This window comes from Nycticebus coucang, chromosome 3 (assembly GCF_027406575.1).
Source record: "Nycticebus coucang isolate mNycCou1 chromosome 3, mNycCou1.pri, whole genome shotgun sequence".
Classification (NCBI taxonomy): domain Eukaryota; kingdom Metazoa; phylum Chordata; class Mammalia; order Primates; family Lorisidae; genus Nycticebus; species Nycticebus coucang.
Genome location: NC_069782.1, coordinates 102,276,899 through 102,348,987, shown reverse-complemented (window position 1 = coordinate 102,348,987; position 72,089 = coordinate 102,276,899). Strand labels below are relative to the sequence as shown.

At 36.1% G+C, this 72,089-nt stretch overlaps 1 pseudogene; it reads right to left on the bottom strand.

Annotated features, from left to right (window-relative positions):
- Nucleotides 1-31,204: 31,204 nt before the first annotated feature.
- On the bottom strand, nucleotides 31,205-54,806 carry LOC128581073 (small nuclear ribonucleoprotein-associated protein N-like; annotated as a pseudogene).
- Nucleotides 54,807-72,089: the final 17,283 nt, after the last annotated feature.

The window sequence follows — 72,089 nt, the reverse complement described above, 5'->3', positions numbered from 1 at the left end:
ATCTCCCCAGACTCATGGTGCCCAGATGCAAGGAAGCTGTTACTCGGCCACCATCTTGCTCCACGTCCCTTACCTATTATTTCTGTCGAAGCTTTGCCATGCCTTATTATTTCTTCTGAAATACTTTTATTATGTAACTCTAATAAGTTAAGGCTTTGAAAAATACAGCCATTATTCAATAAATGGTGTTGGGAGAACTGGATGTCTACATGTAAAAGACTGAAACTGGACCAACACCTTTCCCCACTCACAAAAATTGATTCACGATGGATAATGGACTGAAATTTAAGGCATGAAACAATAAAAATCCTTCAAGAAAGCGTAGGAAAAAGACTGGAAGATATTGGCCTGGGGAAAGACTTCATGAAGAAGACTGCCATGGCAATTGCAACAACAACGAAAATAAACAAATGGGACTTCATTAAACTGAAAAGCTTCTGTACAGCTAAGGAGACAATAACCAAAGCAAAGAGACAACCTACACAATGGGAAATGATATTTGCATATTTTCAATCAAACAAAAGCTTGATAACTAGGGTCTATAGAGAACTCAAATTAATCCACAGGAAAAAAGCCAACAATCCCATATATCAATGGGCAAGAGACATGAATTGAACTTTCTCTAAAGATGACAGACAAATGGCTAACAAACACATGAAAAAATGTTCATCATGTCTATATATTAGAGAAATGCAAATCAAAACAACCCTGAGATATCATCTAACCCCAGTGAGAATGGCCCACGTCACAAAATCTCAAAACTGCAGATGTTGGCGTGGATGTGGAGAGAAGGGAACACTTTTACACTGCTGGTGGGACTGCAATCTAGTACAACCTTTCTGGAAGGAAGTATGGAGAAACCTCAAAGCACTCAAGCTAGACCTCCCATTTGATCCTGCAATCCCATTACTGGGCATCTACCAGGAAGGAAAGAAATCCTTTTATCATAAGGACACTTGTACTAGACTGTTTATTGCAGCTCAATTTACAATCGCCAAAATGTGGAAACAGCCTAAATTCCCACTAACCCAGGAATGGATTAACAAGCTGTGGTATATGTATACCATGGAATACTATTCAGCCATTAAAAAAAATGAAGACTTTACATCCTTCGTATTAACCTGGATGGAAGTGGAAGACATTATTCTTAGTAAAGCATCACAAGAATAGAGAAGCATGAATCCTATGTACTCAATTTTGATATGAGGTAAATTAATGACATTATGGTTATGGGGGGGGAAGGAGAAAGAGGGAAGGAGGAAGGGGGTGGGGCCTTGGTGTGTGTCACACTTTATGGGGTCAAGACATGATTGCAAGAGAGACTTTACCTAACAATTGCAATCAGTGTAACCTGGCTTATTGTACCCTCAATGCGTCCCCAACAATAAAAAATAAATAAATAAATAAAAATAGAAAAACTGAGGCAAAAGCATCTCTTGAGCCTGACTTGGAGGTTCCTTGTATGATGCCACAGCACTGTACCCAGGGTAATAGCTTGAGACTGTCTCAAAAAAAAGAAAGAAAAAACCCTGCCTTGGTGCCTGTAGAACGGTGGTTTCGGTGCCAGCCACATACACCGAAGTTGGCGGGTTCTAACCCAGCTCTGGGCCAGCTAAACAACAATGACAACTGCAACAAAAAATAACCGGGCATCGTGGTAGGCACCTGTAGTTCCAGTTAGTTGGGAGGCTGAGGCAAGAGAATCACTTAAGCCCAAGAGTTTGAGGTTGCTGTGAGCTCTGATGTCACAGTACTCTACTGAGGGCAACATAGCAAAACTTTGTCTCAAAAAGAAAGAGCCCTACAGTGATACTGAAAGAATAGTATATTTCTTGTCTAGAGTTTCAAATTGTTAACATTTGGGATGATGCACTCTGATATCTTATTCTGTATGTATACATTTCTGTATATTGATGTACACATGTGTAAAATTACATACATATTTTATTTTGAACAAAAAAAAATACAGCCATAAATATAAAAAATGAATAATATAATGAAATCTAATGCTTGCTATTTAATTTCCCCTCATGACCACAAAACTCTTCTGTTTCTATTGGTTTGTCAGATCTTTGTCCAAAGGTCCCTCATTTGGTTGATTGTCCTTTTAAAAATCTTTTAATATGTAATAGTTCTTTTCATTCCAGACATCTTTCTTAGAATTTGCATTTAGCTGATCATATCAGTTTATAGATTTTTAGCAGGCCGCTTTATTCCATACATTTCCATATACTTGGATTTAGATTCAAAGAGTTTATTAGATTTACATTGCTTTTCTCCCTGCCTTGCTTCTCCGCTTTTTCCATCCCTCTCTTCCGCCTTCCTTCCTTTTAGCAAACACACTTCATAGATTTTGCTGTGAACACATGAGGCACTTTAACTCGTATCACAGCATGAGGCACTTTAACTCTGGTCATTCTATGTTTAATGATGTTAAAATTGTTTGAACTGTTGTCCATCTGGTTCATCCTTTATAAAGTTGTCTGTCATTTTATTAATGGTTTTGACATTCCTCAATGGATTGTGAAGTGCTTACTTTTCTAATTCTGACTTCTCTTTTTCATGTACTAGTATGATTCTTCTAGAAATTAAATATTTTCCTTATTAGCAATTTGGTTTTTCTGAAGTATAGTCTGTACAGGAAAAGTCATACTAATATTGAGTTTTTCCCTTTAGGTGTAAATTTTTAGAATAATGAGTTGAAAATCTCATTAATTTTAAAGGTCACCAATGAAGTTATATTTTTAGTATATTTTCAGAACATTAAGTTCACAGATTTTTATTTGATAATGCTACATTCACTGTAGTTAGTATCATTTAGATGCTCCTATTGTGTTAGCTTTTCCCAGTGAGAGACTTTTTAAATTGCTTCCCTGTCCCTGCACACATGACATCACTAGTTCTTCGTGTTCTGACTTTCACGAGAAATAAAATGTTTCAGCCTCATCTTACACATATCCTGCTCAAAACAACAAAATAAGCTCATTCTCCAAACAGTACGGCTCCTTTTAATGAGGTTGATATATATATATATTTTTTTGTAAAGACAGAGTCTCACCTTATGGCCCTCGGTAGAGTGCCGTGGCCTCACACAGCTCACAGCAACCTCCAACTCCTGGGCTTAAGCGATTCTCTTGCCTCAGCCTCCCGAGTAGCTGGGACTACAGGCGCCCGCCACAACGCCCGGCTATTTCTTGGTTGCAGTTTGGCCAGGGCTGGGTTTGAACCCACCACCCTCGGTATATGGGGCCAGCGCCTTACCGACTGAGCCACAGGCGCCGCCCTTAATGAGGTTGATATTTAGAGACCACCATATGATTCTAGGGTTGCTCAGTGTTACCAAGCTGTTACTGATTTTTTTGCTGTCTAGGGAAATAGAAACTATGTAATTTTTAACAGAGAAAAACTAATCGTGTTTACTCTGATATTTTCAGTTCATGACTTAAAGTTGTGGAGTTTTATAATTGTTTTTGGCTCATTATTTATCTCTCTTTATGATGAAATCTTTATATATGCATGTACACACATTTCCTAGATAGATATTAAATATCAATATTAAAACGTAAGATTCATAAATGCAGTAATATGGGTTTAGATTTCAGTACTGCCATTATCATTATAAAGATATAGACCACTGGAAAAACAAAATGCTGTTTCACAGTTATTTTTTGTTTATTTTCTGCTTGACTGTCCAACCAAATTGATATTCAGTTAAATTCAAATTTAAAATTTCTTTCAATTTTACTTATTGTTTATAAAAATGTTAAATTTGGGCTTTAATTATGTAAAATGATTACATGGTTTACTGTGATCTAGGCTTTGGCTTTATCCTATTTTTTGAGATCTAGCTTTATTTGTCTGTTTTTTAGAGATGAAGTCTCACTCTGTTGCCCTCAGTAGAGTGCTGTGGCGTCACAGCTCATAGCAACCTCCAACTCTTGTGCTTAAATGATTCTCTTGCCTCAGCCTCCCACATAGCTGGGACAACAGACGGCCTGCCCCAGTGCCTGGCTATTTTTTGTTTGCAGTTTGGCTGGGGCCAGGTTTGAACCTGCCACCCTTGGTATATGGGGCCAGTGCCCTACTCACTGAGCCACAGGTGCCACCCGAGATCTAACTTTAGCTGTAGTCTTTGTAATAGGTAGCAGTTAATAGATTTTGTTGTTGTTATATTTTTAAAAATATGAAAATAAAAACAGAAATATCACCTATATTTCTACACAAATTTTAGAATTCTGTATTTGCTCTTCAGTATCTTTCTTAAGAATATATATAGAATATAATATTAATCCTCTTTATAACTGCAGACTGCTTCATTATGTTGATCCACTGTAGTTTATCAGTCAGGTCTATATCGAAAGACATTTGAGGTACTTTGTGTCTTTGCCTATTATTAATATGCTGAAAAAAATAACTGTATCAGTTTTTTTTATTTTTGCCAATTTATCTTTGGGATAGTATCAGTTTGTTCCTGTAGGGAAGGAATCCTCCTGACCCTCATTAGAGTATAGCCATTTTGGGAGATAGCTGGTGAGAGAAATAAAACAGGCCAAAAACCAAACTGCATGACACATCAACCTCCTCCCCACACCCCTGGAAGGCAGCAAGGCCAGTGTGCCTGGGACACCTCAGAACACCCAATCTTCTACCCTGCTGCTGGCCTACATTAGCGATATGGCCCTGGTGAGAAGATGATGACGACTTCTGCAGAGAGGGGTAATTCTAACATCGTCCCTGACACAGCATACACTCTGCAGAAAAAGATGACTTTCCTCACCGTTCATGACTGCCTCCTGCATTCCAACTGCATGAGTAAAAGCCTCTTGAAACTGTGTGGGAGGGAGCTACCTTCTCATCAGAGTCCACTCAGCTTTTCTTTTTTTTTTTTTTTAGAGATAGAGTCTCATTTTATCGCCCTTGGTAAAGTGCTTGGCATCACAACTCACAGCAACCTCCAACTCCTGGGTGTAGGCAATTTTTTTGCTTCAGCCTCCTGAGTAGCTGGGACTACAGGTGCCTGTCACAAGGCCTGGCTGTTTTTTGTTGTAGTTTGGCTGGGGCCAGGTTTGAACCCACCACTTTCAGTATATGGGACCAGCACCCTACCCACTGAGCCACAGATGCCACCTCAACTATTTTTTTTAATAACGCCTTTCCTTAATTCCTGGACTGGGCTCCTCTCCTGCTTGCAGACCCTCACCCCATCTCTATCTCTAAACCTCTCAGTTCCTTACCTTTGGTTTTGTTTATTTTTATCGTATAAATGCCTTTTTTAAAATGAACTCAAATTTATTAAATTGTTTTTCTTTTTTTTTTTTGTAGAGACAGAGTCTCACTGTACCGCCCTCGGTAGAGTGCCGTGGCATCACACGGCTCACAGCAACCTCTAACTCTTGGGCTTACGCGATTCTCTTGCCTCAGCCTCCCGAGCAGCTGGGACTACAGGCGCCCGCCACAACGCCCGGTTTTTTTGTTGCAGTTTGGCCGGGGCTGGGTTTGAACCCGCCACCCCCGGCATATGGGGCCGGCGCCCTACTCACTGAGCCACAGGCGCTGCCCTATTAAATTGTTTTTCTTATTTTTTCTGGATTAAAGCCATAATAAATAATTTTATTCTCTTCATGATTATAAGTAACCTACTCATGTTTTACTCCATTACTTATATTATTTTAATTTTCCCTTAACATTTCATAATCTTCTTAAATTTATCCCGTTTTGCCCTGTAAAAAAATGAATCCAATTTTATCATTTTCCATATGGCTACACAGTTGTTTCTACACCACTTATTATAGCTTCTTTTCTTCACTTATTTCAGATGTCACCTGGGGCTGTTTCTCCATGTATGAAAATAGTTTGTATGCATAATTGGGCTACTCTTTCCACCACTACAAATGGAGGGAACACTCCTGGCGCTAACTGGCCAAGAAAGAGATTACTACTAAAGGCTTTTCTTGCCTTATCAGATGTGCAATGACTTTGGCTTTCTGACACTTTTGTTGCCAGAGAAGTCAGGTTGTGCTCGACAAGGTCAGGAAATTCCTTACCAAGGGCAAACTGGGATGAGAGGACTGTCTGTAAGTTATTTCCTTTCCCTTTCTCCAGATAGATGATTCCCAAGAGCAATATTTCATGTGGTTTCTTTAAACAAATACCATGAGACTGAGCATTCAATCTGAAGCTGTGGCATCTGAGACACAAGCACCACCTCAGATTGGCTCTTTCTTCTTTCCTGCTTCATTTTCCTTTTTTCTTTGCTTTTCCCTTAAATTTACATTCCCAAAATTTTAGCTATAAACTTTTGCCTCACACTGTAACTGCCTCCCCCCGCCCCAATTTTTTTATGTAATTTTCTCCCTTAACTACTATTTTAAATAATTCTCTCCCTTAACTAACTACTTGACCCTTTGGGTTATTTCCCAGGCATGATGGTCTTGAAATCCTGGCCTCAAATCTCAGCTCCCCTGACTACCACTATACCTGACCTGAAATGGTGGATTTTCTGGAAGATGAAGGAGGTGAGATTCTGAAGGCCCTGAGGCAGACTTTCTAACAATCACCGTCCCCCACAACCCGCCTCTCATTCATGAAGACCCTTGTAAGATACACCATGACCTTCCCCAAGCACATGGCCCTTTCTTTCAAGGTCTATTGACCTCCTTTAGTGAACTATCCTTCTCTCGACTTCTTTCATATTAAAAATTCCTTTCTCTTCTTTGCCAATACTCATCTTAATAATTGGATTTTATGTGATGAGCAACTAGAACTAGACAGAAACCCCCCTGAGATTCTACAAGATTCTGTTTACTTGAGAAATTAGGCTGAGAAATATCTACTCATGTAGCTATCACAAACTGTTTAAATTTTAAGTATACTGAAAATATAGTTACAATTAAATTATAAGTAAAACAAAATATTAAATTATTAATATTGATGTAAAAATTTAAAATAATAATAATCATTTAATGTTGACAAAGAAGCCATAATGTTCCCCTCAGCTTGATTAAACTTTGTTAGGCTTCTTCCTGACTCTAACTCCCTGACTTCCCTTTTCTTAGGGAATTTACTTTAGAAAACTTGTAATTAAAATTCTTTCTCTGCTTCTTCATGAGGAAAATATTTTCAGAAGCTTTTTGACAGTTTTATAATTCAGGAATATCTTGCTCACAGACCTTGGAGCCATTCTTTGAAATGTAATCATTAAAGAAGATAGAGTCCAAATATCACAGTCTGTGTAAGAGGCCAGGAGGCCTGCTTCCATGGATGTTTTACTCCAAGTTGTAAAACTACCTTCTGTCTTGAAGATAGGAGAAAGTTTAATTTTCCTTTGGGTAAAAGTCAATTAACAAATATAAGTGGCCTTTAATCTCCTTCACTCTAGCTCTTAGAAACTGGTTTGTTTTATCAAAGTCGAACTCAGACTGAGTTCTGGTGTTGCTCCCAATTCCAGTATTCTTGAATAAATTCTTTCTTCATAAATAAATTCTTGTTTAACTTTGCTTTTTGGAAATTTTGCTTGATGATATCCGAGGAGGATAATTCCAACCGATAATTTTTTTTTAAGTCTTGTCTTATGTATTTTGTGTGTACATTCTTCAAAATAATATATAATCAACTTATCTACCTCCAGAAAATAAGAGGAAAAAAACTTGTGTTAGGATTACTCTAAATATATAAGTCAATTTGGGAATAATTTACTTCTTTTTATATGAGTCTTTCTTTCTAAAAACATAATCCTTTTGAACATTTCTTGTTAAATTTTTGTATAGGTATTTTGCATAGGTATTGCTTTTATGTATGAAATCCATGAACTTTTTCCTGTAACATTTTTATCTTTCTGTATTATTGGAATGGTACTCTTCCAATGATTATTTTAGGTTTTGCAGTTATAAGTATAATATCTTTTTTCCAGTCTCACTTTTCTATACATATGTGCTTCTGTTTTTTAAAGTAAAACTACTTTTGATACTCCTCTTCCATGGAAAATTATCTGTATTAACCAGAGGTTATAGGGGATATGATTAGCCAGGGAACAAAACTAAAGCTAAACAATAGAAAAAGGGGCCAGAATTTTCCTATCTCAACACATTGCTAGTGTTTAAAGGAAAAATAGTACTATATTTTCAAATTAACAACCTTATTCTTTATATTTAATAATTTTATATTTAATATCCCTTTGTACATGAAAAAATGAATTCAAGTAGATAACATAAAACATTTGTGATCATACATCTGTTGGGTGCAATTGAGATTGACACTTAAATCTGTTTTATTTCAATAGTCATTTCACTTTCTCAACAGTGCATTATGTTCCTTTGGTAAATGTCTGACTTACATATATGAAGTTACATATTGTAAAGTAACTCTGGCACTTTAGTCACAAGAAGCCTTCTAAATCTAGATGACATTAATGAACATACTAACTTCAGGGATATTGTCTAACAACCAATTGTGACTATATATGAAGTCATGTACTGTGCCTAATAGGCATGCTTTAGCTTAATTTTAATACAGTGTTTTTAAATCATAAATTTATTATACTAAATCATGATCAGAACACTTCAAAATCCTTTCCTCAGTAGCTACATTCAACCACATCCTTGTATCAGTGAAGACTAATTGGTTGCAATTGAGTAGAAACTCAACCTGATGTGTTTTAGGAAAATTGGCAATTTAATTACCATATCTGACTAGTCAGCACCAGATCTTGAGTCATGGCTTGATTAAGGGGATTTAAAAATGTCACTGGGGCTGATTTTTTTCACTATGTTGCCCTGGGTAAAGTGCCTTGGTGTCACAGCTCACAGCAACTTCAAACTCTTGGGCTTACAAGATTCTCTTGCCTCAGCCTCCCAAGTAGCTGGGACTATAGGTGCCCGCCGCAACACCTGGGTATTTTGTTGTTGTTGTTGTTGTTGTCATTGTTGTTTAGCTGGCCCCAGCCAAGTTGGAACTGCCAGCCCTGGTGTATGTGGCCAACGCCCTAACCACTGAGCTATAGGCACTGAGCCAACTATCATGTTTTTAACACTGATAGTTGTTAAACACTATCAGTTTTGACTGATGTTTAACTATCATGTTTAACACTGATAGTTGTTAACACTATCAGTGACTCAGCAAGATGGTGGCCGAGTAACAGCTTTTTGCAACTGGACATGATGAGTCTGGGGAGACAAGACTCCAGGCATCTCTGGCTGGTGGGATCTGCCCATAAACATCCTTTGAGGACACAGGGAGGGAGTGAGAGACTTCTGGACCTCAGGAGGAGGACAAAAGCAGTGGAAAACTGGCAAGTGGTTGCGTGTGTTCGTTCAGTCTAATTCTGCTGGCAGCTGAAAGTACAGCAGCAGTGAAGTTGCAAACTGGAAAGGCCTTACCTGTGAGCTGCTTTGGTTTTTTTGGACTTGGCACTCAGTTGAACTACCTTGGGAGAACTTGGGCAAGAGGGTGGAGGACTTTGAGTGTTATCTAGGGCCCCAGACTGAGCCGCTGAGGCAGACAGAGCTAATAGTGTTCAGCTGTGGGCCTTGCAGAGCCATTGTGGGATAAGTGCCCCTGCAAGTTCCACCCTCAGGGTTGCAGAGTAATCTAGTGACTGAGCAGCCTAAAGGCGGGGACTGAAACGCCTTGCAGCCTTAGCCCTCAGGGGCATAAGTGAGACCAGTTTTGACATACTCCAGCCACTTCAGGAGTGATCCCAGCTACAAGCACTTTCCTGGGAAAGCTTCTGCTTAGCCAAGTTTAGCAGTTTAAAGTGACTTTTACATGGGCTGAGAAGAGATTTAGGCTCTCCACCCTGCGGGGTTTGAGAAATCAGCAGAGGTCTCCAGTCTCCATCTTGTACAGGCATATCAGCATTGTGATTGACATCTCATACCCCAGAAGATCACCTGTTGCCCAGACAACATTCAGCAAGATATATATTTCGCTTTGCTTTTTTTTTTTTTTTTTTTTGGTGGTGGTTGTTTTGCTTTTTAATTTCAACATTTTCTATAGATTTTTTCTTTTCTTTTTTTTCTTTTCTTTCTTCATTTTTCTAGTTTAAATATAATTTCCCATTGCTGCCTTTTTCAACAATTAGAACTTCATCTTTGCTAATGTTTCTACCTCTATTATATGGTTTTTCCCTGAATTTTATCTAATAAAGTTTTCTTTTGCTTGTTTTGGTTTGATTTATAGAATTTTTGTCTCCTCTCTACTTGGTGGAGGTGGGGTACTGTGTCTGAACAGGCTAGCAAAGAGCTGCTGACCTCAAGGGAACCATCCAACCCGGCACCCTTAGAGCTTGGGGGATTTTAAGGTTGGGTCAAAGTACCCTACTGTACACCTGTATTTATCTCTCTCCCTCTCTCTGTGACCCTCTTCTTTTTGTCAATATTCCCTTTTACTCACCCCCCTCCTGTCTCTTTTTTCTTTTCTTTCTTTCTTTTTTATTTTTTTTCCCCTTCTTGCTCTTCAACCTTCTCATCCTTTTGGTCCTGTACCAAAAAGGACTCATCAAAACACTGGTCCAGAGGCATGGCAACTTAAAGAGCAAGAGAAAGTGAAATGAAAATTAGGGCAAGGAAACAGATAAAAGAAATTACTCATGAGAAAGAATCAGCAGAAAAATCCTGGCAACATGAAAAACCAGTCCAGAGCAACCCCCGCAAGAGACTGTGAGGTAGCTACTGCAGAAGATTCCACCTATAAAGAAATGTTAGAAATGACAGAAAGGGAATTTAGAATACACATGATGAAAACAATGAAGGAAATGATAGAAACAATGAAGGACACTGCTGATAAAGTGGAAAATAACCAAAAGGAAATCCAAAAACAGAATCAAATAAGAGATAAATGATATGAAGACTATAGAAAGGATATAGCAGAGCTGAAGGAACCAAAGCAGTCAATTAAGGAACTTAAAAGATGCAATAGAAAAAATCAACAACAGATTAGACCATGCAGAAGAAAGAATCTCAGAGGTAGAGGACAAAGCCCTTGAGATAACTCAGATAGTTAAAGAGGCAGAAAAGAAGAGAGAGAAAGCAGAACATTCACTGACGGAAATATGGGACTTCTTGAAGCGTTCAAACACACGAGTTATAGGTATCCTAAAAGGGGAAGAAGAATGTCCCAGGGGAATGGAAGCCATACTAGAGAATATTATAAATGAAAATTTCCCAAATATCACTAAAGTTTCTGACACACTTGTTTTAGAGGGATATCAGACCCCAGGTCACCTCAACTCAAATAGAGCTTCTCCAAGATAGATTGTGATAAGCCTGTCCAAAGTCAAGACGAAAGAAAAGATTCTTCAAGCTGCCAGGAAAGTGCCAGTTGAACTACAGGGGCAAATTCATCAGGGAGACTATAGACTTCTCTAATGAAACTTTCCACATAAGAAGACAATGATCATCTAACCTTTAATCTACTTAAATGGAACAATTTCCAGCCCAGAATTCTATATCATGCTAAGCTAAGCTTTAAAATTGACAGAGAAATCAAATCATTTACTGATATATAAACACTGAGGAAATTTGCCACAAGATCAACTCTACAGGAAATACTTCAACCTCTTCTGCACACTGAACATCACAATGGATCAAGAGCAAAGAATTCAGCAATTAAAGGACAGTACCTAACTTCTATACTGATACAAAAGATACACTAAGCAATGGACTCTCACAAAATAAGATGAATAGAACACTACCATACTTATCAATTATATCAAAAAATGTTAATGGCTTGAATTCCCCACTGAAGAGGCATAGATTGGCTGACTGTATTTAAAAACACAAGCCATCCATTTGCTATCTGCAGGAAACACACCTAGCTTCAAAAGACAAATTAAAACTCCGAGTTAAGGTTTGGAAGACAATTTTTCAGGCAAACGGAATTCAGGAGAAAAGAGGAGTTGCAATCTTATTTTCAGATGCATGTGGATTTCAAGCAACTAAAGTCAAAAAAGACAAAGATGGTCACTTTATAGGTCAAGGGAAAAATACAACAAGAAGACATTTGAATTCTAAATATTTATGCACCCAATTTAAATGCTCTCAGATTCCTGAAACAGACCTTACTCAGTCTGAGCAATATGATATTCTCTAATACCATAATAACATGGGAGTTTAACACTCCTCTTACAGAGCTGGACAGACCCTCTTAACAGAAATTGAACAAAGATATAAGGGACTTCGATGAGACCCTAGAACAACTGTGCTTGATAGATGCATATAGAACACTCCATCCCAAAGATAAAGAATATACATTCTTCTCATCACCCCATGGAACATTCTCCAAAATTTATCATATGCTAGGCCACAAAACAAACCTCTACAGAATCAAAAGAACTGAAAATTTACATTGTATCTTCTCAGACCACAAGGCACTAAAGGTGGAACTCAACTCCAACAAAAACCTTCAACCCCATACAAAGGTATGGAAATTAAATAACCTTCTGTTGAATGATACTTGGGTGCAGGGAGAAATAAAACAGGAAATTATTAACCTCCTTGAGCATAACAACAATGATGACACAAGCTACCAAAACCTATGGGATACGCAAAAGCAGTTTTGAGAAGAAAATTTATCGCTTTAGATGCCTACATTCGAAAAACAGAAAGACAGCACATCAACAAACTCACAAGCCATCTGATGGAATTGGAAAAAGAAGAACAATCTAAGCCTAAACTCAGCAGAAGAAAAGAAAACTCCAAAATTAAATCAGAGATCAAAACTCAGCAGAAGAAAAGAAAACTCCAAAATTAAATCAGAGATCAATAAAATTAAAAACAAAAGAATCATTCAGAAAATTAATGAAACAAGGAGTTGGTTTTTTTGAACAAGTAAATAAAATAGATAAACCTTTGGCCACACAAACTAGAAATAGAAAAGTAAAACCTCTAGTAACCTCAATCATAAATGATAAAGGGGAAATGACAACTGATGCCACAGATATACAAAAGATTATCTCTGAATATTACCAGAAACTCTATGCCCAGAAATTTGACAATGTGAAAGAAATGGATCAATATGTGGAATCACGCCCTCTCCCTAGACTCAGCCAGGAAGAAATAGAGCTTCTGAACAGACCAATTTCATGCACTGAGATTAAAGAAACAATAAAAAAAGCTTCCAACAAAAAAAGGTCCTGGTCCAGATGGCTTCACACCAGAATTCTATCAAACCTTCAAGGAAGAGCTTATTCCCGTACTGTAGAAATTATTTCAAAAAATTGAGGAGGAAGGAATCTTCCCAACACATTCTACAAAGCAAACATCACCCTGATACCAAAACCAGGAAAATACCCAACTAAAAAGGAGAATTCCAGACCAATTTCATTAATGAATATAAGTGCAAAAATTCTCAACAAAATCCTAGCCAATGGATTACAGCTTAGCATCAAAAAAGTCATACATCATGATCAAGTAGGTTTCATTCCAGGGAGTCAAGGCTGGTTTAACATATGCAAGTCCATAAACATTATCCACCATATTAACAGAAGCAAAAATAAAGATCACATGATCCTCTCAATAGATGCAGAAAAAGCATTTGATAAAGTCCTGCATCCTTTTCTAATTAGAACACTGAAGAGTATAGGCATAGGTGGCACATTTCTGAAACTAATTGAAGCTATCTATGGCAGACCCACAGCTAATATTTTGCTGAATGGAGTAAAACTGAGAGCTTTTCCTCTTAGAACTGGAACCAGACAAGGTTGTCCTCTGTCACCATTACTATTCAACATAGTGTTGGAAGTTCTAGCCAATACAATTAGGGAAGGCAAGGAATTAAAGGGAATCCACATGGGATCAGAGGAGGTCAAAGTCTCCCTCTCTGCTGACAACATGATCCCAAAGACTCAACCACAAGACTCCTGGAACTCATCAAAAAATACAGTAATATCTCAGGATATAAAGTCAATGTCCACAAGTCGGTAGCCTTTCTATATGCCAATAACAGTCAAGATGAGAGTCTAATTAAGGACACAATTCCATTCACCATAGTTTCAAAGAAAATGAAATACCTAGGAATACACATAACAAAGGAGGTGAAGGACCTCTATAAAGAAAATTATGAAATCCTCAGAAAGGAAATAGCAGAGGATATTAACAAATGGAAGAACATACCATGCTCATGGCTGGGAAGAATCAACATTGTTAAAATTCTATACTTCCCAAAGCAATCTACCTATTCAATGCCATTCCTATTAAAATACCAAAATCATACTTTCAAGATTTGAGAAAAATGATTCTGCATTTTGTATGGAACCAGAAAAAATCCCCATATAGCTAAGGAAGTGCTTAGTAATAAAAATAAAGTAATAAAATAAATCACCACACCACATTTTAGACTGTATTTCAAAGCTATAGTGCTCAAGATAGCATGGTACTGGCACAAAAAAAGGGACATAGAAATTTGGAATCAAATAGAAAATCAGGAAATGAAACTAACATTTTACAACCACCTAATCTTCAATAAACCAAATAAGAACATACCTTGGGGAAAAGACTCCCTATTCAATAAATGGTGTTGGGAGAACTGGACATCCACATGTAAAAGACTGAAACTGGACCCACACCTTTCTCCACTCACAAAAATTGATTCCAGATGGATAAAGGACTTAAATTTAAGGCATGAAACAATAAAAATCCTCAAAGAAAGCATAGGAAAAACACTGGAAGATATTGGGCTGGGGAAAGACTTCATGAAGAAGACTGCCATGGCAATTGCAACAACAAAAACAAACAAATGGGACTTCATTAAACTGAAACGCTTCTGTACAGCTAAGGAGACAATAACCAAAGCAAAGAGACAACCTACACAATGGGAAAGGATATTTGCATATTTTGAATCAGACAAAAGCTTGATAACTAGGATCTATAGAGAACTCAAATTAATCCACATGAAAAAAGCCAACAATCCCATATATCACTGGGCAAGAGACATGAATAGAACCTTCTCTAAAGAAGACAGATGAATGGCTAATAAACATATGAAAAAATGTTCATCATCCCTAATTGTTAGAGAAATGCAAATCAAAACCACCCTGAGATACCATCTAACCCCAGTGACAATGACCCACATCACAAATCTTAAAACTGCAGATACTGGAGTGGATGTGGAGAGAAGGGAACACTTTTACACTGCTGGTGGGACTGCAAACTAGTACAACCTTTTTGGAAGGAAGTATGGAGAATCCTCAAAGCACTCAAGTTAGACCTCCCATGTGATCCTGCAATCCCATTACTGGGCATCTACCCAGAAGGAAAAAAATCCTTTTATCATAAGGACACTTGCACTAGACTGTTTATTGCTGCTCAATTTATAATCGCCAAAACGTGGAAACAGCCTAAATGCCCACCAACCCAGGAATGGATTAACAAGCTGTGGTATATGTATACCATGGAATACTATTCAGCCATTTAAAAAAATGGAGACTTTACATCCTTTGTATTAACCTGGATGGAAGTGGAAGACATTATTCTCAGTAAAGCATCACAAGAATGGAGAAGCATGAATCCTATGTACTCAATTTTGTTATGAAGAGAATTAAGGACATGGTGGGGCTGGGGGAAGGGCAGAGCAGAGAGAGAAAGAAGGAGGGAGGGGTGGGGAAAGGAAGAGCAGAGAGAGGGAAGGAGATTGGGGGGTGGGGCCTTGGTGTGTGCCACACCTTTTGGGGGCAAGACACGATTGTAAGAGAGACTTTACCTAACAAATGCAATCAGTGTAACCTGGCAATTGAGACATGAACAGCCTCAATGAATACTCAACAATAAAATAAATAAAAAAATTAAAGCCTATCACTTCTTAAATTAACACAAATTAAAAATTGTTATTAACATATTATAAATACATCATAAAATACTTTTGAAAAGTTTCAAAAATTTGGCATTTTACAAAGGAAAAAAATCACTCAAATCATTTGTAAGAGGAAAGGGTATACAAAGAATCCCAGTTTTATAACTTCAGTTGCTTCAATTTGGCACTTCTGTGATATAGCATTTATATTATGTACTAGTTTTATTACTTTGGAGACATAGGTCTATTGACTTAAATTTTGATTAGGCTTCTTCTGATGATTTACAAACATTTCCCCACCAGTTGCCAAATTAAATTTATGTCTACCTGGATTTCAAAATGAAAAATAAAATGATAGAGATGAATAGAAAGTAGTAGTTTGAAACTAATGTTTTATGCTAAATTCGAATGAGACTCATTACATGTGATTTTCTCAATCACAAAAATGAGACTATTAAGCTCCACAAGTCTGCATGGAAAATGACTGTTTTGCTAATCGTCAGAGGAATATTTTCTGAGTTAAAGCTTAGTCCTCTTTGCACTGTTCTTTTGAGGTTTTGAATCATAAGCAAGTTGGTTAACATTTTCTAAACTCTCCTTGGGCTTTTACATATTCCAGCTTGTTTTACAAAATCTTACAAGGTTATTTTCAGTGCAGCTCAGAATATTTATTCTGTGTCTCACAAAACTCCTAATATTTATGGTAGCAAAACAACACTTCTTTTTTTTTTTTTTGTAGAGACAGAGTCTCACTTTATGGCCCTCGGCAGAGTGCCATGGCATCACACAGCTCACAGCAACCTCCAACTCCTGGGCTTAGGCAATTCTCTTGCCTCAGCCTGCCGAGTAGCTGGGACTACAAGCGTCCGCCACAACGCCCAGCTATTTTTTTGTTGCAGTGTAGCCGGGGCCGGGTTTGAACTCGCCACCCTCCGCATACCGGGCCAGCGCCCTACCCGCTGAGCCACAGGCGCTTCTTAAATATTTATAGACTATCTGATACTTTGTCCAATCAGATTCGATTAATCCTTTTTTGAGGATGGTGATAACTCCCCTTTATTTTCAATGTTTTGGTTGGAGGATCTTCAGTAGAATGTAAGTTAGAAAGAAAAGAATTAAATATAGTATAAAAGAAAATATTTTCCATGTGTATGATATCTGTGTGCCTGAAGGAAACAGAGGAATTAGGAGTACAAGGAAAGGCAGCTGTGATAGTGTGTTCCACTAATCACAGCTACAAGGAGGGCTGAAGTGTGGGAGGATCGTTTGAGCCCAGGAGTTCAAGTCCAGCAATATACAATACAGGAAGACTCCATCTAAAACAAACAAAAAGTGTGTAAGGACACAATGAAATGGGCATTACTTTTTTTAAGTTAACCTATTTAGAGAGGTTCTATCTTGCATGTAACTCATATCACTTTCTTCACCATCCTTCTGTGCAAAGTGTATAAGACATAAAGAAAGAAATAAAACAAGCAAATTAATATATGCACTGGGATGCCATTTCTTAAGTAATTACATTATTCATGTGTGTTTGTGCAAACATACAGATATGTAAACTTTTGTGTTAGAATAATGAATCTATAGTCCATCAATTTGATCATTTCTTACTTATCCTATGTTTTGAAATCTTTTCCGTGGAAAAATTTAAACCTATCTCATTTTAAATTGCTTTATATTTTCTTTTTTTTTTTTTTTAATTTTTTTTTTTTTTTTATTGTTGGGGATTCATTGAGGGTGCAATAAGCCAGTTACACTGATTACAATTGTTAGGTAAAGTCCCTCTTGCAATCGTGTCTTGCCCCCATAAAGTGTGACACACACTAAGGCCCCACCCCCCTCCCTCCATCCCTCTTTCTGCTTCCCCCCCCCATAACCTTAATTGTCATTAATTGTCCTCATATCAAGATTGAGTACATAGGATTCATGCTTCTCCATTCTTGTGATGCTTTACTAAGAATACAGATGTAAGACAGCTTATGACACATTGCTATATTTATAGAGTTTTTGAAATATTCACTCTTTTAAAAAAGTTACTTCATGAAAATTAACTGCAGACAGAGTAAATGAGAAGATTTGAATCAAAGAGTACAAACTTTCAGTTGCAAGTTCTGGAAATCTAAGGTATAGCATAGAGTCTACCATTACTAATACTATATTGTATAAGAGAATATATCTTAAGTTTTCTCACCAGAAACACAGAAAAATCATAGCCATGTGAGATGAGATGATGCATTTTAAATAGCTTGATTATGGTAAATACTTCACAATGTATAAATATGACAAACCAGTGTTTTGTACAGCTAACATATATGTAATTTTTATTTGTCAATTATACATCTAAAAGCTTGGAAAAATAAAAATATTTTTACAAAAATGAAAAAAGCCTCAAACTGAGAACTGTTTAAAAGAAGAACTTATATAAAATATGTATAAATTGCTCCTAGAAAACAACAACAGAATATTAAACAATCTAGCAAAAAAAAAAAAAAATGGACGAAAGTCTTGAAACTTTATAAAAGAAGTTATATAAATGGAATATAGCCAGGCATTGTGGTGGGAGCCTATAGTCCCAGCTACTCGGGAGGCTGAGGCAAGAGACTCGCCTAAGCCCAGGAGTTGGAGGTTTTGGAGGTTGCTGTGAGCTGTGACACCACAGTACTCTACTGAGAGTGATAAAATGAGACTCTGTCTCTAAAAAAAAAAAAAAAAAAAAGAATGCAAAGCAAATGGACCTCTCATACATGACCATGGGAGTATAAAATAGTAAAGCCACTTTATAAAAGTATTTTGCAGTTTCTTAAAAAATTAAAATATATACCTATGAGCAATATCAATGCCATTTTTATTGGAATTATTCAAAGTTAAGAAACTTTTTATTTTAGATTAATTTATTCTAGATTTTATTTTTAGTTTACTAAGTTTCTTTAAAAAAAAAAATGGAACTTCCAATGTGAGAAACTGCTGGTAGCCCTGTGAATGACTCCAAATGAAAGCAGCATAACCATCCTACTGGGACAGTCCAGCTGAGCTCTATTCAGCACAAAGACTGCGATAAATCATAAATTACTGTTGTTTCAAAACCACAAAAGAAAATTACTTTTGGTAATGTTTGAAATATTATTTACTCTGTCAAATTTCACAATGTTGAACTTTCCTTGCATTTCTAGAATAAACTCTAAATTTTGTTTAATTTTATTGAAAGAACTTGACAATATGGATTTTGGATTAACTCTGTTTGGTATCATAATTTATTTTTGCGCAGACTTTTACTCATCTGTCCAGTTCTTCTTTAGAAACTATTTCAGTTACATCAACCAATTTCATGGTTCCTGTGTAGGCCATATTGTTTCAATGAATTGAATCAAATTATATTATGTAGAGCATAAATTGCATCTAGCTTTAGGGAATTGGAAACTAGTAAATACATAACAAAACACACTATTGAAAATAAATAAGAAAACATTTTAAACTCACTTGAAAATCACATTTTCCTCTTAGTTTCCTAGTAAATGCAGGAAATTCTGAATTCTCTCTTGTTTACATCTGTATAACCTATTTGAAGCATATGCTAATATTTTCCTTCTCCATACGAACTTAGCATTTTTACTCTCAAGCATTTTGCCAGCATATTCTTTAAGGATAGTATGAAAATGTGAATAACACTGCTGCTTTTGATTGCATATGGAGTTTCATTTTTCTTCCTCAGTGAGGTTTTTGTATAAAAGTATTAGTGATGAAATGTTACAAATATTCCTCTACTTCTAAAGCAGTTTATCATTCTATGTCACATTATATTGCTAAGTCATATGAAGTTTCAGAATTAAGTATTCTAAAAATCACCTGTAAACTTTTGAGTGCAGATTTAGAATTAAATAATGTCTTTTTGAAAATATCTACCAAATGGATAAATTGTTATGTTTATTTTAAAAAAAATATCTAATTAGACATACTGAATGCAGTCTGTGAGTATTCCTTCTGCAGTGTTAGCGCAGGCCACAGTTTGGAGGACTCCACGATAGCACCACTGCATGGAAGAAAAATAATGTTTCATGAAACAGCCAAAAATTGCTTTAACCCTGGACACTGTTTATCAGGTGAAATTGGTGTTTGCTTCACTTAAAGTACTTCCAGCTTCATAATGAGAGCTTGAACTTCAGCCTCTTACGACTATTTGGCTTAATTCTTGACCTTATACTACTAAGTTTTGTTGGAGAAAATCTCAGGACCGTGCCTGCTGGCACCAGTACAAATTCATAGCCTCTTACCTCACAGGAACCTTCTTTTACTCGCTGCTTGTCTAATTCTTTCTGCGCCCCTTGTCCCACGCATCTTTTCTACTATTTCATTATCCACTGCTTCCCACTCATTTCACTCCTCCTAATTAGCTAATGACATTTTTTCTGTCCCTTCAGAGAAGTACAAACTGATATATATGAAATCTCTTGAGTTTATACAAGCTAGTACAGATTAAACCCATTAACACCCTTGGGTAAAGGACTATCCTCACTTCTCTTTAAAACAGACCTCAGTTTATGCATTAAATATCATTTAATACCCCATTCTTCTGGAAATGTGTTATTTAATGTCAACATTAAGTTTTCTGTGTTAGGCGTGTGAGTTTTTTGTGTGTAGACTGTGGCGGTGCCGTGGCAAGTGTGTGTTACACCTCAGCACTCTGCTGGGAGCCACCTGCCTCTGATAAAAGACACCTCATCTTAAAGTGATCAATACATTTCTATCTACTGTACATATATGTAATATCTACAATTATACCTGTGTAGTGGCTAATCATATCCAGGGCCAGAAAATTAGGGTTTATTAAGTATAAAACCTTGAGTTTTTAGAGGTAAATGATACTGCTGTCACTGTGGGGCTCACAGTGTACCTTCACTCTCTTAACACCAGTGTCCAAGGTTATGTCTCTGTCGACAGCAGTGGTTCTCAACCTTCCTAATGCCGCGGCCCTTTAACACAGTTCCTGTGAGTCATGACCCACAGGTTGAGAACCACTGATCTAGTGTGTCTGCACTTCACCTTGTGGAAAACTTATGTGAGCAATGACACAGTGAGATGCAGGGCAGGTGACACAGAAAGCCAGCACTCTACATCTAAGGTGATCCATGGACCCTTGTCCGTGTGCATCTCCATGTTTATGTCACATGGCCTTCTCTCCCTACCCTAAAGAAGAAAGAGAGAGACAGAATAGCAAGTTTTAAAAAGACATATTTTAGATAGACTTAGTTGCTTTGGGGGGATTATCTTTTATTATGCTAAATTCTCTAAAATATATAAAAAGTTTAAAATGGCTACTTGTACTTGGTTTGCACGTTATGCAGTAATCCTGGTGCACTGTGGTCTTAGACAAGATAGCCTGATTCTCTGCTCCTGATCCGCATTCTGAAAGTAAATTTCACTGTGTTAGTATCTAACACATGTCCCCATTCGGGGGTCCTCAAACTTTTTAAACAGGGGGCCAGTACACTGTCCCTCAGACCATTGGAGGGCCGGACTATAATTTAAAAAAAAAAAACAAACTATGAACAAATTCCTATGCACACTGCACATATCTTATTTTGAAGTAAAAAAACAAACGGGAACAAATACAATCACACCTCCTCATGTGGCCCGTGGGCCGTAATTTGAGGACCCCTGCAACTTCTGGCATTATATACTACCTCGACTTCCATGTGCGAGGGATTCCTTTACCACACTCTCAGTCATATCTTTCAGTTCTTAATGGTTACATCATCGGCAGAAGAGGACGTACATGTTTTTCCAATTTTATGCAAAGTGCTATGTAGATTTCCCAAGCCCTGTTAACTGTTCCATGTGGATTGCAGCAATAGAGTGTCCTGGAAGTAGAAATTCTGGAGCCTTAAATGATTTAACTCATTTAAATAAGCATCCACCCCTCCCCCTTCAGAAAATTTTTCAGTTCATATCAGCCACAACTTTTTACTTGTTGAATCAAATGATTTATGTTAAACCCTTCTCTTTAGTACTTTATCTAAGAGATTCATCATTCCAGTTGGATCTCGACATTTAAAACTTTTCCTGCTTTTTCTTTGGGTTTATAACTTTTTGATAATTCTTTTTTTTTTGACAGTTTTTTTTAGTTGGTTTTAAAATGGAGTTTTAGCTTTTCACTTTTAAGTTTGAGTAAATGCTTTTGGGATCCTAAAGATTCACTGGTATTTCTAAGTGTGAATTTATTTTTATTTGTTGCTCAGAACCAGTCATTCTTCCTGTATCCAAAGACAGTCTTTCCTGTGAACCATTCACATCTTTCCCATATCCTTGTTTCTTTAGACTGTCTCATAAAATACTTTCCAGGGAATGTACTTCCAGGGAATGCACTTTTCCTCTGGGTCTACTCAATCATCCTAGGTTTATACTTTGAAAAGTTTTAAATAACATCTAGAACTCTATATTTTTAATTTTTAATCTGTTTCTCCTTTTAAATGATGCTTTTTAAATAGTGGCTTTAATTACTTCAATCATTTCTTTAATTGTTATGACATGATAATTTTAAATTCCATTTACAAATATATTATTTTAATACTTATCTAATTCTGATAGTTATTTTTTTCTGTAGAATTCAGAAAGATATACTGATTCATTTTGTGTTTTAAAATGTTCACTTAAAATGTTTACTTAAGAGTTCATCTTTGATTTGGATTATATTCCTTTATTTCTCCCTATGAGCATTCTTTGTGTTTATGTGTATCTCTTTAAAATAATTTTGTGTTTTATTCAATCAGAATCCCAGCCTAGATCAAATATTATGCCAATTTTTGAGCTTGGGGGTTCAGTAACAATGCAGTGGATCAACTTGAAATTAAAAAAAAAACAAACCATGCTCTTTAAATCTAGCTTAGAAGTTATTAAAAATGCAGATTGTGCAGCTGTAGAGCAGAGTGATGGCATTAATAAGGGTCAACTGAAATAGGATGACATTAAATAATCAAAACACTGGCATATTTAAGTTAGACACTAAGCATGTGTTAGTGAGATGTGTATCTGTGCACTTGCAGGTAGTTAGTTGTGTGGAGTACACGTGTACAATGAGTTTTTTGAAAACTGAGAGGCTAGAGAGAATCAATAATTTTATAATAGGGTATATGACAAGTTAGGACTTTGAACTTTGCCCTTTACACAAATGTAAACTCAGGGATATCCTCAATGCATATAAAAGTGCCTGGAAAAGAGACATGTAAATAATAGTTACTCAATAGTTACATGATTGAAGTTTTTAGCATAAAAAATATGGTCATAATTATTTTTAAATGATATGATCAGAGCCAAAAATACATACAAGGCAAAAAGTTAGGTTATGACTATAATTTTCTATGCAGAGGTCCATTAAGATAGAGGTAGTGGGGATATTCATGCAATTTAAGACCCAAGAGATTTTACACAGGTGGTTCTAACAGGAAAACATGAAAATGTGGATATGAGACTAAAAAAAAAACCCAAAGTTTAAAATAAAAAATGCTTTTTTTTTTTGTTTGCCAATTTATGAAAAGACACTTTAGACAAGAAAATTAAAGCTCAATTGAGACTTTAGGAATTTAAAGTTCCTCTAGGAACTTTATATAAAATGGTGGACTGTGACTCACTAGAACTGTTTATAAGGAAATATTTACCACATTAACCGATGTTAAATTCCTATAAATGTGGTTCTGATTTCCTAGGTAGAATGTGATTAAGAAAGGGAAAGTATTAAAGATAGAATCTGCGTGATTGCATGCATATTTGCACAACTTCAATAAGAGTGATCAACCAAAAAGAAACTGTCAAAAAAAGAAGAGTTAGGAAAGAGTTATAAACTACAAGCTAAAGAATATTTGAATGAAGAGATCTAATTGGAAGTTATTAATCACTTAGATCAAGTACTAAAGACAAAGATCCTAAAACCCTCAAAACTGTAATAGCTTTCTTTCTCCAGGAAACCAATTTATGCTCCTAGGAAACATGTTTTATACCTGCCTATTAGAGAATTTTTTACATAGTGTAGTATGATTATTTACTTGTAGGTCTGACTGTTTTTTTTTTTTTTTTTTTTTGAGACAGAATCTCACTCTGTCGCCCTAGGTAGAGTGCTATGGCATCATAGCTCACAGCAACTCAAACTCCTAGGCTCCCGTGATCCTCCCAGCTTCCCAAGTATCTGAAAATACAGATACCCACCATGGCTTCTGGATAGTTTTTCTATTTTTAGTAGAGACAGGGTCTCACTCTTGCTCGAGCTGGTCTTGAACTCCTGCACTCAAGCAATCCACCTGTCTTAGTCTCCCAGAGTGTTAGGATTACAGGTGTGAGCCACCATGCCCAGCCAAGTCTGTCCTTTTTTTGATAACATCATTATTTAAAGTTAGCATTTGTGTTGAATATAGTAATGCAGTAGAATCTCTGAATGTTGACCACCCTAACTCATCAACAAATGGAGGTGGCAAACTAAGGAACTAGGCCTGTACTGATACAGATATGTGGTGCATGTCTAGTCTGAAAATTAGGTCAATTTGAGGAGGTGGTCAATGTAGGGAGGTTCGACTCTATGTGGATTTTAGTCTATATATATTTGGTGTTTTCATGAAATTGTTAATCAAGTTTGTAAGATATGTGATACTATCTGCATTGTACATATAAAGAAATTTATAGGGATAGTTGATCGCACTAGTTGACATGGTATATTGCACAAGATTGCATCAGGCCTTAACTCTTAATACAGTGCTTTCTATACTTCACAATATGATCTCTGTAAACCTAATGATTCTGCCTCACATTATCTTTTTTTTTTTAATTTTTTTATTAAATCATAACTGTATACAATGATATGATTATGGGGCATCATACACTCACTTCATAAACCATTTGACACATATTCTTCTTAGTAAAGTATCCCAAGAATGGAAGAAAAAATACCCAATGTACACAGCCCTACTATGAAACTAATTTGGGACTCTCACATGAAAGCTATAACCCTGCCTCACATTATCTTGTAAGACAGCAATTACCAACCTTTTTGGCACCAAGGACCGATTTCACGGAAGACAATTTTCCCATGGCTGGCAGCAGGGTGCATTACATTTTCGTAAGGAGTGCACAACCTAGATCCCTCCCATATGTAGTTAAAGGTAGGGTTCATGTTCCTGCGAGAATCTAATGCAGCCACTGATGTAACAGGCAGTCAAAGGTGGTGAAGCAAGTGATGGGAAGGGCTACAGACAGAGATGAAGCTTTGTTCTCACCCACTGCTCACCTTTTCTGATGTAGCCCACTTCCTACAAGGAGTCACGGAATGGTATGGGTTTGTGCCCAAGGTTTGGGGACTGCAGTTGTAAGAAAGATTTTATAAATCAATCATTTGAATACAGATTTTTAATAAATAATTATTTAAATGTACCCCTATGTATATATTCCTGAAATAGGTTTTATTCTTAGATTAGCTATAAGAAGTAATTTCTTTACCCGTAAATTATTTTTATTGTGTTACCATCACAAACTAGCTTAACGTTTTGGATCATGTTGTATAATATTGCTGAGTATCTTCTAGAATACCTCTTATTCACCTATTTTTTTACTATTTATTGAATACTGGATGTTGGCTGTTAAAGACACAAATTTTGTCATTACCTATTAATATAGGCACAATAGCAGATAATATCGTTTATGCAGGTACTCAACTTGCCAAACCAAACAGAAGAGATATATCTGCAGAGAAACCTCCATAGATTAAATTATTGTGGAAATTCAGGGACAGACTAGGCTAGGATGTTTGGCAATGTTTCATGAATAAGTAGCATTTAGATGAGAGGAAAGAATGAAGGTAAAGGGTTGACTACAGAACAGGGCCAGTGTGCAGATCAGAAGCAAGCCAAGTCCAGTCTGGGTAGACATATGGATGAGTAGCAGATTTAGATATGCCAGTGAGGACAGATCAACAAGGCCCAGGGCCACATTATGGTGTGTTAAGGAGTCCAGATCATATTAAAAGACAATGGAAAGGTGTGGACCAATGCTATTGGTCGGAATAGTGCATATTACAGAAAACCATAACAGGTTTCTTTTCTGAAACAGTTTTATAGCTTTTCTTAAGTTTCATCCCTAAATTGGCCAAGAAACAGCTTCCCTATGTGATATAATTGTTAACAGTAATGATGCAATGGAAAGAATCTGACCTTAGAAGAAAAAAATGTGTACAATTCCTCTTCTTCAATTTATTAGTCAAAAAAATCTGTTAATTTATCAGTGCCCCTCTTTCTTTATCTATAAAAGAAAAAATAGGGACAAACTGTGCCGAGACAGGTGTTATGCAGTATAATGCCTGTGAAACATAGTTGAAAATGGACCTCCCCTCAAACTCTGACTCCTGAACTGTGTGTATTCTTAAGGAGCAGGATGCCTGATAACCTAGTGACCAGATTAAATGAAAGCCACCAAGACTGGTGGGATCCAAGATGGTAGTCCCCTTGACCTCTGAAACCCCCCTGACTTCATTATAGTCTATTTTCAATTCTAAATGGCACTCCCACAAGTTCTGTGACGGTCCACATCACCATGGCAATGACCAAAAGAGACCACGAAAGGGCAAGGATGAGATGGTGTTCCTGTTCTCAGAAATACTCTATTCCTGGGAAAAACATGACTATTCCACCCTCTGCTCTTAGTATCCGTCCCCTCCATTAAAAGAAATCTTGTACTCTAAACTCCTCGCCTCTCACAGGAGAAGTAGATTTGTGAGCTGTGCCCCAAGCTTCTCCATGCCTTAGCCATTGGCATAGAGACTGGTCTGCTTAACATTTTCATTTTCATACCCAGGCTTCAGGACACCAAACAGGAAATAATACCACCTTGTGGGGAAACAAAGAAACAAACGAACAATTATCTCTCTAACAGCTCCAGGAGCTAAAGTCAAAGGAGTCACGAAAAATGTGCAGATGAAAGAGAGGGAGCGCATTATTTTCTGATGGTCACAGCATTCCAAATGTATCCGATAATTTCTAAGTGGTAATTCTAAGTCAAAATTATTTCTAACCTAAATTAATGAGATTCTTTTTTTTTTTTTTTTGAGATTCTTGAAAAAAGTAATTTCTTATGTCAACCAAATGAAAGGACAGTAGCGTTTTCTCATTATATCCTTAGTTTTTCCTTTCTTTTTTTCCCCCCTGAGGTATTTATATCCAGGTGATTCTTCATTTTATCAAGTGTTAACTACTGAACCCTATTAAATTCTGCAATTACTTCCACTCCCAACTCATGCAATCTTTCCTAAATACCTCTTGACACTGCACACATTAATAATAGCCTACTCTTTATTTTTACCCTCCTTTTGACCTCCTTAAGCTTCTTGTAATAAAAGCAACCAGGCTCACCTGTTACTGTTTATTTTGACTGACGGACTGATCCTGTAAGAATAAAGTGGCAGTATCTCCTAAAATACTCTCTTTTCCTTTAACAAATGTAAAAATTGTTTGTCTTGAGTATTGCAATACCAATATCCTGGTTTCTTGATTTTGTTTTCATGTTTGTCTCAAGTTTTGTTTTGTTTTGTTTTTTTCCCCCAAATCCTTGCCCTGTTTCGTGCCACCACAAAATGTTCAATGTTGAATGACCCTTGGGATTAAGAATGCAACACAAACTCCCACAAACTATCAATTTATCACATTTACAATGCTGCAAGGAGGAATTTGAATATTCACTCTGTCACAGTCCTTATTCTTGTAATGGTAAGGACAGACCAGTTAATTCTTGTGTCCAAATTAGAAATTAAAATGAGAATATATGGGGATAGGGAGTGTGGGACCACAAGACTGGGGTTCTGAAATCAGCTTCAAATTCTTCTTCCAGATAGGCATTAATGTAAAATCGAAGAAGTGGCTGTAGATTTAAAAATGAAGGCACACACTGATATTTGGATTATATTTTTACTTCTTGTTATTCTTTTTCTTTTTTTCACTTTTGCACAAACCTTCTGGGAAATGGCTTTTATAGACAGTGATTTTCTAAGGAAACAAGCACCAAGCCAGTGCCAAAACCTCACAGCCATCACAATTGTATCTGACAAATATTCCATTTCTGAAACTTTTTGAAAGCCTTCATTTCATACATAATTTGCAGATATTGGTACACCAAGATTTTCATACAAAATTCTATTAGTATGGTCCATGAATTGAATAACTCTGAGGAGAAAATACCTGTGAGGATTCTGGAAGCATTCCCAAGAGGAGAGTTCCAGCACAAACCGCCTCTCTCCAGGGTTTCCTTTAAATCCCCACAAAGGGTCATTTGACCAAAACGACTTCAAAGGGCCAACCATCAGTCATTCGCCCTATTAATGTTAACCTGATCTCTCCAGATGTTGAAACAAATGAAAAAAACATAACATCTTAAATAGAATATTTCTTATCAAAGGGAATTGTGATTATATATTACATTTAGGTTGAAATGATAAACATGAGTGAGTAATCAAAAAAAATTAGGGAATTAGGGAAAAGTGCTTTGTTAATTTTACCTTAGGATGTTGACTCCCCAAGTAGTTTGAGGAACACCACAGAATGGATGTCACTTTCCCCTGGAAAGTTTCCTTTTCTTCTTCGACGAATACATGAATAAATAATATTATTATTGTTGTATGAATAAGTCAAATTAGATATTTTTGGACCTTGACTAAATGTTGAATCCTCGAAAATGCAACAAGAATTCCAGCCATTCCAAAGCGGGTAAATTATATTCCAAATGCATGACAGCTTCACTTTCCTCATATTTTCAGCTCAAAGAAAATTAGGAAGAGCCCTCCTCTCACAGGAAGGACACCAGATGAAAAGAGGCTCTCTAGAAAAGCTACCTTGCAGATCCGGGTGAAGCCATTGCCAGCTAGTAATCATGTTTTAGGTATGCTTATATTTCAAAGATGACTCTCTGTCACTCTAGCATTTTAAGTTTATTTTTACTTATTAAGAAATTAAAAAAACATAAAGAAGAAAACAATCACTTATAATTTCACATCCAATTAGCCTAATGGTATATTAAGCATATCTCAGTGAGATTTTTGTTTCATATTGATAGTGAAGATATACAATTCTAAATAATTCAGAATTTAAAAATTTTATTTTTAATTTTTAAAATAGTATCATGAATGGCTAATATTTAATACAATAAACTTTGTTTTAGTAAACTAAGTAATCATACACTTGAAAAGCCTCAGTTACGAGGTAGTTAATGTAGAACTTAAGAGGAAAGGAGTTATATTAAAAACACTGTATAAACATTTTGGGGAGAAATTATGTTCTTAGAATAATAGTTTGAAATTCGTGAGCTTTCTGTCTTCCTTACATTCTAATAATTTAGTCTATTTCTCTCTTTTTTTTGGTGAAATGATGATACAATTCACATTTGGAATATGCAATAAGCTGTATTCTAAAATGTAGATTTTCCTTAGAATTCATCAATCACAGGCTTACAAAGTTAGAAGGTGTAAGAATTTTAAGTTATATTACTAAAGTTTAACACAAGTGTTATATGAATTTATATTGTATCAGAAATTCATAAATTCTAGTCTCACCATTTCTTGCCAAATATCATTTTTAAACAATAATTGTTAAGCCAAACAGATCCTAAATTTAATTTCATTCACTATTAGTTATGACTCTTCCGTATTTATGAAATTTTACAATTCTTGATTTGTGGATTTTCTATTCACAATTTGTTTTTCATCTTTATGTACATGATTTTATATTTTTTTGGTTTAGATTTGTTAATGTCATTTCCACAGAAGAAAGTGGAAGAATTATCTTCATATTCAAGAGTACGTCAGACCCCAAATTGTGCTTCAAAATCTAGTGATTTAGAAAGGCAAGAGTCTCTTTTATAAATGAAAACTTATAATATTTATTACTAAATTAATTAGAATTATTTACTTTTTAAAATTTAATTAGGTAGAATTATTTAATTTTTTTAAATTTCAAAATGTTACGGGGATCTTAATGTTTGTGGTTATGCGGATTGCTTTTGTACTGCTTATGTCGGGGTTAAAAGTGTGCACATCACCCAGATGGTGTTCCCTGTTCACCAGTACACACCTCCCCTCTCCCATCTGCTCAATTTCCCTTGAGTTTTACTTCTCTCCATACGTGATTGGTTAGTCCAAGTTTAATAGTGAGTGCTGTGATGTTTGTTTGTTTTTTCTTAGAGCCCTCACTTAGATAATGGCTTCCAGTACCATAAAAATTGTTCCAAAAGGCATTAAGGTCTCTTTCTTCATGGCTGACTAGTAGTCCAGGATAGATGCATATACCACATTTTGTTAGTCCACTCATGAATTGATAGGTACTGGGGTTGATTCCACATCTTTGAAGTTGTGAATTGCATTTCAGTAAACAGTGAAATACGGTGTTGTTTTGATAAAAAGACTTACTTTCCTTTGGGTAAACACCCAGTAGTGGGATTGTTGGATTAAAGTCTACTCTTAGTTCTTTGAGGTGTCTCCATACTATTTTCCATAGAGGTTGCTCTGGTTTTTCTGTCCCAATAACAGTATATGAGTGTTCCTTGTTCTTTGAATCCACGCCAGCATCTATTGGTTTTGGACTTTTTGATAAAAACCATTTTCACTGGGGTTAGATTAAATCTTATTGTGGTTTTGATTTTCATTTCTCTGATGATTAGAGACAGTGAACATTTTTTCATGTTTATTGGCCATTAGTTTTTCTTTTAAAAAGCTCTGTTCATGTCTTATTGACACTTTTTAATGGTGTTATTTGTTTTTTTCTTTTTTTCTTTCTGATTTGTTTGAGTTCTTTGTGGATTCTGGTTATTAGATCGTTATTGGATATAAAGAATGCAAATATTTCCTCCTACTTTGTAAGCTATTTGCTCTGTTGATTGCTTCCTTGGCTATGCAGATTTATTTATTTATTTATTTATTGCCACAGTCTCACTCAGTCACCCTGGGCAGAGTGCAGTGGTGTCATAGCTCACAGCAACTCAAACTCCTGGGCTCAAGCAATCTTCTTGCCTCAGCCTCCCTAGTAGCTAGGACTACAGGCATGGCCACAATGCCCTGCGAGTGGGCATTTTTTCTCTTTTTAGTAGCAATGGGTCTTGCTCTTGCTCTGGCTGGTCTGAAACTCCTGAGCTTAAGGAATCCACCTGCTTCACAGAGTGCTAGGATTATCGGTGTGAGCTACCATGCCCAGACTGTGCAGATGCTTGTAAATGTATTAAGTGTGCCATTTATTTATTTTTGTTGTAACTGAGATTGCTATCAAGGTCTTCTTTTTTTAAATTTCTGTATACATTTATTATTGGCTATTATTAATTCAGAAAGGGGACAAAAAGCTCACAAACATTCTATAAAATTTCATAAGATACATTGCAGGGGAAAAAGTGACTGTGATATACCAACAGTATCTGTATCTTAGGATCTGGGAGGATGCATTCCTGGGGAAGGTGGACCTCTAACTGCTGATGGAGATGTCTCATTCTTAGAGGAGTCATACCTATAGGTGCTCCTCGAGCACAGGCCCATGGGTGGTCTCATAGCAGGTGGAGGAGACATAATAACTGGAGATGGTGTTGCTCTGTCTACAGGGGAACATGGGGATCCCACGTCCTGATGGGTACTAGGTTGGGATTCCAGCAATGCTGGCAGTAGCAGCAATGGCAGCAGGTACTACAGTGCCTCTTCCCTGTGGGTCATTACCTGCTGGGATGGTCCCCTAACTCCTTGGACTGGGCCTGCTAATCCAGCGGGAGCCGGAAGAATTGGTGCATCAGCTGGTCCTCCTCTGCCAGCTGCCCTGCCAAATCCAGGGCCTCCTGCAGCTCCAGCAAGTGGTACTTGAGCAATGCCAGTACCTGTGGGGGAGGCTCTCCACAGTCACAGATACCAAGTTCTCCCCACACAGCAACATCAGACCCCAAACCAGCTTTTCTTCACATTCTGGATGCGTCACATTCTTTGTCTTGATCTTCCTGAATTCATCACAATCACAGAAGATCAAATTCATGTGTTTGTCAAAAGCCTTCATGGTGCCAGTGAAGATCCGGCCATCTTGCCGGATACAGTTCATTCTATAGTCAGTGTAGCTGATTACAAACAAAACTCAGGCTCCAGCTACTGTTGGAAATTTCTGCCCAGCTTGCATTATTTCTAGGAGACCCTGCATCATACCTTTATCTACAGCCTTAAAGATCAAGAAATTTTAACTGTGCACATCAGATTTGGTGGAATCACAATCATGACTGTGGGCAAGAGTAGCAAGATTTTAAATTGGGGTCTTCTTCATAAATTCTTTGCCTAGGCCAGTATCTAGTAGAGTTTCTTTTGACATTTTCTTCTAGAGTTCTTATGGTTTCAGACCTTACATTTAAATTTGTTATTCATCTTGAATTAATTTTTGTGAGTAGTGAGAGATCTGGATCCTGTTTCAATCATTTGCACGTGGCTATCCAATCCCCAGTGTGTATTGATGTCTGCTTTGTCAGAGGTCAGTTGGCTGTATGTGGATGCTCTTCTATGTGGGTTGTCTGTTCTGTTGGTGTTCATCTCCATTTTCATGCCAAAGCTATTTTAGTTAGTATAGACTTGCAGTGTAGCTTGAAGTCTGACAAAATGATGCCTCTGGAGTAGAATTATTTAACATCAAAATAAATAAAACATTTTCGGGTAGAGTAACATATGCCCCAAAAGATCATGGGTCTTCTGTAATTCTTCCTAATGAAATAAATATTAGAAAATATTATGAATGGAGTTGCAATGAACAATCTGGCGCAAATATCTTTGTTATGAAGTGATTTTTAGTTTTTTGGATATACACCTAGTAGAGGAATTGCAAGATCAAATGGTAGGTCTACATTTGGATCCCTGAGTATTCTTCATACTTGTTTCCAAAAGGGACATATTAGCTTGCACTCCTACCAGCAGTGCAGAAGTGCTCCCTTTTCTCCACATTCACTCCAACATCTGTAGTTTTGGGATTTTGTTATGTGAGCCACTCTTACGGGAGTTAGATGATATCTCAAAGTGGTTTTGATTTGCATTTTTCTGATGATTAAAGATGATGAGCATTTTTTCATGTCTGTAGGCCATGTGCCTATCATCTTCAGAGAAGCTTCTGCTTAAGTCCCTTGCCCACAATAAAATGGAATTTTTCTTTTATTATTAATAAGTTTGAGTTCTCTGTGGATTCTGGTTATCAAACCTTTGTCAGAAGCATAACCTGCAAATATCCTCTCCCATTCTGACGGCTGTCAGCTTGCTTTACTTACTGTGTTCTTGGCTGTGTTTTTAGTTTGATCAGATCCCAGTAATGTATTTTTGGTGTTGCTTCAATTGCCCAGGGGGTCCTCCTCATAGTATTCTCCCAGGCCAATTTCTTCAAGTGCTTCTCCTGCACTCACTCCAAGAATCTTTATAGTTTCATGTCTTAAGTTTAAATCTTTTATCCAGTGAGAGTCAATTTTTGTTAATGGTGAAAGGTTAATGGGTCCAGTTTCAGTCTTCTACAAGTCGCCAGCCAATTCTCCCAGCACCATTTGTTAATAGGGGAATTTTTCTTCCCCCAATTTATATTTTTGATAGGCTTATCAAAGATCAAATGATGATGTAATAAAAAAAGAAAGAAAATATTATAGGCCTACTTTGAATGTATCTGACTTGACTTTTTAAGCTAAAGGATATTTGTTGCAAATACAATGACATTTTGATAATGGGAGAAGTGAAAGTAATCAGTAATATTAATTCATTAAAATTTTGTAGTTTTTTTACCATCTAATTAAACAAATCGTAAATCCTTGATTGAGTCAAGCTTGCAAACACTTATGAGTTATTTTTCTTTTTTTTCAGGAGCACAAAGTTATTTCTGGGGGGAAAGAAATACTGTCACAAACAAATTATTCTGTGCAGCTGTTCGTTTGCATAGAAAAATGACTGCATAAACATAGAGGAATATGTCATGTTTGAGGGGAAATTGTTGGTATACACAAATGAAAGGAATAATTAAAAATGCCCTTTTCTAAATGAAATGTTGAAAGAAAAGTCACTACAGTCACTATTTGTTATTAAAGAAATACATAATAATTTTTAATCAATTTATAATGAATTAAAGATATGATTCTTTTCTCTTAGGGCTTCATGAAAAATTGAAGGAAAAGGAGATTTTCTTAGGTAAATATCTGGAGAACATAACATACCTCAGAACAAATGGTGTGTAAAACTAAGTAAACAACTAATGGACTACTTAAATAAATAATCTATAGTACAGTCCTAGCAAAATTCTACTAAACATACAAGTATTTAATACATGTTTAGTAGAATAAAGAGTAGAATAAAACTTAGTAGACTATTTAATAATAATAATATAGAATATTTAATAATATGTGTTTAGTATAATTTTGCTCATGATCCCCTGGACATTTCTTTCCATATTTAGACACTAAGGAAAAGCACAAACATAGTTAATGGAGTCATAAAAATTCTATAAAGAGATTGTCCTAAACTTGTACTAGGAATTCTATAAATAGCTCCAGGAAGGACTTTAATCATGACCCTCTTTTTTTTTTTTATTATTGGGGATTCATTGAGGGTACAATAAGCCAGGTTACACTGATTGCTATCATGACCCTCTTATGGTACTTATGTTCTATACTGCAATTACATGTATAATCTCCTCCACTCTGTGGTGAATTCCTGGAGGACAGGATCCAAGTCTTGACCTAGTTCACTTGCACCTCATCACAGTACACTCAAAGGAGAAGCATGGATGGCAAGGAGGCAGCTAGATGGGAAAGATTAATAATGGGACATTAATAGAATTGTCAGATAGTGCAAAGCAGAATTCTTTTTATTTTTCAATTATAAGTTCAAAGTATACATTAATAAATTTGTAAAATATTTCCAACAATTTTCAGTGAGCTAATGATTACCATTCTCAGGAATAAAATAATGATGAAAGCTAATGGCCAAGTAACTAGGAGAAGGTGATTCTAATCATTTATTTAAATTTAGGCTCATGCCTGTAACACAGCACTTGGGGATGTTGAGGTGGAAGGATCACTGAAGCCAAGAATTCAAGACTAGCAACATAGCAAGATCCTATTCCTAAAAAATAAAAATAAAAATAAATTTGCTTTCTTGAGAGGCTGAGGCATGAGAATCCATAGTTTCTTTTAATACTGTTAGTAATTTAAGCACAGCCTAGATAGCACAGTAGTGCTTTTATATCCTGTTTAATAAATTGTTGTGTACTATAAAAGCACAAAGATAACAGCAATGAGGATTACATGTTTTTTAAAAGATTTGTATGAAATCCATCAAGAATTGATGTTTGAATAAAATGTAATGTGGAGGATGGAGTCAGGACACATTTTTCATATGAATATTCTATTGATCCAGTATTAAAACTACTACCTCTTCTCCCCATCTGTACTATACTATCAGCCCTGTCAAAAATTGTCATGTGTGTGGATCGCTTTCTAGATTCAATTCTGTAATATTATATTATTTTTTCTGATATCACACTGGTTTATTTATTGTAATGTTATAATTTAGTATCTGGTATCATAGATCATTCAATCTTGCTCTCTGCTTTCATATGTAATTTTAGAATCAACTTACTTTATTAAAAATCTTTTGGATTTTTATGAGATTACACAAAACCTATAGTTCATTTGAGAAGCCATTGCTCTCTTTATAGTATGGAGTTTCCCAGTGCTTTCAATTCATGAAGATGATACATGTCTCCTTCTCTAATTTATTTCCTAATGGTGTGCAGTTTTATTTGTGGAGATCTTAACACATACTTCATAAGGTTTATTCAAAGAAAAGGTAAATGTCACAGCATTGTTATAATTGCTAGTATAAAAAATCCAATGCATGGTGTATGCTGGCATTGGTTTTAAATTCTCTTCCTACATTCTCTTCATAATTTTATCAACTTTTGTAGCTTCCTTATACATAAAATCATGATGCTTGCATATAATTTCAATTTTACATCTTCTATGGCAATGCCAATAACTTTTTTTCCCTTCATTCTTTCTAGACTAAGACTTCCAATACATTGATGAATGGACATGATAATGGTGGACATCCTTGACTTCCTGCCTGTTCTCAAAGGAAGCCCTTTCTTTTTTGTTATTATTATTATTATTATTTTATTGTTGGGGATTCATTGAGGGTACCATAAGCTAGGTTACACTGATTGCATTTGTTAGGTAAAGTCCCTCTTGCAATCATGTCTTGCCCCCAGAAGGTACCTATCCCTTGAGAATGATGTTTTCTACACTGTGTTTAGGTGGTTTTTGTATGAGTTTGAAGAGTGAGCTCTGCTATAATCCTAAATCCATTTTTGACTGCTAACAGTGTTTTATTTTGCAAAGATGTTCAATTTTAACAATTCTTTTTTCCTGAATCTTTTGAAATATTTTTTATTCTGTAAATAAAGAGAATTGCATTGTTGAGTTTCAATCTTTACACCAAAATTTTATTTCTGAAATTAGCCCTGTTTTGACTTGACATATTAAGCTTTTTATACATCACAAAATGTGCTTAGAATGTTCTTTTCTAACATTTTATTTCATAGTTTTGGATAAAAATTCATGAGAAAGATTGCTATATGTTTTCCTTTCTTGTATAATAATATCCTTATTGATTTTTGCTACCAGTCAGTCCTTATAATGTTAATTATAATAATTAATTGTATCTCCTTTTCTTTTTCCTGAAATAATGTATTTTTAAAAGTCAATATTTCTTTTTCAAACATTTGACATACAACAAGACACCTACACAAGAGTTTTATTAATAGTTTTTTTAAATAACTTCTTCAGTTTATGAATAAAATGAATAAGAGAATTGAATTTTCACTTATGTCAGTGTTGTTAGTTGTTTTTTCTAGGAATTGTCTACAGTATGTAAATTTTCTTACTGCTTTAAACTTAATTTCTTGCCAATCTTACCAGTTAAAAATATTTTTTATGAGCCTTGTGTAAGTTCTCAGAATTGGTTAGTTTATAAGTTCGTAGAATTTCTTAACTAGCCTTGTTAAGTTTCACCATATACATGGTAGCTAACCATTCAATCAGAGATTCAAGGATACTGCTAAATAGATTTCTGGAGACCTTTTTCTTCATACTTCCCTCCTCTTTGTTACTCTGTCCCATAAAGTACACAACTTCAGTTTCCTAAATTGGCCACGCTTTTATCCTCAACTCAGACCCTTATGCAGTTTTGATTCTTACTCTGAGTAGTCCAGCTCGTTCCTCAGGCAGAAAGCCAAGACAATTGCACTACTCCTTTCGTTTGATTCAGGGATCACAATCATACATTTCAATTTTTGAAAGAGAGTACTTCAGATATTTTCTCTAGATTTTCTAGTTTTTAAGGAGAAAGTCTGATTTTTAGCTACAAATTTATGTTTAAAAGCAAAAATTCTCCCTCTGCATTTGTCACTTACTGTCCTTTCACAGTAAATTTCCAAGTGTCGGAGGTATCAGGGATCCCGCTGATGGTAGAATAGGGTACATTGTAATGTGAGGCAAATCTTCTTACCTTTTTCTCATCACCCCTTTCCAAATGTATTACACAGGAATTTTTCTTTTTCTTTTCTTCTGATATTGATAGGATATTGTACTACTTTTTATTTTAACTTAAGGAAATGGAGTAAAGAAAGCTATGATTTTCTCTACATTCTGAATATTATCTAGCGTTTCATGTTGAAAATATCCTTCTTTTTTTTTTTTTTTTTGTAGAGACAGAGTCTCACTTTATGGCCCTCAGTAGAGTGCCGTGGCCTCACACAGCTCACAGCAACCTCCAACTCCTGGGCTTAAGCGATTCTCTTGCCTCAGCCTCCCGAGTAGCTGGGACTACAGGATATCCTTAATTGAAGTCCTATCATTTAAAAATCATAACTTTTATATAATTCACACATAAAATAATGTTACAATTTTTTAAAAAACACTCTCTCTCTACCCAACCTATTTCTAATCCTCTAGACATGATTTTTGCTTCTATGTAATTTAATATTTTCAGGTTAGGCTGATTCTTTATCCCACTCTTTCTACTGCTCCTATCACTCCACTTTTCTCCTTCCTCAACATAACAAGCAAATTCTCACTATAATTATACTTAAACAAAAATTCAGTATTTGCATGAATGAATATTTAAATATTGTTACATTTAAACTACACTGTTGATTATGATTGTATATTTAATTTTTTTAAGTAACAGATAAAATGCTATGTATTCATTATGTACAATATAATGTTTTGAAGTATATACATTGTGGAATGACTACATGTAGTTAATTAATGTATTGTTGCTTATTTTTTTATTTTGCAATTTTTTTTTTCCTGACGTTGCAAATTAGGCATAGGCAATAGGTTGCCTGCCTAACATCAATCATCCTTTTTCCTCCTTAGTGATAAAAATCTCGATGTTTAGCCAGGCACATTGCAACCTGAAATAAAAGCAGTTAAATATTGCCAATACAAAATATTGCCAAATAGAAATATTGTTGGCAAAGGATAATTAAAAGGTGACTTATCTGAGAAGGGTACTTTTGGTCTAGCTGCTTTAATTGTACTAATAATACAGAACTTACCTTTTCCTCTTAAAGCTTTTACTTTATTAACAGTGGACTTTTTCTTTTTCAGAACTTATGAATAAATTAATCAAATACAAGTGAGTAGGTATATTGATAGCCATTAATATATCCTATCCAAATGCCCTTAAATATTTTGTTCATGGATAAGTAAAGGAAGAACACTTAAAAGGTGAGCTTCACAGTAGCATTTTGAAGGCTTGACATTTCAGTGATCAGCTTATCAATCAAACACTGATGACCTTCCCACTTTAATAGTTTACTAAAAGAGCTGTTAGAATAACCTTCTCTTTCTCTGACAGACTGAAAGCCAGCTGTCTATGACATGTTCTAGTCCATACACGTCAGCAAATAAGGAAACGACATTGTACAGGGTGTCTGTAAAGTTCACGTGCACTTACAAGGTTACAGCTATTTTAAACTGCACATGAACTTTATGGACAACTTGTGTTTTACCAGTTTATGTACTATGCATGTTTGATAAGGGTAAATTAGATGTGTTTGATTAAGAGTGCTATGCCTATGTTCTCATCCCTTCCTATATTTAGGATTAAATACTGGATATGATTTTTCTTCACACTGCCAATCTCTTCTAACAGAAGATACGCTATGTCAACAGGTGGATATGTTTGTGTGTGTGTATTATAATACACTCACATACATAAAGTGTTTTATAACTCATTTTATGTTATTAGAAACTAAAAAGTCTACATACGTGTTTACATGTATTTATAAACGTAACTAGTACAACTATAGGAATTTACATAAATTAAACATGTGATCTTGAATTTTGTTTGTACAAACATATATATCGATGGATAGGGGTATTCTATATAATTTAAAGTTATCATTGTCTATTCTTAGAAAACGATTTGGCCATCATTTCTTTCAGATACTACTTGTAACAGTTCGAGTCTGAAGCAATTGTGTCTGGTTCATCACTCTTTCAGAGTCATGTATTATATATATCCTAAAGTCCTCATACATTTACACAACGAATAGACCCGGTAGGGCAGGATTTTAGCTTTAGGGATAAATTGGATAAATGATACATCTTACACTTGGTGAATGCAAATTAGTTGGATTATCCTCTAGTACTAACTACAAAAATACATTCTGGACAGAGTAAACACCCGTCACTTTGGGAATACTCTAACTCCTGGCATTGTTGGCTTCAAGTTTCTTTATACTCATTGTAAACCTTACTGGAAAAGGAGAAAACAAAACATTCGGTCATGGTAGGTGAACTGTAACTTTCAAAAAATTTTCTTTTGCTGGTATCATTATCAGAAAGAAGAACATTTCTCCTGAGAAATCAGCTCGTGAACAGTGTGAAGTTATTCATGATTTTTCACTTTCTGTCAACTGTAGAGATACTCAAGAACTTAATTTATGAAACCTGCCTAGCAATATTAAAAAAATAAAAAGGGGGCGGCGCCTGTGGCTCAGTGAGTAGGGCGCTGGCTCCATATGCCGAGGGTGGCGGGTTCAAACCCAGCCCCGGCCAAACTGCAACAAAAAAATAGCCGGGCGTTGTGGCGGGCGCCTGTTGTCCCAGCTGCTCGGGAGGCTGAGGCAGGAGAATCGCGTAAGCCCAAGAGTTAGAGGTTGCTGTGAGCCGTGTGACGCCACGGCACTCTATCCGAGGGCGGTACAGTGAGACTCTGTCTCTACAAAAAAAAAAAAAAAGAATAAAAAAAAATAAAAAGGTAGGAATCCTGAGGTTTGATGCCATGTTTGGCTTTACATTATTTTTCTATCTTTTAAAAAAAATTCCAGAATATTATAGGCATAGATATGTTTTCATTATATGAATTGCTTTTGTACAGTTTGAATCAAATTTGTAAGTGTACTCATCACCCAGATTATGTACATTATATTATATCCACTAGGTATGAATCTACCGTATTTTTCAGTTCCCTTCCACATGGCTTGATATCCATTGAGTTTTACTATCAAACGTGCACATGGGTGTTGATAGATTTGTTAAAGATTAATTTTTATTCTGCCCAAATTTCTTACCTTCTTTTGGAAAGCTGGCTTATTTTTCTTGTAATATAATGTGTATCTTGACCACATAAGGACATGAATTACATAGATGTAGAATATTGTTATTTGTGACAATTTTGACCAAAGTATTATATCTTTCTTTTTCCTTATTTTCTGGTTAAGGCAAAAACACTGATAACTTTTACATTCATAAGCCCACTCTTGTATGATCCTGAATGTTGGCTATTTTCAATCCTTTATGTCTTTTTTTGAATGTGATCTATTGGCAAAAAAAATTATTTTCTAATTTATTTTAATTACAAACTTTGTAATCAACTCTCAGCTATGATAACCAGTATTTATATCATTGTCATTATCTAAGTAGAGAAACTCATACTACCATTAAAATAACTACAAACCATCTCTTACCTTCATCATGAATAAGGAGTTACTACTCTGCTGTAGTCAACATATTCTTTGATCAAAAGCCCTAAATTTATTTGCTTGTATTTCTGTTTTTCAGGAAGAAGTTTGCTCAATTTATTTTCCAATCATTTAATGGCCTCAACAAACAGTTAAAATTAACTACTTAACTCCCTAAAACCATAGGAATTTCAGCAAGAAAAATGAGTATCTCTCAAAGTCAATAATCCATGATTAAAATGACCATATATCTATGTTGCTAATAGAATTCCTGATTTATACATTTGTCTAGACATCCAATCTGGTTAAGCTTTTCCTTGGCTTTACTTCTTTAAGAAGATATTTTTCATAACGGTTGCACTAAAGGAAGCCAGTATGAACTTGACCTCCATTTGTGCTATTAGGTTTTGTTATGTTCTTGTTTAATAGCCTTTGAAATGCACATTACATTTCTGATGTTAGCATATGGTTAAATAGAAATGATGGCCAGCAATAACCTGGAGCATTCCAGAAGCAGCATAACTAACACTTTCTTTCAAGGAGAGCGAGAAGTGCTTTGCTGATAAAATAAAATTTGCTGAGATTCTTGGACCCTGATAGGTTGGGACAGCTAATTCTTGCTCTCATTGCAGAGGAAGTATATGATGCTGCAGTCTCTGCTGAGTCCTCAGCACCAGTGAACTTGTGTGATCCATGCTGTGATCTGGAAAATGCAATAAGATTCCAGTGTGCTAATTGTTGGGGTCAGTGGGAAATTCAGGTTCTGTTTAGAAACACAGGGAAGGGAGATAGGCTGAAGCTACTGAGAGCATTATTTAATAAAGTTTTATTGTATTGTGGTGCTTTGGTTTGTTTCTTTAGCGATAAACCTATCTGTATCGCTAGACATGAAATGCACTAAAATTTGCACTTGTACTTGCAAAGTACTTGTTTAACGAAAACTTATGGACTGAACTGTAGTTTTTCAAGATGCAATGATAACATGCAACTCGAACAACATGCTCGTTGACATTCACCACTCACCAGAGAAACAATATTAATTTCACCAACATATAACAGCCAGAAGACACAAATCTGGGGGAGAAACCTGTGCATCTACATCAAGGATAAATAAGATTTTAAAGAAGATGGAAGGTGAAGATTATACTTTCACCCTTATGGCTGCAGAAGCTGAGTTCATGCTCCTTCTAAGAAGCCCCCAAAGCATGATCTTTCCTAAAAATAAATAATATGAAAACTTTTCTTTCATTTTTAATTTCAAGGGTTTTTTTGTTTGTTTTGTTTATATAGGAAAAATAATGTAGTAATTCATAGGGCACTGATCTCATCAACAGACATGTATCAGTGTCACTGAAAAGTCAAAGAAAAATCATTTACCTCTAATAAAGACTGGCTTTCTTTTTTTTTTTTTTCAGGCTTAGTGGCTCATGCCTAGACCTCTGGGAAATGGAGGTGGCAGGATTGTTTGGACTCAGAATTTTGAGACCAGCCTGAGTAAGAATGAGACCCTCTCCAGTCTCTTCTAAAGATACCAAAGTCAGCCAGCCTTAGTAGAGCATGCCGCTGGTTCCCATTACTCCTGGGATCGTTTGAGCCCAGGAGTTTGAGGTTGCAGTTAGCTATAATGATGTCACTGCACTCTACCAAGGGAGAAGTTCAATTCTCAATTTTATAAAAATTTTGCAACTTTCTTCCATTGAACTTGAAGCATCTTAAATCATCAATAGTACTATACATTCAGATAAAAAGTCTAAGATTAAAAATAAAATTATTAGCTCATATAAAGAAAATATAAATTTGAACAGAGCATTGTATTTTGTTAGAAACAATGTTCTTAAGAAATGAAGAAAAAGTCCAGAAATGTGCTTGGATTTGGTTAATGTGCACACACTATTTGAAAAGATTGCAATCAAGCCACAATATTCTACTAATCTGTGTAGAAATTTCAGTCATCAAAATGTATAAATGTTTTTTATAAGAACACAATGAGAAACACTGAAGTATAAACAATTTGCAAGAAAGCTGGTTTTGCATAGAAAAAATACTTCAGCATGACAGAACATTCTTTCATTGTCATCTGTTATTAATTGTATTTTGGAAATGTTTGAACCTTTAAAATAATCTTTCACACATCAAACTCAATGATCTACAATTCCATTGAACTTTCTGCAAAAGAGATTTAAAAATTCTGATAGCATTTTGTTCTCAATATTTGGAAATCTTTAATCAAAATTTTTAATGAGTGGCGAACCAAAACACTTCAGCTTTTAAAGTTTTGTCAAATTGCAATATTTAAAAAGTGCTTGCAAATAAGACATTGACATCTCCATAAAAACAGGAGATTGCTACCAAATTAAACAACGAGGGCACAGTGGGGCACACCTTATAAGTTTGCAATTCTATACTTGCTTTTAGAGTATTGCAATCTGTAAAAGAATTTTCTGATAAAGTTTCATTTTTTAATTAGATACATTTGTATTCTATACCAAAAGCAAAATGAATTTCAAAATACAAATTCTTGCATTATATAAATTCAGTTTCCAAAATTATGGGTGCAGAAAGTATTTTTGACAATTTTTTTCTGTAAACATATATGCCAAAATAGGTATGAGAAATTAGGGAATTTTTTTTTTTTAAAGTATCTGCAATAACATTTGACCTTTGAATTTAAATACTATGGTTTTCAATGAAAAACACAGAATTTTAATTAATTATACTCCAGTTTAGAGAATTTTGGCTCAACTTACAGATATCACAGCACTGATAGAGTATTTTCTTATTTGAAAATACTATGGTTTACAGAGGAAATAAGTTGAAGAAGTAAACATCTTTAATTTATTAACCCTAAAATAAATAAAGAGCACTGACAATTATAAAAAAAGTTTATATTGGAAAATAAATGTTCTTCAAAAACTGAAATAAAATCAGTGAAATTGAATTTTAAGGGCAATATGGCTAGAAAAAGTTTACTATATATGAATGTTACTTATAATATTCAGTTATTTAATAACAAATACAAAGATTTTTGTTTAAATGTTCGGAGATACATATAATTTTAGTTTTTAGGAAAGGTAATTTTGAAAAGAATTTTTAAAATATTTCTAGATCTGCTAATATAATTTAATAAATTTATCAGTAAATTTTGTAAGTATTTTAAAATAAGTAATTCAATTATTTTCAGCAATCCTTTTTACTGTCAATATTTTTTCAGTTGATAATCATATGCCTATTCTATGTATTAAATATTAATTAAAAAACAAGTATATTGATATCCTAGGTTGAAACCTCCTTCTTTATAGATGAGTAGCTGCAGTGGAAAATGGTCACGCTACATATGATAGAGTCAAGTTCTCCCAACTACTTAAAAGAGTCAAAGCAAAACAATACTCCTTTTATTTCAAGTTCAAGATTAGCTTTTCTGTGTTTATTTGTTAGTTTTTATTTTTGTTACAATTATACTGGGATATAAAACAGTTTGTTTTCATCTAGGTAAACTAATATTCTCACTTGACAAAAAGATATATGAAAGAACTGCCACTTAAAGAAGTTTTTTTTTTTTTTTTTTTCAGATGAAATCAAATGAATATTGAGTCCCTACCCCATTAGGCTGGCAGAAAACTAAATCAAGACCAGGATTGGGGTGTCCTTTTTTGTCATATTTTTTAAGCTATTAATGCAAGACTTTGTCAAAGCATCCCATTGTCCCTCATTATTCCATGTGACTTACTGTGGAGATGCTTGTGAACCAAGTCCATACCTTTTTTATTTTTTTGAAGTTCGAAAGGTTCAATAGCATTCAAGACACCTGAAGAATAAAAATATTTAAAATTCTCTCCATTTATTTGCCTACCATCTTATTACACATTTTGAGAAGGTAAGTCACAGATTCTATAGCTTGAAGAATCTGTGTATCTTAAATGTGTCTTAAGACTTGGGGATAATGTTCTTTCTCTATTTCTGTCTATAGTTTTTCAAAGGATGTTATATTTCCCCTTCCCTTCTGATACACCAAGCTTCATTTCTTCAGTTTGGATATTCACAATGGCAGGAAAATGGGTTGCCTTGGGTTTCTTTTTCAAATCATTACAATTTGCCCAGAAACTAAAGAATAAATATGGTCTTGAAACCGTAGTCAATTTATTAATAGTGGAGGAGCAACAGTAATGTCAATAAATGATCCTAGTCTAACTTTCTACGGCTTCCTTTGCCATTTCTCTCAAGGCTGACTTTCTTTTTCTGTTGCTCACTGAGGGGAATATATCATCTTCTTCTGATGAGCATCAGACACAGAACTGGTGATAGAAGTATTTGGTGGGCAGAAAGGCTTCGTGGAAAGAATGCAAAGTATAAAATCACATATGCTATGTTTGAATTTCAGCTTCTGTACTTTTTGCTTCTATTTGCCCTTGAGCTTCTAAAAATAAATGAATCCTATTTCTTGATTTGTAGAATAGTGATAACAATTCCAGAAGGGTGGTAGTTTTGTGAGAACACCACAGGCATTCAGTATGTTCTGCTCCCCCCATATTTCTTTCCAAATTAGAGGTAGTGAATAGTGTAGACTCAATGTAATTGATTATGGCAAAATATATTTGTAATTTGTTATTGTTTTGTTGCTATTCTTATTATTTTTTCCATGCGTCGTCTAGTGTTAAACTTCTCAATTAAGGAAAAGAATGGTAAAATCTGAGATTATGTTTAGTTAACAAAAGTTAAAAACTAAAGTTCTCACTAACTTATGTACTAAGGCCCCTGGTATGGCTTAAGCCGAGTTTAAAAGGTACTGACTTTCTCTCTTACGATTCAGTAAATGTGTTTTATTTTGTTAGCAAGCAATTTCCTTCAGGCTTAGGTCAGAATTTCTTTGAGATAAAAATGGTAACATATTTGTACTTTGTCACAATTCTCAGTAAACCATCGGAGCTGTGTTTTGGCTATCCGGTAAAATATATACCCTTCTTAGAATTTGTTACGCATTTATTTTAAGACTACAAGGTCAATGATGTCTGCTCACATTGGGCCTTTCCAAATTTATATTATTAATCATAGGGATAGGAAAAAATGTTCCACTGTTTTGTTTTTTTTTTAACTGGACTCCTTCCAGCTTTCCCACGCACTTCTATTTCTTTGCATCCATTTACACAACGAAAACAGTCCTACCTCATTCAATTTTCTCTTCTCAAGGTATGGGTTCACTCCTCCTAAGTTTCATTGTCTTATTCAGAGTATTACACCTTAGGCACCCGTTCCACTTGTGTCTGCATTCTTTTAACCCATTGGTGATATTCCAATAACAATATTATAATCCAGAAATGCTAAGGCAGTGGAAAAGTAGAACAGATAAGGTATGCATGATAACCACAGAGCACAGAGGACTGATTGTGGAAGATAGCCCTTGATAGGGTAATGAGTTATCTGTGGTAGATTCTCTGGAATGTGTTATTTTCTTAACCACAGATAACATAGTATTTACTCTAGGCATTGAGTAATCTAGGCATTTGAATCGTTGCATTGTTACCCTGATATTATGTCCAGAGTTGCTAATAATTGGACCTTTGATTATAGGCCTTCCTTTAAAACACACAGCAACTGCAACGGACATTTAATTTGAAATGACTCAGAGGGTGATCTTCCTTTTTCTGAAAAAATATTTCAGTAGCAGCTGTGTTTGCTGGCATCCTTCCTACCTAAATGTTGACCTAGGTTGACCCTAGAGGTCTCTTTTAGAACAAAATTTTGGAAATAGTTTTCTTATTAGCAAATGTACACTGTTAGGCACCTGTAAGACATGTCTACACATTAGTAAAACTTCACTGTTTTGCATCACTTTATCTCTACTTTTTAGATATTAGTCATTTAATCACACGGGTGAAATTACTGTAAATTGCAGTAGGTAAAAAATTAGTAAATGAAGGTGTGATTATGGCCAAGACTGATGTGTAGTTTGTATATACTAGGGTGATTGTGTTGATTGTGAAGATGCTAGAGTACTTCTTACTTTTTGTCAAATCCTCTGAGTGTTTCCCACTCTATCTATTGCCCTAGTTACCCTGGGAATTTGCAGAGGATCCTGAACCTTCACACTGGAGTTCCATAGGACTTCTTTTAAATCTGCTGTTGCACCTTATGATGGTATTCCTGCTAGATAGTCTCTAGTGCCCAACACTCAAGGACCACCATTAGCTGTTCCCTACCTCTGTTTCATGCCTGTGAGTTAGTCAATTCACCCTGGCTCTTGAAGATCTATTTTTATTAATCTCTACGGTCAGAGTAGGTCCAGATACAAAGAGAGGTGACATCCATTATGACAGAACCTCACAGAGCATATTCTGTTTCCTTTTGCATGCCAGAGACTATGGCTATTTGTCTTTAATTCACAGTCACTCTCTTATTACCACTAACACAAACTGCAGCATACGCAGGATTTGATCCAAGGGAAACTAGAAATGAAGCCATAGGCAGAAAGGAGGGGCAAACTGAGCATTTTCTAGATATAGGAGCTCAAACAGAGAAGGGTTATAAGCAACAGAAAAGTGGTGTGAAAAACAGGCAGGATTTGGGAGTTCCTAGGGGTTGGAAAACAACCAGGGTTTGAGTACCTATTCAACCCATATACAAGTTGAATTTTATTGTCATTTAATGTATCAATATATTAAAAACATCTGAATGCCCACACATCACAGGCATTAAAACATAATTCCTAAAAGAGAATGATAATGTTTATATAGTGGTCAACTTAAATTGCCCACAATTCTGAACATATATTTAACCCTGTTGATAGAATAATTATCATTATTATCCTTGTTGTACTGATGATAAATTGAGGCCCAAAGATAATCTTTAAATGGGAAGTAGTGTTTTAATCACTTCCTAGTTATTCTGTTGATGAGGGATTACTATGGCCAAACACACAACCAGTTGACAGAAGAGTTTGATAGTAGTCTGTAAGTGTGTAAACATACTTAATGTTTACAATTGAGAACAGAGTGGAAAACCAGAACTTTGAAAGGCGAGCTTTGTAGTATCAAGATGGTGGGATCCCCTCATTCACACACAAGGATGCGATTGACTTATATGAATAAATCTGTAAGCTTTACTTAGAATAAGAACTGTGTTTCAGGAGTGAGTGGGATGTTGCCATTTTGCTAGGAGATCTTGAAAGCAGAGTGGAGAACTGTGGCTATGGTTTCACCAAGTGTTGGAGCAGTACATAATACTGGGCCTTAATTTTAATTCTCATACACAAATAACCCAGTACATATCTCAACTGTTTAGGAAGCCCCATAACAGTTGAGATCAAATGTGATGGTAGAACTGTGGAACTTAATGAAATCACAGACTATTGGAAGAGCTAGAGAAGTTTAAAAGCAATTGCTATTAGTTCTGAAATTGAAAATGCATAATAGACTATAATCAGTGATATTGTTGATTTTAAGAGAATTCTACACTTTATAAATAAAAGTCTTCCAATAATTATCAGTTTTATAGAGGGAGCTTTTCGAAAGCTTAATGTAGTTTAATATAACTAAGTAATACCACGAATGGGTATTAGTGGGACAGTGATAGCTTGTTCAAATATATCACATAAACAATTAATAAAAATTAACAATGATGTATGAATTGTTAGACTGATTTAATGGATGGTTTGCATTAAACATACATCATTTGTAAGGATATGTCATATTTGCAAATGAAGAGAAGTTTAAGCCAACTCCAAAATTAGAGCAAAACAGGCCCCAAGATTACCTTCACTCATGACACCAATTCCAGAAAGTTTCCAAAATTACCCTCAGTTTTAATAATTTACTAAAAAGGCTCATGTAACACACTAGAAGCAGTTATACTCACTGTTATAGTTTATTAAAGGGAAAGGCTACCGATTAAGAGCAAATAAGAGATTATTCATAGGACTGAGTCCAGGAGGTTTCCAAATATGGACTTTCATTTGGCCTGTCTGCCTGAAGCAGCATGCATTATTCTCCCAGCATAGACAGTTGCCAATATTCACAAATTACTGCCATCTAGAGAAGCTAACCCAACATTTCACTGTTCAGAGTTTTCATTAGGGTTTCATTATGTAGGCGTGATTGATTGACTAAGTGATTGATTGCCAGCACAGTTGATTTCAGTTTCCAGGTTGATTCATACCATATGACCCCAATCCCCCACCCAAAGGCACATTGTAAAAACTGTCTATAGTAGTTACCAGAAGTCCACAAGTAAAACAAAACACTGCCGGTATGCCAAACATTGCATAGAGATTACTTCTCAGAAAGGGAGGACAAAGACCAGACTGTTCTTTGGGCCATACCAAACTCCTCAGTATTCAAGTAAGATGTAATTTTAAATATTTCTATTACATTAACTCAGTAATTAACTAGTTATAAGAATCTTGAATACCACTTCTAATTGTCTTCATGCAAAAAAATGACTACGGGTTTTAATTTTATTTTTTGTAGTACTTTCCTAAATTTCCATCATGTGATATGTATATATTTGCAATTAAAAATAAAATGCATGTGTAAAAATATTATCAGAATATTTAATCTTTTTCTACTAGAATAAAATTCTTTGGGAATAATTTGAGTTCTGTACCTATTTGCAATCATTATTCTTTTGATTTTTTTAGTTCATCACATTAGTTATGGTAGATATTGATAAAAAGTTAGCCACATTTTATTAAAAATTCTAAGCCTATGGTGTTTGAAATTGAATTTCCTTCTGTTATAAATTACTGAGGTTTTTAGGTAACCTCAGTGGGGTTTTTGTTTTGCTTTGTTTCTCTAATTAATTAAAATTTCTTTTCAAAGTGATGAAAAGACATCTTGTTTCTTTGCATGGCAGAATTTTGGTTTATTCTTTAAAAAACTTCTATATCATTTTCTAAAACATCCTATGTTTTTATTATTTATGAGACACACACACATATATATATTTACTTTCATTTACTGTTCTTTGTACTTGACATGACATGAGTTTCAGAGGTGGAGGTAGAGATATTCAGCCATATTATTTTGTTTTTCTCCTTTCCAATTCTAAGAAAAAAATTAGTGGTTGGCTGTGATATTTACCATCAATTAAAAGGGTTCATTTTAAAAATTCACCTATTTTTTTTCAACCTCATTCCCCATCTGAGATCTGAATCAATTGAAATATTTTTTCTATTGTCTTTTTACATAGATCATAAGTACATTTATGCCATTTTCAGTGTGTTGATTATTTGTACAAATTAGAGTTCTTACATCATACTAATCAACATAGATTTCACCTCATTTACCCAATTACAGCATTAGGACATTTGTTGAGCATCTATTCATTTTCTCAATGTTAGTTTTGTCTAAAATTAGTTTTTATTACCAGCTAAGAAATCTTATCAAAATTTATTATAATTCAAACAAAATTGCCATCAGAACTAAGAGAATTAGGTTATTATGGTCTTGGCCATTAAATTTTGTAATTGTATTAACCTACAAACTACTTAAACAAGTTGTAGGTAAATTTACATTCGTCTTTTCAAATCAGGACGTTTCTATGGCCTCATTACGTGGCGTGGAACTATCTATAGTTTTAACATAGAAGCAAAAGTGTCTGAGGTGGAGAGCTGGATTTTCTTCTCTCTTCACTTTATTAGTTAAAATTCTGGGTATTACTGGAATATCCTTTTACAGTTTCTCATCAGAACCCAAGTGCTATTTTCTTCTAGTTTGTACTAATAGAGTTTTATTAAGCAATTCAGACTTGATGGATTTTAATGAGGGCAGGGAAGTTATTACTGTCCTTATTGGTGTTTTGAATCTGATTTGGACTGAACTGTAATGTACACTTCCTAAATTAACGATTTCAATCTAGTAAGAATTGACCAAGTTCTGAGTTCAGTCAATAAAGTCGTCAGCGAGTCATTAAAATGATGTTTATTATTAGGACAGCCAAATGTAGAGGAGGCAAAAGAGAAGAGAAGGAATATTAGTGGCTTGCAGACAAATGGTAGGTCCCAATTGATTTGTTTGTGCTTTTTTATATTCAAAAAGTTATAAACAACATGAGAAATTTTAACGGGATTTAACTTGAAAACTCTGACAAACGTTTAGAGTTCATCCATGCTGAGTTGATGAGTTTCTTCTTAAGGGGGAAAAAAGAAATTTACTCCTGTCAAGCTGATGATCATTTTGGTTAACTTATAGACACAGTTCTACATCAAGTCCTTGTTTTACACCTCAGCATAAGAACTGCATTTCATCAGCTTGATAGCAATTTCATAGCACCAACATTAAAGTACATTCACCTGGGGGAAATATCCATTAGTCATTGACTGTATGTTCGCTAGACCTACGGATGTGCACAAGTAATCACTAATTGTTGGATTTTAGTCCTTTCCCTTCAGGCACCAAGAATACAAGGTTGTTTCTATTCCCTATTTACGCTGACAGTTCAACCTCTGGCAAACGCAGTGCATGAGAACATCAGCATGTGTCCACATTTTGAAAATAATTCATGTCTAGGAAACTCCATGAAGTCCTCCTGCAAGAGCACCGAGGCAGACATCCACATCGTAAAGAATAAAATCAATTATGGAAAATCAAGTCTTCTTCCCCTACGACTGTGTAACAACTCCGAGACCAGATGTTCTAGCACCTGGCAACCAGCAGAACATGAAGTCCCCAGAAAGATTATAAACCTTGCAACTCTACTTATTTTAACAGCCATCTCAGGGTTTTTCTCTTAAAGAGATCTCTTTAAAGTGAAAATATCTCCTTGCACTGACATAAAACAGTTTACTCACTTTAAAATTTTATGATGAACACTATATCAAGAAATACAGGGAAAAGCCAGCAATAAGAACAACATTGAGAGTATTTTATTTTTTTACATCAGCTCATCCTGAACTATTTTGTTACTCTAAACTAAATCTGAACGCCCTTTTTTTTAGTCCTCCACCATTTCTCATCTTGCCTCAATCTCTCTCTCCATGTGTAACTTCCTGTCCTGGAACTGCTCTGATCCCACCACTGTGCCTTCATTCTGTGCCAGCTTACAGAACTATTTATATATATAGTTCTTACAGAACTATTGCAATAAACTGACAATATTTGATTGAAAAAGATGTCTTTAAATTCCCAGAACCACCTTAAATATCTCTTCCTCAGAGATGCCTTCACTGATCTCCCATCCAAGTTATCTTCATTGATGTTACTACCGAGCAATACCACTACAACATCAAGCTTATCACACTAAATTCCCCCCACTTTCTTTTTGTAGCTGGCTGACATATTGAACTGTAATCTTGTTCAGAAACTATTTTTCTTTTTTCTTTAATTGACTCATGTGGTGTCTGATCCCCATAAGTACTCCAAAATTCTTTGTGGAATCAATGAAAGAGCAGAGATTTAATGAAGGAAGAAGAAGTTGGGGCTTACTTTGGTAGTGGATGGGGAATCACTAAATAATAATAATCTCATCTTGAAAGAAGCAATGACTTTCTTGCTCTTGGGTGACTAATCTGTCAGTGATGGGGATAAAGGAAAAGTGAGGAAAAGGGAAAGAAGCAGGGAGACTAGAGGGCGAATCTGAAAGCTTTTCAAATAATACATCTTTTGGTTGGTTGGGGTGGGGAGATGAATTTCACACACAGCAAAAAGAAGAAAAGGAAGGAAAAGAAGAAACAGCAGCAGCAGCAGCAACTCAAATTGTGGCAAATGCATCCTGAAGATTAAACATTTGATAAAATCCAGCATCTGTAGTTCCCAGGCAGAACAAAGGGACTATGGGCAGGTATAGATTCTATACATGTAACTCCAACTCTTTTGTGCATCATTTAGCTACAAGATGCCAAATTCTATGCTATTTATGGCAGTAGATTTACTTAGCACTTATTATTGGTTTAGATAAAGTTTAAAATAAGTCCTTTATTCTGATCCCATAAGCACTAACCCCATGGTCTGTTTGAGTCCACACTGAGGAGCACATGAACTAGAAATAAGCAGCGCTGTAGCGGTCATCAACCAAGTGAGTAGTTTACTTGCAAATAAATGACTTAGCATCATAAATTATTTAAGAATCAACCAAAACATATAACTTTTTATTAAATCACTTAAAAATTTCCTTTTATATTTATTACTATTTTAAAACCCAAACTATTTGAAAATTACATTGAAATATTTTAAATTTATAGATACTTCAATTTCCTATGTTGTACACTAATGGCGAGAGAAAAATTTGATGGCAATTTGACCATATGGATCAAAAGTCTTCAAAATGTACATTAATTTCACCCCCAAATTCTACCTTAAAAAATAAACACTAAGGTTATAAATCGGGGGAAAATGTGCATTTAAAACATGTCTATCAGACACACGTTTGCAATAGCAAAATGCTTAATTAAAATCATCCAGATGCATATGTTAGTGAATTATTAAAGAAATTATGTATCTTCCTATATGGATGCTAATCCTCAAAATTAAAATGATTCAATAGTTGCTACATACCTGGCACTTTTCTAACACTTTGTATGAATGATTCTTTTAATTGTCATAGCTACATATGTATTCACTCTTGATCTTCAGAATTATTATTATTATTTGACAGAGAAGGAAACTAAAACCCACAGATGTTAATTTAGTTCCCTAATCTCATTCCAAAAAGGGGTGAAAATGGTTTATGAAACTAGGCTGGTGCTATTTGCCAGAGCACAATATAACCATTATGAATACTGAAACATTTACGTAACTATTGGCACAGGACAAAACCCACAGCATCTTCCAATCTGAAACAAAAAAAATTTTTGGAATAATTGTTGTAGATAATTTGATATAATACACATAAAGCATATAAAATAGCAGCTATTTAAATTTTCTAATTGTATACAATTTAATTTCAATTGAAGCCTTTTCTTCTGAAGCTGAGTGGTTTGGTATATTATAGTCAATTGTACATAACTATGTACAAATCACCCAATACACATGCATAGAAGGAACTATGTAACGTGTGGCACAGGTATTTTGCATGATGGCAAATATTAGCAAATTTCCATGTTTTCCATATTGATCTTTGGTCTTGAGTTACTGCAATGTGAAACAACACGTATTACCAAGACAAAAAAAATCCTTTGTCGTTTTTCATTGATAGTCTCTGTGACTGTTTGGATAACAGACATCCACAGTAGGAAAAGGGACACTGAGATATTAGAATATAATAGCAAGAATCTACAGCTGAATATCTAGAATCACTGTGGGCTGAAAACTGTCTTATTTAATCCCCTACCGTTCAGGGTATTTTATGACCAGAATTTTGATTTAATAAGTGCACGGTGGATGAATTAAATTTCTCAAAGACAGACTCTAAATAACAAAGTGTAAATTATTTTTTTCCAGTCTCACTTTGTTGCCCTCGGTAGAGTGCTGTTGTGTCACAGCTCACAGCAACCTTCAGCTCTTGGGCTTAGGCGATTTTCTTGTCTCAGCCTCCCAAGTAGCCGGGACTACAGGCGCCCGCCACAATGCCCGGCTATTTTTTTGTTGCAGTTTGGCTGGGGCCAGGTTCAAACCAGCCACCCTCAGTATATGGGGATGGCGCCCTATTCACTGAGCCACAGGTGCTGCCCTACAGTGTACAATTTTTGTTCAGAGAGATAAACCAGAAATTCTTAGAGAATACAAAAAAAAAAAGTTCAAGTAGTAATCACATATGTGTGTGTATGTATATGCTATAGCCACATGTTAATATATTGGTGTGTATTTTCCTATGTATCTCTATGTATATATCCATATACTCAACTCACTTTCCCATACATAGGTACATATACATATACATATAAACTCATGCATACATTTTCTTTTACTGTGGAGTGGCTACCCGTGACATTGACTTATAATTAATTGGCTTTGTGGTGAGTTTTAGAGCAAGAAGTTCAGTTTTTTGTTTGGCAAAGGCTGCTGCCCCAGACTGTGAGTGAAGACACTGTAGTTAAAACGTACTTTCAAACACACGTTTTGAAAAATCATGCTCGCCCATGCTGATAAAAAACAAGGAAAAGAAGCAAATAGAAAAAAATGTCAGAATTCTTTCTACACTTATCATGGTAATTTGACAAACTATCTTCAGCTATTTTCCCTTTGATTACAAAAGTAAACAAGGGTAAAGATGGATGTAACTGTGCCCAGAGGCCTCACTTGATCTGCCTTTCTTGATAAAGTACCCAGATAATCAGCCATTGCAGAGAATAGCACAGAAAGAGCTCAATGGAGGTGTGTGAGACTCTGAATAAGGGAACCTCAACATTGTTTAGAACCATCTGCTTTTCTCCGAGAACATTGGCCTCTGTGGCATTCAAAAAAAGTCTACACTTAATTTACCAAAGTAAGAGCATCCTGGATCTCATTTCACTGAATCCAGCTGTGAGTGTTTATCGGGGCTGGATCAGTTAGTTGTTGACTGTTGCTTGCAGCAGCAATAAACCTTACACCAGCGATTGTCTCAAGGTTACTGTTCTGGTTATCTACGGCTGCATGACAAACTACCCCACAACTTTATGCTATAAAACAACAACCATTTTATTATACTCATGGATTCCATGGGTCAGAAATTTAGAAAGATCTCAGCAGGGATGATTTGTGTCCCAGATTGTATTTTCCAAAAATAACTGTAACAGTATCTCCCATCCGCATCCTCATCTACAGTGTGACTCTGCTATGGCCCCATCAAAGGGTGGGGCCTATTTCTCTTCACTGGCATCTGGGCTGGACTTTGGAACTCAAAGAAGGAAGTGATGCCGTATATCTTTCAAAGTTAGGTCAGTAGGCTCAGCGCCCGCAGCACAGTGATTATGGCACCGGCCACATACACTAAGACTGGCGGGTTCAAACCCAGCCCCAGGCCAGCTAAACAACAATGACAACTGCAACAAACAATAGCCAGTCATTGTGGTGGTCACCTGTGGTCCCAGCTACTTGGGAGGCTGAGGCAAGATAATTGCTTAAGCCCAAGAGTTTGAGGTTGCTGTGAGCTGTGACGCCATAGCACCCTACCAAGGGCACATAGTGAGACTCTGTCTCAAAAAAAAAAAGTAGTTAGGTCAGTAAAAGCCATACTACTTCCATCCATTAATTAGGATCTAATTAAGGGTGTCTATCTCTCCCTAATTGGGAGCCTCTATCTCAGACCCCATGAGAGGCTCTAGCCCAGTGAAGAGTGTCCTGGCTCCCCTTGTCAGTCACAATTCTCCCTCTACATTTTCTTCTTCTGACACATCGCCATTTCTTATCATCAAGGAAGTTCAGTGATCTCCTTAAGAATTTGTAATCCTCCTAAGAAGAACATTTCACAAAGAAGAAATGCTCTTTTTTTTTTTTGGTTTTTGGCTGGGGCTGGGTTTGAGCCCGCCATCTCTGGCATATGGGACCGGCGCCCCACTCCTTGAGCTACAGGCACTGCCTGAAGAAATGCTCTTTTAGTGAAGCAATGTCTGGGATGCTGTTTTGTCAGAAATGAGATCAGCATTATGTTAACAGAAGGGATTTCTCAGCCAGATCAGTAAGGAAGGTGCTGGAAGAGGAAATTAATCCTCAGAAAATGAGATATGTTTTAAAATTATAGTTACTGAAAGAGAAAAGAGGAAGTCAGCCATAGGAAGAGACCATGGATTTCCACAATGTCTGGCCTTGTTCCCCACTCCCCTGTCGGACAAAGCTCATCTTCCCACCTCCAGGAGGGCCAATAGCATGGGATGGAGACACCAACCTCACAGTATAAAAAACAGAAGATAGAAACATATTCAAGAGCCTGAAACACTTAAAAAAAAAAATAGGGAGGGCTTAAAAGAAACTCAGATGTGATTATTTCAAAAAGATAAGTTGGCAGAATGCAGGAAATGGGTGTGGGGTTGGATGGGAGTATGGAGGAGAGAAGGAAGGTTTTCTTTGGAAATAGCAATGGGACGTGGGTAGGGTCTGAGTTTGAGAAAGAAGAAAGTACACATCATTAAGTACGTTTTTGACTTAAATAATAAGGGATTGTTCCTAATAAATCAGATAACCAGGGCATGGGTCAATTCCACAATCCTCCAAATCCCAGCCCGTCCTCACCCCCAGCTCTCTACAGCAATGCAACAGCAACATTAATTTCACGAACAGCAACACAGACAGCTACTTTCTCCTCTTCAAGTTTCTTTACAAAGTTAAGTAAAAGGAGATTGGAAGCAGATAGAGAACAAACTCCTCAGAAGACATGAAGACTCCACTGCCAGCTCAGTACGGCCTATCATACAGCTACAAGGAATTCATCACCATGATCTTTCTACAGACAGATGCACGGCTGCATAGACTGAGGCTATGACTGCCCTAGTCCCGGGGAGAACTACAGCCAAATATGATAATAATACTTAAAAATGTTCATGGTATCCTGACAAAATCAAAGGCTACAAACAACAAGGTATAGTTACTGAAAACTAAGTAGAAAGGCACTGTTAAAAATATTTCCAATAACACATGGGTTTTCATACATATGTTTATATATACCGATATGTTACATATTGATTGCATGGGAGTTACTCTGTCTCTTCAAATTGACCCTACATCCTTGATTTTATCTACTACATATTCATTCTATAGGTTAATTCTGATATGTTTTTTATGTCCAAATTCCATTTAATTTTCTGGCAGTGGGGGTAGTGTGATTTCAAAGTTACATTTCTAAATCAGCTGTGTGTGTATACAGGGAGAGGGGTAGTTATTTCTATAATTATGTGGGCAGCAATAATAAAGGGAAAGGAAAAAAATCAAGACACTGATGGGGACAGGTTAGATGATAGATTAGGATCAGGTGTTCACTCTGAACTCCTATTATAAAACGAACAAATAGCCACATAAATGGTTGGTCATTAGCCTGAGAGTGAGACAAAAAATGGAGAGAACTTGAAGGCAGAGGGAGATATGCACAGTACTATGGTCAGGGCCCAAGAAACAAGTGGAAGGCACAAAGCCATGGGCTTTTAATTTTTACTTCATCCAGGTACTAGGGGTACAGAAACCAACATTACTTGTAGGCCAGGGGCCGGGAGATGAGTTGGCCCACCATGGATCTCTTAGACTACTCCCTGAAACAGTAAGAGAACACAGCTGCCAAGTGTTAGAAGTGTCTGATTTTGAGCCCTTTCATTGATATTTCCATCCTCTCTGTAAAAAGAAACATCAAGGCTCAACATAGGCATTTAAAAATAAATTGTGATGAATAGAGTTTGGTCTCTAATGCATACTCAAACCACAAAGTCATACAACAACTAATCTGTGTGACATGGCAAATGGTAAATGGCTTTTCAATCTCATCCCTAAATTTTTCCAAGGTCTTGGGCCAGTGAGACAATACTAATTTGTAAGTTTTCTGTAATGTATTAAAATATATACCATTATGTTTTAGGAAAAATATTTAAGACTTTATTCAGGCTATGAATAGAAATATGTGATTTCAGTAAGAAATATGGAAAATGATTTTTTGATTTACTTTCTATGCCCTGATGGTATCTAAAAGGTCATCTGTCTTAACAATGCATTTTTACAGCTTTTTAAATAACATCTATGAGGGGAAGTTGAGCTAAATTTTAGCGTAAAAAGCAATGCTGATTTCTTTTGCGTCCCAGTACTATGTTATAACAGAATCATTAACTGTACTATGCAATTTTTCTTTTTCATATAGATTTTTCTTTAATGCCACAACATGTTATAAATTTGATTCATTTATAAATTATATATTGGTTGCTTATTATATTTGTCACATTGTTATTTCTTTTTTAAAAATAATTCACATTTAATTTTATTCTTTTTGAGCCTCTCTTCCATTTTATCTGAATTTTTTTTTTCTTCTCTTCTCTCTTTTTAAAATAAAGATGGGGTCTCATTCTCCCAGGCTGGAGTAAGGTGGTGGTGGCATGATCACAGCTCATTACAACTTTTAATTCCTAGGCTCAAGTGATCCTCCTTCAGCCTCCCAAGTAGCCAAATTTAGTTGGAATAATAAGACTGCAAATCATGTTGCTTTCAAGATATTTATGAATTCCAAAGCTATAACATTGACTTACACATTTTTTTTTTGGTATTTACAATGATTGGACATTTTCCTTGGATATATCACCGATAGTTCAGACTAAATAGGATTAAAGCTTAATTCTATCACCCTCTTTATTGTATCTCAGTCTTACTTCTTTGTTGACTTCTGTGGTTAAAAGCTTTATTATCCATTCAGTTTTTGAAGCCAAACTATGGAATTTAATGACCCTTTATTAATTTTCATATCCCCACTCTTGATGTGTTCACTCTACAATTTTGTCTTAGAGCTTCCTGGTAAATATCTCTCAGCCCTGTACCCGCTTTTCTGCTCAGTTCTCATCAGACCTCACCTGAACTAACTGGTCTCCAAATCTCCAGACTCATGTTTCTCCAAGTAATTTTCTCTACTGCCTCTGGAAGATCTGGAGATACAAGTTGTATTTTTTTTTTTTTATTAAATCATAGCTGTGTACATTAGTGCAATCAAGGGGTACAATGTGTTATTTTCATATACAATCTGAAATATTTTCATCAAACTGTTTAATATAGCCTTCATGGCATTTTCTTAGTTACTGTATGAAGACATTTGTATTCTGCATTTAGTAGGTTTCGCCTGTACCCATTCTAAGATGCACCCTAGGTATGGACCCACCCATTACCCTCCCTCCACCCTAACCTCCCCCGTCCTTTCCCCTTCTTTGGCCCTTTCCTCATAGTCTTGTGCTATAGTTGGGTTATAGTCTTCATATGAAAGCTATAAATTAGCTTCATAGTAGGGCTGAGTACATTGGATACTTTTTCTTCCATTCTTGAGATACTTTGCTAAGAAGAATATGTTCTAGCTCCATCCATGTAAAGAAAGAGGTAAAGTCTACATTTTTTAAGGCTGCACAATATTCCATGGTATACACGTACCACAATTTATTAATCCATTCATGGGTCGATGGACACTTGGGCTTCTTCCATGACTTAGCAATTATGAATTGGGCTGCAATAAACATTCTGGTACAGATATCTTTGTTATATTGTGATTTTTGATCTTCTGGGTATATACCTAGTAAAGGAACTATAGGATTGAATGGCAGGTCTATTTTTAGATCTCTAAGTGTTCTCCAAACATCCTTCCAAAAGGAATGGATTACTGTGCATTCCCACCAGCAGTGTAGCAGTTTTCCCTTTTCTGCACATCGAACCAACATTTCTGGTCTTGGGATTTTGTTATGTGGGATAATCTTACTGGAGTTAGGTGATATCTCAAAGTAGTTTTGATTTGCATTTCTCTGATGATTAAGGATAATGAGCATTTTTTCATGTGTCTGTAGGCCATGCACCTGTCTTCTTTAGAGAAGTTTCTCTTCAAGTCCTTTGCCCAGCCTGAGATGGGATCAATTATTCTTTTCTTGCTAATACATTTGAGTTCTCTGTGGATTCTGGTTATCAAACCTTTGTCAGAGGTATGACCTACAAATATTTTCTCCCATTCTGAGGGCTGTCTGCTTGCTATACTTACTATGTTCTTGGCTGTGTAGAAGCTTTTTAGTTTGATCAAGTTCCAGTAGTGTATTTTTGATGCTGCTTAAATTGCCTGGGGAGTCCTCCTCTTAAAATATTCACCCAGGCTGATACCTTCAAGAGTTTTCCCTGCACTTTCTTCTAGTATTTTTATAGTTTCATGTATTAAGTTTAAATCTTTTATCCAGTGAGTCTATCTTAGTTAATGGTGAAAGGTGTGGGTCCAGTTTCAGTCTTCTGCAGGTCACCAGCCAGTTCACCCAGCACCATTTGTTAAATAGGGAATCTTTTCCCCACTGAATGTTTTTAATAGGCTTGCCAAAGATCAAATAACAGTAAGTAGCTGGGTTCATCTCTTGGTTCTCTATTCTGTTCCAAATACCTATCTCTATGTTTTTGTGCCAGTACCACACTGTTTTGATCACTATCAATTTATAGTACAGTCTCAGGTCTGGTAGCGTGATTCCTCCTGCTTTGTATTTGTTTTTGAGTAATGTCTTGGCTATTCGAGGTTTTTTCTGATTCCATATAAAACAAAGTATTACTTTTTCGAGATCTTTAAAATATGACAGTGGAGCTTTAGGAATTGAATTAAAATTATACTGCTTTGGGTAGTATAGACATTTTAACAATGTTGATTCTTCCCAGCCATGAGCACGGTATGTTTTTCCATTTGTTAACATCATCAGCTATTTCTTTTCTTGGAGTTTCATAGTTCTCTTTATAGAGATCTTTCATATCCTTTCTTAGATAAACTCCCAAACATTTCATCTTCTTTGGCACTACTGTGAATGGGATAGAGTCCTTGACCTTTTTTTTGGCTTGGCTATTGTGGTATATATGGGCTACAGATTTATGGGTGTTGATTTTGTAGCCTGAGACATTGCTGTATTCCTTGATCATTTCTGAAAGTTTTGTATTAGAATCCCTGGTGTTTATACAATCATATCATCTGCAAAGAGTGAAAGTTTGATCTCTTCTGACTCTATATGGATACCCTTGATCGACTTTTCTTCCCTAATTGCAATGGCTAAAACTTCCATTACAATGTTAACAAGCAATGGAGACAATGGGCAACCTTGCCTGGTTCCTGATCTAAGTGGAAATGATTTCAATTTAACCCCATTCAATATGATATTGGCTGTGGGTTTGCTGTAGATGGCCTCTATGAGTTTAAGAAATGTCCCTTCTATACCAATTTTCTTAAGTGTTCTGATCATGAAGGGATGCTGGATATTATCAAAAGCTTTTTCTGCATCAACTGAGAGAATCATATGTTCTTTATTTTGTAATTTGTTTATGTGCTGAATTACAATTATAGATTTACGTATATTGAACCAGCCTTGAGACCCTGGGATAAAGCCCACTTGGTCATGGTGTATAATTTGATGTGTTGTTGGATTCTGTTTGTTAGGATCTGATTGAATATTTTTGCATCAATATTCATTAGTGATATTGTCCTATAATTTTCTATTTTTGTTGGGTCTTTCCCTGGTTTAGGGATCAAGGTGATGTTTGCTTCATATAATGTGTTGGGTAGTATTCCTTCTTTTTCTATTTTTTGGAAAAGGTTTAATAATATAGGTACTAGTTCTTCTTTAAAGGTTTAGTAGAATTCTGACGTGAAGCCATCTGGTCCCAGGCTTTTCTTTTTAGGGAGATTTTGTATAGTTGATGCTATTTCAGAACTTGATATAGCCCTGTTCAACATTTCCACTTTGTTCTGGCTAAGTCTTGGTAGGTGGTGTGCTTCCAAGTATTAATCAATTTCCTTCATATTTTCATATTTCTGAGAGTAGAGTTTCTTGTAATGTTCGTTAAGGATTTTTTCAATTTCTGAGGGGTCTGTTGTTATTTCATCTTTACCATTTCTAACTGATGAAATTAGAAATTTTACTCTTTTTTTCCTGGTTAGGTTGGCCAAAGGTTTATCTATTTTATTGACCTTTTCAAAAAAACCAACTTTTTGATTTATTGATCTGTTGAATTATTCTTTTGTTTTCAATTTCATTTAATTCTGCTCTAATTTTGGTTATTTCTTTTCTTCTGCTGGGTTTGGGGTTGGAATGTTCTTCCTTCTCCAGTTGCTTCAGATGTCCCATTAAGTTGTTCACTTCCTCTCTTTCCATTTTTTTGAGGAAGGCTTGCAGTGCTATAAATTTCCCACTTAGGACTGCCTTTGCAGTATCCCAGAGGTTCTGATAATTTGTATCTTCATTGTCGTTTTGTTCCAGAAAATTTGGTAATTTCCTTCTTAATCTCATCTATGACCCATCTATCCTTCAGCACAAGGGTATTTAACTTCCATATTTTTGTATGAGTATGCAGATTCCTGTTGTTATTGAGTTCAACTTTTATTCCATGGTGGTCTGAGAAGATGCAAGGAATAATTTCTATTATTTTAAATCTGCTGAGGTTCGACTTGTGACCTAGGTTGTGATCAATTTTGGAGTATGTTCCATGGGCTGATGAGAAGAATGTGTATTCAGTTTTGTTGGGATGAAATGTTCTGTAGATGTCTGTTAAAACCAGATATTGAATGGTTAAGTTTAAATCTAAAATTTCTTTGCTTAGCTTCTTTTTGGAGGATCTATCCAACACTGCTAAAGGGGTGTTAAAATCTCCAACTACTATGGAACTGGAGGAAATCAAGTTGCTCATGTCTGTTAGAGTTTCTCTTATAAATTGAGGTGCATTCTGGTTGGGTGCATACATATTAATAACTGACATCATCATATTGAGTATTACCTTTAACAAATATGAAATGTTCATCTTTATCCTTCCTTATTTTGGTTGCTTTAAAGCCTATTGTATCTGTGAATAGGATTGCAATGCCTGCTTTTTTCTGCTTTCCATTTGCCTGGAATACAGATGTCCATTCCTTTACCTTAAGTCTATATTTATCCTTTAAGGTAAAATGAGATTTTTGTATGCAGCAGTTATCTGCCCTGAGATTTGCATCCTGTCAGCCAACATGTGCCTCTTTAGAGGACAATTTACCATTCACATTAATTGAGAATATTCATAAGCCTTTCGAAAGTCTGGTGGACATTTTTAATCCTTTTGCGAGTTTGGAAGTTGGAATTTGACCAAAAGTTTCTGGGTGAGTTTACTTTTGTGGTGGAGGATTATGCTGGTCTTTATGGAGGTTAGGTCTGAGACTATCCTGGAGAGCTGGTTTAGTTATGGCAAATTTCTTCAACATGTGAATTTCATTAAAGTATTTAATTTCTCCATCATAAATGAAACTCAGTTTAGCTGGATACAGGATCCTGGGTTGAAAGTTATTTTGTTTTAGGAGATTAAAAGTCAATGACCATCCTCTTCTAGCTTGAAAGGTTTCAGCAGAAAGATCTATAGTTATTCTAATACTTTCCCCTTGTAGGTTATGGTTTTCTTACATCTGGATGCTTTCAGAATTTTCTCCTTCATATTAACTTTAGTGAAATTGATTATGAGGTGTCTGGGGGATGTCTTATTCAGGTTGAGTCATGCTGGCTTTCTGAAACTGTCTGCTATCTGAATTTCAGAATCTCTTGTCATGTCTGGATAGTTCTCTTTCATAATCTCATGAAGAAGAGACTCTGTGCCTTGTGAAGCTACTTTTGCTATAAGGCAAACATTAGTTCTCTTCTAATTATCCCAGAGCTCTCTGAGAGAGTGATGTGTTTTTGCCCTCCATTTCTCTTCCTCTTTGAAAGTTTGGGAGCATTCGAAAGCTTTGTCCTCAATGTCAGAAATCCTTTCTTCTACTTGCTCCATTCTGTTACTGAGGGATTCTACTATATTTCTCAGATATTTGAGGGCTGCAACTTCTTGTCTCAATGTGTCAAATTCTTTGGTTATTTTGTCTTTGAATTTGTTGAATTCTGGAGACATCTTTTGGATTGCTGCTTGGAATTCTAATTTGATCTTATTTGCTATCCAGATTCTGAATTCGGTTTCTGACATGTCAGCCATTTGTTGATGCATGGGATCTTGTACTGTGTCTGCCTTGTTGTTCCTTGGGGGACTTGATCTACTCTGATTATTCATATTGCCAGAGTTTTTCCGTTGAGTCCACCTCATGATTGTTTTTCACCGTTGCCTCTGGCCATCCTCAGAGTTGGGGTGGTGTCTCTCTGAGATTACACCCTGGCAGGATCACTCTATTACTGCTGGATCTTTGTAGGGTGTCACCCTGTGTAGCTCCTCTGGGACTGCCCCAGCCAGAAAGTTCTAGCTGTGGGAGCAACTCCAGAGTGTGGCACACCTGGATCCAGCAACAGGGCAGGGGATGGTGCACACGGTTCTGGGAGGGTCTGGTGCCCGGTGACTTTGGCACAGAGAGCCCAAGATTCCAGCAGTCTCTGGCCAGGAGGAGGGCTCTGCGCGTAGGCAGGGAAGGCTCCAGAGGGAGAGTGCTTGTCAAGTGGCTACCAGAGTCCCTGGCCAGACAGGCATGGGTCAATGGCTCTCAAGGGCACTGGCAGAGTCCCCTGGTCTTGGCATGTGTGGGTCACTGGCTAGTGTAGGATCCGGCAGAGTCCCCTGGCTGCGGTGGGCACAGGTCATTGGGTCGCACAGTTGCTAGCAGAGTCTCCTGGCCATGGTGGGTGCCTGTCACTGGCTCGCGTGGATGCCGGCAGTGTCCCCAGGCTGTAGCCGGTGGGGGTCACTGGATGGCGCTGATGTGGGTGAAATCCCCTGGCCACAGCAGGCACTGGGTTCTGGGTCACGCGGGCACCAGCAGAGTTCCCTGGCTGTGGCTATCGCAGGTCACTGCCTCATGCAGGCGCTGTCGGGTTTCCCAGGTCCCAGTGGGCAGGGATTGCTGGCTCGTGTGGGCGCTGGCATGGCCCCATAGTTGCAGTGGGTGGGGGTCGCTGGCCCGGACTGGCAATGGCAGGGTCCCCTGGTTGTGGTGGACATGGGTCACTGGCTTGAGTGTGTGCCGGTTTGGTCCTCTGGCCCGGGTGGGTGGGTGGGGGACTCAGTGTGGCCCCGGAGTCTTTTGTAGGGGAGTGCTTGGTCTGGCAGACAGGGAGGAGGGTAACTCTCAAGAACCTAGTCCCTCAGTCTCAGCAGGGTTTAGATTTCTGGGTCATTGGGAAAGGGGGGAAGGGTGTACTTGAAGTACAGAATGGTGGGGAAGACTTTAGTTCAGTTTTTCTGTCTAGTGCGAGAGTGTTCAGAGTCACAGCAAGGTCCCACTGAGGAAGTAGTCCCCACTTCCCACAGCACTCACCTGTGGGGTGAGACAAGAGGTCCACAGTTCACCATTTGTCTGTAGAAAACCTGCAGGAGCAAACAAAGAGAAAAAAGAAGGGAGACAGAAGAACAAAAAGACCACAGCTTTTTAGGGGAAGGGGATAGACCCTTTTCCTTTCAGTTGAATTTTGTACCTGAAGGTTGGTTTCTAGAAGTCGCAGCTTGCCTTAGCAGAGGTGACCTGTGATTATCATTTCTCTCTCGGCTGGGCTCCCAGTCTTCAGCTTCATTGGGCTGTTTTTGGACATTATCATCCCTTTTGGAGAGGAGCCTTTTTCCGAAGCTGCTTGCAGTCGGCCATCTTGCCCAGTTCCCCCCTGCAAGTTGTATTAATCATCTTTCTTTTTTTCTTTTTCTGTCTTTCTTTCTTTTTATTTATTTATTTTTTTCTGAGACAGAGTCTCTCTTTGTCATCCTTGGTAGAGTGCTGTGGCATCACAGCTCACAGCAACCTCAAATTCTTGGACTCAAATGATTCTCTTGCCTCAATTTCCTGAGTAGCTGGGACTACAGGCACCTGCCACAACACATGGTTAGTTTTAGATACAAGGTCTCGTTCTGGCTCAACTGGTCTCGAACCTGTGAGCTCAGGCTGGTTTTGAACCTGTAAGCTCAGGCAATCCACCTGACTCTACCTCCTAGAGTGCTGGGATTATAGGTGTGAGCCACCACACTCAGCCCTGTATTAATTATCTTATTAAAAATCTGTTCATAGCTCCTCACTGCCTTAGAGGTGAAGAAAAACTTTCAGCCTGTTACTTCAGATTCTTCCTTGTGACATTTTTTGTGTTTTTGTTGTTCTCACTACAATATACACACTGTACATTATCCACTCAAAAAAATGATGAGTCACAAAATGCAAAATATTTTGATATGATTCAAGTGGAAGATAGCAAATCAGTGGAAGAGGAACATGAAGGAAATTTTTGAGTTTATAGCTATGTTCATTCATCATTCTTTTTGTGATTACACGACACATTATATAAAACTCATCAAATTGTATGCTTAATGTTATTAAATTTCAGTGAATGTAAGTTGTAACTTAAAGTGATAATAAAACGTCAATACAGTGCATAATTGAAACTTGGCAGGGTATATTTTAAAAATATATATTGCTATGTATAAATCTTAGGAACTTCTCTGTCAGAACATGGCTGCCTCCACAAATACTCAGACTTGTTTCTGAAGGGCAGTGTCATCCCTTATGAAATCTACTGGAATAAATTACTTAGTACTCTGCTGTATAGATGAATCTGAGAAAAATATGCCTGTGTTTGAATGTCAGTGAAGAGACAAAAAGGAAAATTATAATAGCCTGAACTGCACGTGAAATAAAATCAAGGCACTACACCAGGCAGCAGGCACCGAAAGATAGACATGTGAAGCTTCCTTGACCCTTCCTGCTCAGACAACCCGCCAGATTAATGCAGCCACCTGACAAGAGTCTGAGAGAAACCCACATAGGAGTCAGCTGATCATCTGCAGAACTGTGGCAAAGATAAATTGCTTTTCTAAAAATTTCAGATGGTGTATTACATAAAAATGGAAGCCTGAAATACCCAATATCAGGATTATGATGCTGCCATTTTCAAAAATTCAAAACATGTGGCATTGGCTTTGGGGACTAGTCAGGAATGAATATAACAAAATAGCAAGGAGATTGTTGGTGAGGCTGAAAAAAGAGGGAGGAAACTGCTATTGGAGGCCAAAAAAGGGAGACCTTTGTCATATGGAAGGAGGGAAAAATGATAAACTGTCACTAGTGGCAACTAAAGATATAAAATTTATGTAAGAAAACTGTGCATTTGGCTTAGGAGAATTTTAAGCAGACTGTTGATATCATCAGCTGTTTTTGTTTTCTTTTTAGGTCTGCATATTACAAGGTATGATAAAGAGTGATGAAGAAACTGTTCAGTTGGAAGGCAGAATTTTAAAAGACATATGGAAGTTCCAAATCCAAGGTAACATGTGAGAAGTTGGCTTGGTGCCTGTCACCAAAGGGTTAGAGCACCGGCCCCGTACACTGGGGGTGGCGGGTTTGTAACAACCACTGTTTTAAGCTGTGGTGTTTTACTATGCTACAGGGATCAAGATAATCACCACAGCATTTATCTTTGGCTCTAACACCAGAAGACAAAATGAAGTTGACCTTAAATAAAATAATTTTTTTCAATGTACGATTAAAAAGTGAGTAAAATTTTGTTGTTATTTTCATTACCTTATATGTCATATGAATTTGCATATCAACCATTTTGTCTTAAAAAACTGGTGCTTCCATGTGGCTCAACTTCTCAGGCATTCCTTACTTTCATGTTAATATGCCTACTTTTGACTTTCCTTCTCTCCTTCAGGTAACAAATATTTAGTTGGTACCTATAATGAAAAGTACTCCGATAACATAAAAATTCATTATGCTCAAGTTTTCTTATAAGGTCTTTACAATATAGTAAAATATGACTTTATGGTAATTTTCCTATTTGTAACATATTTTACAGAATAAAAAGCATTTCTTAATTTTTTCAGTTATTATCTATAAGGCCAGACAATTAAGTTCTCAGGCTTATCCTAGAAAAAGTGCTATATGCACCATTGCAGAATATCACGACAGTCATCTTTGAAATACTCCCCTTGGCCTACTCACATATGTTGTTATTCTGAAATAGAGACAACCAACAGAGCAAAATATTGGTATTTCACAGCACTTATGATGTAAGATATATCGGAAAAGTTGCATAATTTACTGAGCTGTTTGTTCATTTGAAATGTACATTTCTTCTATATATTAAGGAAAACAATAATAATACTTCCTCTTCAAATTATTATTATTATAGTTATACTAGTATTATGTCACTCTTACCACCGTTTCACTGGCAAGGGAAACACAATCTGCTGGGTTTAATGGAAAATCATTTAGGAGCAAATCTAGTTAGAAATCCATGTCTTTTCTAGCCTAGTTCTTCTCTTGATCATGACAATCACCTTGGTTTTTGACAACTTCAGTTTAATATTGTACTTAGGTAAATATATCTAGAAGAGATTCGTTAAATTTGTCTATATGTGTCAGAAACCTCTAATATAAACATCAAACTCTTAAAATACATTGAGTTTGATCAAAACCTAAAGATGAAGCTTGTCTTTGATGGACATTTAAATAAATACTTAATTTTACAATTGGAAAAATATCAAATAATTCAGATTTTATGGGTTTTGGAATATTCTTTCTTTCTTTCTTTCTTTCTTTCTTTCTTTCTTTCTTTCTTTCTTTCTTTCTTTCTTTCTCTCTCTCTCTCTCTCTCTCTCTCTCTCTCTCTCTCTCTCTCTCTCTCTCTCTCTCTCTCTCTCTCTCTCTCTCTCTCTCTCTTTCTTTCTTTCTTTCTTTCTTTCTTTCTTTCTTTCTTTTTGTAGAGACAGAGTCTCACTTTATGGCCCTCGGTAGAGTGCCGTGGCCTCACACAGCTCACAGCAACCTCCAACTCCTGGGCTTAAGCGATTCTCTTGCCTCAGCCTCCCGAGTAGCTGGGACTACAGGCGCCCGCCACAATGCCCGGCTATTTTTTGGTTGCAGTTTGGCTGGGGCCGGGTTTGAACCCACCACCCTTGGTATATGGGGCCAGCGCCTTACCAACTGAGCCACAGGTGCTACCATGGAATATTTTTTCAAAGAAAAAGATGATTAATGAGTTTAGAAAACATTTCTAGTCAGAACCAATTTTATATGTGAATTTGTTGTCATGTAGTATCTGTTTTCTGCCAAGTGCGAGACATGTTCTTGAAAACCCATCTGGTGTTATTAGTTTACATTAATATTATGATTTCTTTGCATTTACACAAGTTGAGAATGTGATATAATCTTGTCAAATGTTAAAGGTCTAATTTTATAAAGATTAGCCATATCAAAAATTTAAAATAAATGTTTAGTGCAAATTACCTAAGATAAATCTAGTATTTTATATACCAGGACTCTGATGGCTAATTTTATGTGCTAACTTGACTAGACTAAGGGATACCTACATAACCAGTAAAATATTAATTCTGAGTGTGTCTGTGAGCATTGTTCTTGGAGGAGACAGGCATTTGAATTAGCAGACTAAGTAAAAAAGATTGGCCTTCACCGTTGTGGGCGGGATCATCCAATCTATTCAGGGTCTGAATAGAACAAAAAGGCAGAGAAATATTGGATTTGCTCTCTGCTTGAACGGGAACATACATCTTTTCCTCCTCTAGGATTTAAATCCTCCTGGTTTTCAGATTCTGTAACTTATCCCCAGGACTTTCTCTACTCTGCACCTAGTTCTTACTTAACCATCGTATTGGGAGTTATGCCATCAGCTTCCTTAATTTTCAGGCCTTCAAACGTGAACTAAATTACAATAGCTTTCCTGGTTCTCCATCCTGTAGATTACCTATCTATCTACCTTGAGCTTTCTTGGCCTCTATATATAATTGCCTGAGCCAATTTCCATGATAAATAACCTATCATCTCTCTCTCTCTCTGCTTCCTTATCATGTATCTTCCTACCCACTTATCATCTGTCTATCTATTTATCTACCTACCTACTTATCATCTCTCTATGGCTCTATCTGTCTATCAATCATCAATCTTACTGGCTCTATTTCTTCGGAGAATTCTGATTAATGCAAGCCTAGAGGCACCACAGAACTTACATGAGGTTTATTTTTATTTTATTATAAAGCCATAAAGACCAACTTGAAACATTTTTTGTGTGAATGAAAACAGAGCAATATTGAAAATAATTATAGGAAAAGAAGCATATAGACTCAGTCCTTTCTGAAGATCTGAATTTAAGTTGATGCCTTAAAGTTAAGAAAAAATCAGTTATGTAAAATTTGAGGTGATAATCTATCATAATTCTAGATTTTGCATTGGTCTGCATAATTCTTTTTCCGAAGCATAAAAACAAAGTACAGGATACCATTTTGTTGTCTCATCGACCCAGCTTTTTTCTCTCTGCAGTTCCACCTCAATTTGATTTATCATGACCAATATTTTAAGTTGGATTTAATTATAGGTAGGAGTTAATTACCTTTAAATATTCCTCTACCCTAGAACTTGGTGGATTCTCTAAAAATATAGTTTTTACCATTTCCTTACTTCAAAATATTGTAATAGCTTCCTAATTTTACTTATGGTGAATCTAATTTCCTCTCATTTACTTTCAAAGCCCCCCACCATGCATTACACTCTTACCTCATCAGTCTTATTTTTCACTCTTCCAAATTACAGCACATGCTTGAATGTTGCCAGTGCCATTACTGGTGTGTAAATGGGTGACCATTCCTGTCTTAGTCCTAGACGATGATGCCTTCACTCACGTTGCCTTCCCCTTAAATTCATTCTGCTAAGAGACACACTCCAAGTAGTGCTCTAAATCCTTCATTCCCTTGCTGAGAATTGTCTCATTATTTCTTAATGCTTCCAAAAACTTTGACTTCATACTCATTCCATCCTGTGCCTTTCATCCAGTTGGAGGTATGGTAATATGGAATGCAAAGTCTGTGCATGAATAAGGATGATCACAAATGCAGTCTTGCCTTACTTATTCTTGGAGGGTCATCTGTTTAGTCTAACTGTAGTCTAGTCTGTAGTCTTCAGCTACAGCATTTTTTTCACTGGAACTGGTGCTTCTCTTTTCTTTGTCTTTTCTCCCTAATCTCTGCTCCTTTTGCCTGATCATTTATGTATCTTTTTTCCTAGTAAAACATTAAACTCATTTAATATTTTACCAACTATTAACTATTCCAATATTATCCCAGATAATACCACAAGTATTTTATTTCCACCATTTGTTACTTGACAAGTGTTGTCTTCTATTGTTAAAAATAATTTGGGAGTATTTATTTTTTTCTTCTAAATTTTACTGTAATGTACTTCAAGTCAAAGACTTCAGTTCATGCTTAATAGTTTAATAAGCACTTAGATATTCAGGCTTGGTTTAACTTCTATACCAATTGATAATTAATAGTCCAGTTTGGATTTTGACAGCTATGCACTATTGTATTTGTCATTTCTTTTGTATTATTTGCTGCTCTAGTGGCTAATAATCTTGAGGGTAAGAACAATTTCTCAAAATGTTCCTATGCTACCCTCCAGACTAGCATTATGTACACAGCTGATACTTAAAAAAAAATACCTGGTAATTGTTTCATTGATTGAATTTGGGATGAGTTATCTGACTGAAAACAAGATCCTGAGATGAATATTTAAATAAGCATAGTCCCAGGAAATTCATTTAATTTTTGACTTGTTATTTTCAGAGGAACCTTTATGGGTGACTAATGTTTTCTTTTCTCAAATAATGTAAAGTTTTATTAACTGGTTTTTGGAACATACTTGCTCATCCTCATATAGGTACCTGTGGGATCACAATAGGCTTGGTTAGAAACCAGATGAAGAATCTTCACTTTTCTTATCTCATTTCGGGGACATCTATTCTGTTGCTGTCCACCAGCCTAGTCAGAGACACAAAGGCAGACA